General features: G+C 38.5%; 1 long non-coding RNA gene across 1 annotated transcript; it reads right to left on the bottom strand.

The window, feature by feature from the left end:
• Positions 1-23,670: 23,670 nt before the first annotated feature.
• LOC139436627 (uncharacterized) lies at positions 23,671-60,613 on the bottom strand. Its single transcript, XR_011645908.1, has 3 exons — positions 60,565-60,613; positions 33,143-33,234; positions 23,671-23,894 (listed from the first exon to the last, which is right to left on the bottom strand). It is a non-coding gene; the product is annotated as an uncharacterized lncRNA (long non-coding RNA).
• Positions 60,614-72,089: the final 11,476 nt, after the last annotated feature.

Below are 72,089 nucleotides of genomic sequence, written 5' to 3'. Positions count from 1 at the left end.
TCCAAAGCCTTACCCTAAAAGATGCAGCTCAGAGTCCAAATGTTTCCAGTTTCACGATAAATTAAAGGAGGATACAAATAAAATGGAAACTAAAAAAACTCATAGTGGAAACATCTTCAATTCTGTCTTTGGAAAAATAAATAAATAGCTATTGTGGATTACATTTTGCATCACATTTTCAGTTGAAATTAAGGGCAAATAATATAATGCTTTCTGATGAATGGCAAATGAAAAATTGGACCTGAGACATAACATGACTTTAATACCTATAACCAACAGCGTTTTTCTACATTTTCAGGTGCTTTGATGTCCAACTCACACAGAAGAATCTACATGCTGAAATATAACTGGTAAATGTTAAGAAATAAAACTCGAAGGCTTCTTTCACCTGCACTTCAGATATTTAAATAAAAGCCAATGGAATGATTCTTTGAAGAAAGTCAATTTTTACTTTTAAAAAAGTATAGGAGAAATAACTAGCATGAAAATTTTAGCTAGCACTCTTCATCTAAACATAGTCTCTGTTAAAATCTGACTTAAGGGAGAAATTGGGGATGTTCCTTTGGGTAAATGTTGGTACCTGCTAAAGAAGTCTGAGGTGGCTGTGACGTCTAAGTGCTGAGTCACTCCTACCCTTTCCAGACTATAAAGAATGCTACCCTCTCACACAATTCTGCCAGGCAAACATATATTTACTAACTGTTAAAATTCAGCATAAAAGGTGGTCTTTATAGCCTGTTTTGTAAACTGGATAAAGTTCCATGTTTCAATCCTTTATTTGCTGCAGTCATCAGCCTACAATAATTATTCATTCATGACAATCACATCACCAAACTCCAGAGGCAAGATTCTCTCACCCTGCAAGCTGGGATCAGGCCCTCAACATCCTGCAGATGGCGTGGCTGCATAATTTAGCCTACAGCATCATTCCCACAGGTTGACGACGGAAGGACCTTAGACCCCATCCATGCAAAGGTGGGAACGGCTCTCACATGTCTTCAACCAATCCACATATTTAGAATTTCTTTACTGTGAACCATGGAAGTCCACAAATCACACCACACACACACTTTGGTATATGCAAAAGTAAACACACACATAAATATAAAATCAGCATTAAGTGACCACAGTCTAGCTATCCTATGAATGAATAGATCAGATCACACTAATGTGCATGACCAAATTTCATGACCTTACAAGGGCCACCTATACACGCAGGATTTTACTCCCTATTTTCAGAATTCTTCTCTGACTCCATTATTTCTGGAGTTGTTAGGGTCAATCACATGATATCCATTTTTCATTTCTCTGCTCTTGATATTTTCTTGTCATTTCTCTTCGACTAATAACCTTACTTCTGCATTAATTATCAGTTCCAAAATGGGTTTCTCACAATAGGGCTACTGTGGCCAATGCCGTAGTCTCAGAGGAGACTGATTCATTCATTCATTCTTGGTTACTCACTCATTCATTCCTTAAATTGACAAATATTTATTCAGCTCCTACTATGTTACAGCCATCTTTCCAAACCCTAGCACTACAGCACAGAAGAAAGGAGAAAAACAGCCCTTATTTCATGGAGCTTACACTCTTTTGCACTTGGCATGGGAAGGGTGACAATACATAAGATCATTGAGTAAGATACACATCATGTTCATGACAAGCGATAAATAGAAAAAACTAAGGCAAGGATGTATAATGGGAAGTGTTGAGAGTAAGGGAAGGTGCAGCTTCCTATAGGATGGGCAAGGGAAAGCACACAGGTGAGATCTGTGTGAGAACTTTAAGTTGGGGAGTGAGGCACGTAAGTATCTTGAGACCTAGAGAGAAAGTGCACATAAAAGACTCCAAGTCTGAAGAACGTGTGTTGGGTTCAAGTCATAGCAAACAAGTGAGTGTGATTGGGACAAAATGAGCTGGGGCAAAGGAGAGAAAAATGAGGACAGATATCATTGGGGTCCAGATTATACTGAGATTTGTCAGTCATTTGGTTTATCTAGAGGAGATGTAGAGCCATTGGAGGGTTTCAATGAAAGAAGTAAGCTTTACCTGGTTTCACTTTAATAAAATTATTCTGGCTTCTGTGTTGCAAATATTAAGAAGGGGACAGAGCAAAACAGAGAAACTATTGGACTAACTAAAGCAAGAGACAATGATGACATAGGAGAAAGTATTGACAGTGGAGGTGGGAATAGTGAATGGAAAATAAATATGGCTTGAGTGAGGAACCAATCCTATTTACCAATTAATTAAATATATAGTGTGACATAAAGGAAAAAGTAAGTAAGTTAAAGTGTTTACAAATGCTCAGTGATACAAGAATTCAAGTTTAAAATCAAGAAATTAAATAGGACTGGCTTCACTCTGTGCTGGACTTAAGTGACCACAGGCCAAGCACAGGGGGTGCTTGATCATCATGATCATCAGCCGGCTTGCATGCAGGAAAATGCCCTCCTTCCCATTTTGGGAAAACCTGGAGCATGTCCAGACTCCCCGAAAATAGGACCAAAAAGAAGGTTAAACCAGAGGGAGAAGTAAATTTCATGGCCATGTCAGGCTAATGGTTTACTTGTCAGACCTCATTTCTTAAAATTCAGGATATGTCTCTTCCAACAAAGAGTAAAAATATCATCGTATTCTTTCTCCATCTTTCTTTCTCTGACCTTACTTTCTGGGCCCTTTTAGCATGTTAGTTCAGAACACAACAGACAAGCATTAGTGTAAATGATAAGCCTAGGGTAACAGATGTCTTCTTTGATTTCCCCCTTCTAAATTAGGAAATAAAAGGAAGGAGACTTCTTTTGAGTGCTAATGTCTCTCTCAATCCTCATTATGTTGTCTTTAATGTCACCACACATAGGATATCAATTCTCCAGCCCGAGTCCAGCCTCATCTAATGCTCCTTCCAGCTTTAGAGGAAGATGGTAATTTGACTTCTGTCGTGCAGTCTAATGGGTCTTAACTGCTACAAACCAGACCACGATCATCATCACAGCAACAAGCCAAATTTGCAGCCAGAATTTCATGCTCAGGGAAGACACTTTTCCCCACTGGAAACATAGTCTGCAGAGGTACAGCTGTGGCTGGGTATCTCTGACGTAGTCACGGTTTGGTGGCACCCACAGTAAAATCCCGCTTTTTAGGCTTAAAGTCACCCTATACTTTATGCTTTATTTTACCTCTTTCACTGGGAAAAAAAGATGAAGCTGACAAATTGGCATTGTTGACTATCATTCTCAGGACACACAAAAGCAAGGTTTTTGCATGGCTTTTGAAGAAAAAACAGTTGCCCTATTTCAATAACTGAGCATACAACGCTTGGAAAGTTGCTAGGAGAAATCACTTTTCAGTATTCTCGCGGCCTTCCTTTTTAACATTACCTCTGCAGTGCCTCTCTTCCTCCATGACCTTATGCCAGGCGCTGCTCTTAGTGCTTAAGGATAATGCAGTGACCAAAACGGGCAAATTCCTTTTCCCCTGGGCAGTTACACCCGCGTGGAGAGAAGAAAGTGACCCTGGAGTTGTTTCCCACGAGGTAAAGGCATCTCACGGGCTCTCACGGCAGGCGCTCATTTCCTGTCGGAAAGTGGCTGTGGGAAGAGGTGTGCGCATGCGCCGCCTTCCCGGCCTCGCCGCGTGGAGGAGAGCCGCGTGGAGGAGAGCCGAGGGGCCGGCGCGCCCTGCCCGCCTCCGAGGCCGAGCCGCGGCCTCCCGGGACCCTGCGGGGACCACAGCGCGCCCACCCTGCCTTGTCCCAGAGGGGGAAAGCCCAGCTTCCCACTCCTACGAGGCCCCGCTCCTGAATCCCAGCCGATGGGCCCGGGCTTCGTGGGAAGACAAAGGAACACCGCAGGTCCAGGCCTCAGAGAGAGACGGGAAACAGGCGGAAGGCTGGAGAGGGCCCCAGAGGAAGAGGGGCCGCTGCAGGGCCGCAGCTCGCCGGCCCCTCCCCGCCCGGGGCACAGCCACCGGCCCGGCGGCCGGGACTCGGGGACTCCGCCCCCTGCCGACGGGAGACGCTGAGGAAGACGTTCTCCACGGATCCGAACGTCCAGGCGGAAATCCAGAAAAAACGGAACGAGGACCTCCCCGGGATTACATCCAGCCAGCGATGATCTTCCGTCGGCGACTTAGGAGAAATGCTAAGTCAGGAGTCTCGAATTTAAAGAAAAAAAGACATTGCAAGGACATGCTCATTGTTTAAAAATTATTTGGATGAATTTGCAGAGCGAAACTTCAGATTCGGGGCCATGGAGAGAGAGGGGAAGTGAAAGTGTTTCAAGGTTTTTTATAGGTTCAGGAAAAGGAGAGTGGGGAAATAATATCAAGAGAAGGCATAGCTGTGTAGGGCAAGGTGAAGAGTGTGGAGACTTGTTGGGCAAGTAGCCGTTTTCTTTCCACTCAACAGTGAAGGAATATAATACAAGTACGGTCATGTGCAGGGAGACCAGAAGGAGAGAAAGCTGCGCACTGCCCCCACCACAACACTGTCAGGGCCCAGAGGGTCCACGCGGGATCACGCTGGCCGTCGGCACAGGGTGGGGCGGCCCTGGGCACGTGGGGAAGATAGTTTTCTGGCCCAGAAGGGTTAGAAAGATGCAGCAAGAGGCCCCAAAGGAAGAAGGAGCAATGTGATTTCACCAGTGAGAGGGAGTCCCAAGTAGCATAAATAATAAACATAAAGCAATAATAAAAGAATAAGATCAAGTGAACCAGGTTGTATACAAAACATGAGCAGAAAAGAAATTCCACTCACAGACTGGGATGTTACATTGGCTTAAAATAAGAAGCTCTTCACAATAAATACATGTTAGACAAAGTATTAAAGAGTGAAAACAACAGGTGGGCAAACAAATAATAGGAAAATGAAACCCAAACAAAGTAAAAGAGCAGGAAAGATGATGTAACTTTCAACACAAGAGAAAAATAAGATCAGAAGCACCAAACAGATAAAAAGAGATGTCATGTGATAAGGTAAGGATAGGAACCCAGGATGAACCCTGCATATAGCCCGAATGTACAAATTAATGAAATAGATTGTTAAAAGGAGAAACACGGTAAAAAAAAAAAAAAAAAAAAAAAGTGGTTTTGTTTAAAAGACTAAAACAAAAAACAAAGCAAAAGCCCTGTAAACCTAATTAAGGAAAAGAGAAAAAGATTAACATTGTATAATTAGAATTGTTAAAGAAGTAATTGTACTAAAAATCCCTAGTGAGAGATATTCTAAGGAAAAAATTGGGGGAAATGTACATAGTAGTTTTGTACTGTTTTCAGTAATCATATTATTAGTGACAATAGTTTCAGAAGATTAGAAAGATAGAGATAATAGAATAATGCAGAAAGTTTTATTAATTATTTTAATAATATGTTATAAATGATAACAAAATAAACTCTTATTGAATGATTATGATTATGAACAAGCACTGTTCAAAGTGCATTATTTGTTTTACTCTTCACAACAGCCTTAGGAGATAAGCGACAATTAGCCACATTTGACACATAAGTAAGCTGAGGCACAGAGAGGTTATGTAGCTGCCTGAGGCCATGTAGCCTCTTCCTGCCATCCGTCACTAGGCTTCTTCTGGGTCCTCCAGATGGAACTGTGGCAGGGATGATTGGTAAGGTCAGTGATGATCTCCCTTAAGTCCAGCCTTGGTGCCTCCGGAATTCCTAAGAGAGGACACTTTCCGCAAGTTCTCAGAGGGGACTCTTTCTCTACAGGCACTCCTTCACTGCCCTATTTTCCTCTGGCCTTTCTTGAGCTGGTCTTTACTTAACACCACTTCTAGAGGTCACCTCTAGCCTCTTGTGCCCAAAGTTGCCTTGCCCTTTCCTTGTCTCTGTGAAGGTAACCCTGAGAATGCTCCCTCTAAGTGGTGCTTATCTAGTCCACAGAAAACAGAAACATCTGAACTGATCAAAGAGGAAATATACCTGCCCCAGCGCAGTCATCTCTGTTCGCTGTGATGGTAGAGCAGCAACCTAACATGGCAGTGGTTCACACCTAATGTTCTTAGAAGGTGGTGACATACCAGTCTCTAAGCTTAGTAGTGCTAACAGATATCAGCAGTGGTGCCTGGGCTTTGGTTGAGGATAAGCAGTGCCACCTCTGGCATGTCTGGGAGGGTGAAGTGAGGGAAGGAGTGGTGTCGAGAAGGTGGCAGTGTATGTCTTAGAAGGGAGATGTCACAGCCAAACAGCACTCTCACAAAAGAAATTATCTCCTAATCTTTTTAACTTCACACATTCAAACCATCAACATATGCTAGGGATGCATATCACTTCACAATAGCTTTGCATGCCCTGAATAAGTGAGCAAGCCCTCTGTTTTTAAAATGATGGTACCCTAGCTAAACTGAAATCTAAAGATTCCCATTTCCATGCTCTCTTACAGTTACATCAATAAATGAGAAAGGTAAAAAAAAGTGCTATGATCAGTTGATGCTAAAAAGGCATTTGATAAAATTAGAAATTGGAGAGGACACATAGTAAATATGAAAAAAAAAGATTATTTATGAAATAAGTGGTAAAACTTATCAACCATTTCAATTAAAGTCAGGGACTAGGTAGAGGAACCGTGTTGTGCAATTACTGTCAGCATTGTCTTGTAGGTGTTGGCAAACGCCATGATAAGAAAATTTTAAAATCAACCTAATCATTGGGAAATAAGAGAAACAAACATCTCTTTTCAATAATGATACTAATACATCTAAATCTAAATTAGAAAATAAGAAATCTTAGGGGAAAAAATCTCTAAAACGAATATTGACATTTAGTAAAATGACACAAATAAGCACTTTAACATGGAAATCAGATATATGTGTGGGGGGGGTATTTATTTGTACATTTATTATCAGTCAAGCTACAGGAGTACAAAAGATTTAAAGTACTTAGAAATCACTTTATCAGTAATAACATCTTGTATGAAAATAACTATAAATTCTTATTGAATATACAAATATGAAAGTGAAAATGGAAAGGCATCAAATGTTCATCAGTGGTAAACTTTAATATCATTAAATTGTCAAAAGTTTTCTTTTTGTATCTGGGTAAATTTATCTTAAAGTTCATTTGACCAAAAATACTTTACAATAGTCAAGGAAACTATGACATAGGAAATTATAATCTGAAAATTGCTTTATCAAATATTCAAATACTATAAATGTGTTGTCATTGAATTACTATCATCAAATATTATGGTATGCTATAATAACAGAAAAATATATCAATGAGATACAATAGAGAAATCAATTCCAACATAAATTTTAATTAAATATCATTATTTAGCCAGAAAATATTTCAATCCAGTAAGGAAAGGATGGTTCAACTACTAAATTATGTGAATACAATGGGTATCAGGAAGAAAATAAATGTAGATCCTTATCTAATTATGTGTGTATATATATATTTTTTTCATATATGTGAAAAATATTTGCATACTTCACTTCAGATTACAGATATATCTATATAATCTATATACATATATATGTATAGATATATACATAGATACGTACATATGTATATAAATATATTTCAGGGGGAAGCAGACCTGGCCCAGTGGTTAGGGTGCCCATCTACCAAATGGGAGGTCCGCGGTTCCAACCCCGGGCCTCCTTGACCCGTGTGAAGCTGGCCCACGCGCAGGGCTGCTGCACTCAGGAGTGCCCTGCCACTGAGGGGTGTCCCTGTGTAGGGAAGCCCCGTGCACAAGGATGCATCCCATAAGGAGAGCTGCCCAACGCAAAAGAAAGTTCAGCCTGCCCAGGAATGGCGTTGCACACACGGAGAGCTGACACAACAAGATGATGCAACAAAAAGAAACACAGATTCCCATGCCGCTGACAACAACAGAAGCAGACAAAGAAGAACATGCAGCAAAAAGACACAGAGAACAGACAACTAGGGGGAGGGGGGGAAGGGGATAGAAATAAATAAATAAATAAATCTTTAAAAAAATAAAATAAAAAATAAATATATTTCAGGTAGCTATATAAATATATATATTTGGATGGTTATATTTTTTTCCAGATGGCTTAATTACTTAAAATAGAAAAAATTTTACTAGAAAATATCCAACTGTTGGAAAATTAGGAACTCCAGAATTTACAAAAGATACGTATTTATTCTTGTAAAAATTTAAAACTTTGCCAGAATTACACAATTATTTCTACAGTGCAGGTAACAGAGAGCTGATAGCTATATAAAGCAGAGAATTTAAAAACTAATAAGTGAAACATTCTAAAATAAAAGTGGGTAAGAATAGGCAATGTATAAAAGTTCAAGTCAAAGTGGCCATTAAAATATGAAAAACACAATATGGAGAAAAAACAGTAGTAGGGAAATAAAAAGAGACAAGTGATGTGAGGTCTGAGAGCAGAGCATCCCAGGGAGGGCAGCAGCAAGTGCAATGGCCCTGCGGTGGGGGCATGGCTTATTTGCTTGAAGAAAACCAATGAGGCCACTGTGGTTAAAGCATGGAAGCATGGAGGAGATGACTAAAGAGTTGGTCATAGGAAAGGACCCAATTCATGGAAGGCCTTCTAGGCCATAGCAAGGATTTTTAATGTTGCTCCAAATACAATAGGCACCCATTGAAAGACTCAGAAAAAAATGGCATGAAATAGATTCACATTTTAAAAGAAATAACTTGGCTACTGTGTAAAACTAAGCAGAAAGAGCTCAGGTGTAGATCGACCAGTGAGAACACAATACATACTTGAGACAGAAAATGATAATGGCTTGAGTTACGGTCGTGGGAGTAGTGATTTTTTGTGTATAGTCCTAGGAGGGAAAGAGCTAGGTTTTAGCTCTACAAGATATAATACATTTACATTTATTATAAACTTTACAAAATACCCAAATTGTTTCCTAAGGTAGGTACTAATATACAGCTCCCCCATTAGTAAATAAGAGTTCCAGCTTCACATGCTTCTTAAAGCATTGTTATTTATAAATTTCCCAGTTTTTGAAAATCTAGTAAGAGTAAAATCTTTTCTCATTAGACCTTAATTTGCTTTCCCCTTGTTATTAATGACATTGAGTAGTTTTGTCTTTATTAACATACTATTGTGTCCTCTTCTGTGAAATAATTATTCATGTTATCATTCCTACTTCTTAACTGTGTTTCTTTTCTTGCTTACCTTTTATAGTTCGAAGATAATAGTAATTTATCAGTTTAAGTTTCCAAATAATTGTTCCCAGTTTTAACTTGTTTTTCTTGCCTTTTATCACTGACACTAAAGACATCTTCTTTAACAAAGAATTCCCTATCCCATGCTACTAATGGCATGTACATCATCCATTGAGTTTCGTTCTATGCATGGGTCTGTTTTACTTCCACTCGTCAGTTTGTCTATCCATCTACCAAAAACATACTGGCATAATTACTATCAGCTTACAGGAAGTCTTGCTTTCCAGTTCAAGTACCCACCTTTATTCAAAATAGTATTTCATCTGGAGAAAGTGGCCACGGTATTTGCTAGGACAGGGAGAGGGAAGAGATGAGATGAGATGTGGGGGCATTTTCGGGACTTGGAGTTGTCCTAGATGATATTGCAGGGACAGATGCTGGACATTACATATCCTGCCATAACCCACTGAATGGACTGGGGAGATTGTAAACTACAATGTAAACTATAATCCATGCAGTGCAGCAATGCTCCAAAATTTATTATCTAAACGCAATGAATGTGCCACAATGATGAAAGAGGTTGTTGATGTGGGAGGAGTCAGGAGTGAGGTGTGGGGTATGTGGGAACCTCTTAGGTTTTTTAATGTAACATTTTTTGTGATCTATGTATCTTTTTTAAAAAAAAGACAATTTAATTTTTTTTAAAAGGGGAAAAAAAGAAACAATGATCTGTGGTAAATGTAATCACTTTAGTCATTGTCAATGCCAAAAAAATAAATAAATAAAATAAAATAGTACTTCATGATGATGTTAATTTTCCTACTTTTTGACCTTTGCTCTTTGGTATACATTTTGATTGAAATTGCATTAGATCTATAATATATTTGCAAAAGATTAAAATTGTGAAGTGTGATCTTTAAATGCTCTCAAAAAAGTTTTAAAAGTTCCTCCATTTAGGTCTTGTTCTTCTTATTGGATTTTTTTCTTTATGGTTTATTCCTGCCTTGTAAATTGTACCAAATTTAAATTTATTTTTAAAATCTTTTTTCTGGTGTATAAAATATAATGGGCTCAATGCATTTTGAGGCTATATCCTGTCAACTGTTTTAGTCTCATTAATTTTAATAATTTACATGCAGATGCTCCTATGTTTTCTATGTTGACAATCATATCAACTGCAAATAAACAAGTTTTTTCTTTCTTTACAGCCCCTCCACATTTTGTTTATCTTCTGGTTTTACTGCCATGATTAGGATTTCCATTACAATGTTGACTAGAAGCTCTGAGAGCAGGCATCGTTTTCTTTTCTTTTTTTTTTTTTTAAAGAAATGCTTCTAAAGTTTCATCAAAAATGACTTGTGCTAAAAATGCTCAGTAATCTTTCTTTGAAAAGCTAAAAGCTCACATCTAGCCTATCAAGAGATTTTACCCTGAATAGGTCTGTGCTCCTCCACGTGTACTGAGATCACCATATGACTTGTCTCCTTTCATCTGTTAATTTCATAAAAACATGAGAGTGGTATCTGATATTTTACCATGTTGACATTTCTGTGACAAACTCAACTTGTTCATGATGCAATATTTTCTATATGCACTGCTGGATTTGGCATGTTATCATTTTTTAAAGAATTTTTTCTTCTCTGCTCATGAGAGAGACTGACCTGTAATTTCTCTCATACTGCACTTTCCGGGGTTTGAAATCAAGGTCATAACACTAGCGTCAGAGAAATAATTGGATATCCTAACTATCTACTTTCTGGAACAGTTTATATATAGAGAAAGAATGATCTGATTTTTGAAAATTGAGTAGAAATGGCCTGACAAACCAACGGTGTGTGGTGTTGCTTTGTGAAAACATTGATTTACTCAATCAATTGAATGGCTATGGGAGCATTCATGCTTGGCCATACCTTTGGGGAACTCCAGAATTTGTCCATTTTGCTGCCTAGGTTTTCAAATAGAGTGACATGCAAATGTTTATGACTTTCTTATAAACTTTATAAACCCAGCTGTACTTGTTCTGTCCTCTCATTGATGCTTAATATGATTTACTGATTCCTCATTTCTTTCTTTGCTTCTGAAAGTTATTTTTAAAATATTGATGAATTACTTTTCTAAACTGCCACATACTAATCTACTCTTGCATTCCTGCAATAACCCAAACTTGGTTATGATGTTTTATGCAGATTTTCTTTACTTTTTACTATTATTGTTTCATCATGTTTAATCTCTTCAAAAACCACATTTTGGCAATGCTTCTCTTCTCCATTTAAAATTACTTTGACCACAACTATCGATATGCCCTATTCATTTATCATTCAATTCTACATATTTTCCATTTTGATTTATAAAATTACTCCTTGGGCAATTTACTTCAAGTACATCTTTTAAATGTCTAGTTAATAAAGAATTGCTGGCACTAGACTTGCTCAGTTTTGTAGAGTGCACCAGCCAAGGTTTCCAGGTATTTCCAACCCACACTTTAAAGATATCTGCCTACTGCCTCTTGGCCTCTATTAACTTCTGTTTGAGAAATGCGTTGCCAGTTGCACTGTTGTTTCTTTGAGTTTTCTTTTCTGTATGGATGCTGCCAAGGTCTTCTCTCCTCATGCTATTGTGTCTGAGTGTACCTTCCTTTTTATTAATCTTGCTTGTTATATGTTACCTGTTTAGTATAGCTGTAGATTATAGCCTATCTGTAGTTCTAGAAATTTTCAACTATCAGTTCTTCAACTGTCATCCCCCAATCTTTTTGCTCTTTCAGGGTCTCTCATTAGATAAGTCTTTCATTATTTCTTCCTTGTCTCTCATCTACTCTTCCATATTTATTTCTTTGCCACTCTCTGGTTTACCCTGAGTCATTTCTTCAGAAATGGTTATTTATTAATATTATCTTTTTTTTTTGGTCTAATCTTTTAGTCCTTCCTTTCATTTTCTCAATAATTTCATTTCTTTAATTCTTAAAGTTCTTTTGGTTATTTTTCACTTCTGGTTGGTCATTTTTGGTATTCCTTTGTTATTTGCTTGTTATCTTCCTGTATTTATATTTCTTTAAATATTAAAGACATGCCTGATATATTTACTCCCATTAGGATCTTCAATCCTTGGGAGTCTGGATCTGCTTCTTATTTATGTTGACTCTGACTTGTGGTCCGTTAATTGATTCTATATGTTTTTGATGATTTTTGACTGCTCCCTTCTGTGTGTCTGAATTAATCCATAGGCATCTGTGAAAAAAATTGGGTTATTTTCCAAGAAAAAAGTTCTGTCCACCTTGGACAGGGGTCAAGTGATCTACCTACATGGCACTGCATTAGTCTTTTGTAAATTATATTGGGAGAATATTGGAGTCCCAGGGAAATGAACCTGACTTTGCTGATGGGCCTTTTATCCCAGCACTGAAGCTGATAGAGTCTTCAAAGGCAACCTTGACTTTAGCCTTTATCAACCACTCTCCATCCTACTTTGTTACAGTTGCTTTTGTTTTTTCCTTTGTTTGCTTGCTTGCTTGCTTTTGCCCTGGGATATTAACTTTACTTCTTCATGAGCCTAGATATGCTATGAAGAGTATGTTTTTGCAGTTCATCAGAGATCTAATTGTATAGTAGATATCCTGGATTCAGAATATCTAGCCAGTAATGCTGCTGGAAGCAGAAGAGTTACAGCCTCTTTAAAGCTGAGAGGACGTCTACCCAGTCTAACATCAACTGATACCACTTGATGTGGGGGACCATTCACGCCAGCCTCAGTTTCTTTCGTTTTTCCTGCTTTGCAGTGATTCTTAATCTTTGTTGGGCATGGATCATTCAGAGACTGATAAAAGTTAGCTATCCTAGCTCCAGAAAACTATGCATATGTATACATGATTGACAGCTTGCATATAAGTTCACAAAGGCTGCAGACTACCTGAAGCCCCTTCACATACCCTGTATGTATTGAGGTTACATTACTGCGGATGGAGCTAGTAAAGTTTCTAAAAAGTATCATAATTGTGCACTTAAGAGAATATGTAAAGTCAGTATGCAAAAAGAAAGTTACCAACCTGTTACCCCCCATCTGGACCCCAGCAGCCCCTCTTTAAAATGCAAGGTCAAACAGAGTTCAGCAACAGTTTGACTCTGCACATATTAAATGATATGCCTAAACTGGATTTCTATTTATGATAATGAATTCAGAAAAGAGCAATTCTATCCCTCATGTGTTAGGCAATTAAGAATTAAAGTCTTTCATGTGCCAAGCCAGATATGAGTCCTGGGATTCAAAGCTTTTATCTTGGCACTTAAGGGACAAATTTGAGGGATTAATCAAGGAGAAGGAAAAAAAAACTTAGTTTGCTTGATTTCCTAATGGAACAGCCCTCCATTTGGCCAAAACCAAGTGCTACCATTACGAGACCCATAAATATTTCCTATCCTAGGGCTTTGATGATGGAGATAGCAGGAAATAGATGGATGCATGACAGAACAGAGAGCAGACATTCCTGAGCCAGCCCTCAGTCATGGGGGCCAGGAAGCCCAAGGCATCCAGTAGTTAAATGAGGAGAGGAAAAGTCAGGTGGATGCAAGACGAGATAGAACCTGCAGGGGGTGCGCTGGGTGACCAGAGCCGGTTGCCCAGTCGTCAAAACTATGGTCATGTTTAGGAATCCTTTCTCAACTGCAGCCTTGCAGATTGGGATGTGTTGCAAGGGATCTGGAATTACTCCTAAACTACGATAGCCTGTAAGTAATTATTGTTGCTATAAACTAGAGTGAATTCAAGAGGATCTCTATCAGAGCATTACTACTCCTCACTTGATCCCAGTGTGCCTTTGTGAGTTGGCAGGTATTTCCTAACACAGCCTAACCCATACCTAAGAATGCTACAGGTTTTATCACCTAGTCAAGGGCATGGGCCTTTGAAGTTGGAATCCCAGGTTTTAAATCCCAGCTCCCTCTCTTATTTGCTACTTTAACAGGCAAGATTATAACAATATCAGTTCTTCTGTTTTCTTCTCGGGAAGAGGGGTGATATATAGATGTATCTAATGATTTCTGTGGCAATTAAGAATGGTAATAATGCAAAGCTCTTACCAGAGTACCTGTCTTACAGAAGACCTTCAAACAAATATATTCTACTATTGTTTTCATTGTTGTTATTACCATTTTCAGTATTAATTTTACCCAGCCATTTTGAGTACCTCTCACAAATGTATACTGTTGATGTTCATAAAAGTTATGAACTATTCCAGTGGTTTGCCCAGCTACTTCTGTGGGGCTTCATTGGAATCCAGGTACATCCACAGGAGTATACAATGCATGTGGCCATTGTCTACATGTGTGACATGGCAGGAGAGCAAAAGGAGGTAACACCCCTCGTAGAGGATCAGGAGGATTAAAACCTGCAGGTGGCCCAATTTGAAGACAATCTAGAACCTACCTTAGGAAAGGCCCGAGAGATACTGAGCTCAGCTGAAGACTATGAATTGTACAAATGTACCACCCAGAGCTTAGAAAAGGTAGTAAAATGACAGCAGTATCTATGGATAGCAGATGGATTTATAGTAACTCAAGCAACATATTTGAACTCTAATAATCAATCAAAGAGCAGATAACATCACCTAGTCAATGGGGTAATAATATGAAAGCTATAGTTACGAATGTGACGTGCAGGATTCTAGGGAGTGTTCATGTATCACTCAGAAGCCATTGGTCTTGTTGGAGTTTCCCACAAAGTGTAGAGTTCCTCATATTCTCTTATGATAGGTGACCAGAAATAATAGGGTTCTGCTCTGTCAGTGTTTATATCCCTCTCTCCATATCAATATTACAGACTTAAGTTACATTGTATTATATTAAATCATTTTATGAAAATATTTTTAAATAATAGCATGTCACCTTAAATCACAGACCAGGGATAAAACAAAGATGAAAAATACTTTAAATGTACAAAACAAACATGATCCTTTAGCGAATACTTTAGTCAGTCAGTTAAAATATCTCTCTAGGAAATACACCTCACTGGGGATGGCCAAGCAAGGGTTTCAGGCACATGGAGTAGGATGTTGTAGAAAGACCATATTGAGAAAATCTACACTCACATTTCAGTGATCCAAGTTATTTTTAAAGAAAGTTTGGCGTCGCATCTGCTTTATGAAAATAGAAGAGCAAGAACATTCTCTGCACAGTGGGAAGTTCCTCGGCCTTTCATATCTCTAATTCTAGGCAGCATGCTGTCTGCTCCAAAGAGCAAGAAAACAAATGTCAGGCTTTAATCAGACTGGTATCGGCTGTGTGGGGACTTTCAAATCCGGTGCCCAGTCCAAACAATGTCACACAGATTCTCATCAGAATCGCAATGCCTGGACCTTTGTCCTTGCTGAGAAGAGAAAGTTGCAAAGCACCGAAGATGAGCAGCAATTCTGGGTTTTAGGTTAACATTCTTTTGCTATGTTTGGAGGGGGGAAAAAGACAACAGTTTCAATCTAATTTAATTCCATAACGAAACTAGGAATTAGAATCCCTGTAGGGTAGCTCTAACCTTTCTCAAGAGTTAAGCCTGGTTTTCTGCTTTAACTGTATCTCAGTAACACTGGTGGCCTAAGGCTATCTGAGGACTGCAGTAAGAGAAATAGGTTAAATGTTCTTGAATCTTAAGAAATTGCCTTTTAACAAGGATCTTTGTTTTTGAAGATGCTCATGCACTAATTATTCTTAACCACAAAATACTTGATCGTTTTATTCTGTATCTCTTTGTGAAATTGGAGACATTTTCACTGATCTATTTTAGGGCTTGAAACCTTGGATTCTCCACCGCTCCTAATTTTGAATTCTAATATCATGGATTTTTTTTTTGGAGGGGGGGGGGTGGTTTATAATGTCCCCTGAGACATGATACTACTTTTCTCCCAGTGCAATAATTGGAATGGAATTTAACCAATTTTTCCTACTGTCACTATAAAAGAAAGGAAATTCTCTTTCAGGTCAATGTATCACTTCTATTTGCTATAACTTCAATTAGATAAGTGATTTAGGAGATGCTATGGTTTAGATAACAAAATAAGACTTCATTTATTTCAGTCCTTGTTAATAAATTCAGATGATCTATGCTCAGAATATTGATATATTCAAATTAGATAATGTAGAAAACAAGATGTATTCTACGTTTTAGTCTATCATCCTGTTTGGATTGTGTTCAACATTTGATATTTTTGAGTACAATAGCATAACTACTCTATGTTTAGGAAACTAATTTAAGATTTCCCTTTACAATGAAGTAAAATCCTCTGTTAAAAAATTGTATAATTCCATGTAAATCCTTCTTTTTTGGAGTTCTTTTTTTGTTTTTGTTTTTTTTGGTTCTCCTTGGGTACATAATGTTGGCAACAGGAAAATATCTAAATGGTGATTTAATTTGAGTATTCTAAGCCATCTGAAACCATATTTAAGTTTACTGTGGCTTTTAAAAATCCTTCTATATGTGACTTCTTCTGCCAGTCAAACAACAAGAAGCACAGGTTACAGCCTTGGCTAAGATGACATTAACTATATCTAGGCCAATTGGTTGAATACAGACAGATTTAAAGAGCTTTAAGGATTTTAAATCTTCTTACCAGGTTCAATTAATCACAACATTTTTCAAGCCACTTTAATACTTAGGCTTTCTAGGTTATTCGTATTTAATTTGAATTTTTTTATTTTATTGTTTTATAAATTAAGGAATTTGTGTAATTCATGAAATATTAGGAATATACCATTTTCTTCCTATTCTTTGGCTGTTAAAAGGGAGGAAAAAAAATGGAAAGAGAATTTGTCTCTTTTGTTTCATGTGGTAGGCAGATTAGCTCTAGAAAAATAGCCGAGCCTGGGTGGAAGGGAGAATATGTTAATTCAATGGCAAAAGGGACTTTTCACATGTGGTTAACGTTATGGGCGCTGATTATCCTGGGTAGCCCCAGTAGGCACAACCAAATAACTTGACCTTTTTTTTCATTTTGTTTTGAAAAATTTATTTTTATTGTCTTTTATTAAAAGATAAATAGATGACACAATATGTTACATTAAAAAACATAAGAGGTTCCCATATACCCCACTCGGGCCCCCCCCTCCACTCCTCCCACATCAACATCCCCTTTCATCAATGAGGCACATTCACTGCATTTGGTGAATATACCCTGGAGCACTGTTACGCTGCATGGACTATAGTTTACATTGTAGTTCCCTCTCCCCCAGTCCATCCATTGGGTTATGGCAGGATATATAAAGTCCTGCATCTGTCCCTGCAACATCATTCAGGACAACTCCAAGTCCCGAAAATGCCCCATATAACAAACTTTTAAAAGCAGAGAACTTTCTCTGGCAGAAGAGGAGGAAGAGAAATGAGGCAGAGGGGGACATCAGAAAGATTCAAAGCTAAGAGCAGCTCAATTCCCCATCACCAGAAGGGGCCCCAGGGAAAGCATGGGAAGGGATGTGGGTGGCCTCAGGAGCCAAGACCACCCTGGTCTGACAGCCAGCAAGGAAATGGGACCTCAGGTCTATAGCTGCCCAGAACTGAATTTGATCGACAGCCTGGATGACCTGGCAAGCAGAGTTTTCCCCAGAGCCACCAGAAATGAACAGGGTTCAGCCACTACCTCGGTCTTGGGAAACCTGTAGCAAAGTGACCAGTCGAACCGTACTACACCGGAACTCAGGCCCACAGAAACGGAGAGACAATACATGGGTCTTGTGGAAGACACCATGCTTTTGCCCATTTGTAGGGCAGAAAGAGAAAACTAATCTTGTAGGTATATAATTTACTTCCACACCTTCTTCTATCACACTTCATGAAGGTAGAGCCACATTACCCAAATTCGATGCTATTTCAAGTATATTTTATGTGGCACATAGATCTCTTAAAGTTTCCTCAGTTTTCTTTCATTTCTACTATTCATTTCTACTATTGTAAAATAATTGCACAAATTTGCCTAAGGATAACATGCATTCGTGGTCATTTAAAATCAAATATGTAGGCTTACTTTTAAGATCTTCTTTCTCTCTGTTGTTCTTTCACTCCATCATTGATAAATCTATTCTTTCATATAATAATGAAACAAATTCCAAATAAAGAAATTGATAAAATGTTGAATGCTTTTTTATTTCCCTTTATAGCTCACAGATATTCATCTTTCTTCTTTGAGTAACTTTATATGAGATTAATACCTCTGAGAAGTTGCATTCAACACATGTGAATTTTATAAATATTTTTGCATTTCTCCTGGCAGCATACAAAGTCTTTTTGGCAAAATTCAAATGGCACCGTGCATTCCTTCCCCACCCCTCCCAAAACTTCGGAGAAGAAGCCATAAGTGAAATATGCTGTGACCTGAATTTACACATAGAGAGTCAGAACTAGAGAATTTTGAGTACCTCACATTATAACTTAGAAGCCAGTATTTGGGAGAGTGGGGAACTATGGGAGGGGGAGGTGGTGGGATATATGGGATCCCCTATATTTTTTATGTAATATTTATGCAATCTAAAGCTTCTTTAAAAATTAAAAATTTTAAAAATACGTCAAAAAATGCATTATAGGGGAGCAGATGTAACTCAAGAGGTTGAGCTCCCACTTTCCACATGGAAGGTCCTAGGTTCAGTTTCCAGTGCCTCCTGAAAAGAGGAAAACAGACAACAGGCAAATCAGGCAAAAAAAAAAAGCCAACTCAGGGAAGCTGACGTGGCTCAGTGGTTGGGCACCAGTTTCCCACATATGACATCCCAGGTTCAATCCCTGCTCCCTCAAAACATAAAAATAAAAATAAATAAAGGATCACAGATTTAAATGTAAAATACAAAACAACAAAACCTTAAAAAAAAAAAACAGGAGAAAATCTTTGGGGCATAGGGTTAAGCTGATTAGGATGTTAAAAAAAAAAAAACTGGATCACTCATACTTTGGTGGTAGAGCTCCTTAAGAAAGTAGTTTGGCAGTTTCTTAAAAAAACTAAACATGCATCTATAAAGTAACCCAGCAACAGCACCCCTAGGCCTTTTCCTAGAGAATGTAACTCATGTTCACATGAAAGCCTAAACATTGTTTATAGCAGCTCTCTCTTCAATAGCCATATATCCTTCAATGTGTGAATGGCTACAAACAGTAGTACATCCTACCATGAAATATTATTCAACGATGAAAAGAGCAAACTATTGATATAGGAAACAGCCTGGATGAATCTCGTGAGAATTGTGCTGAGTGAAAAAAACCCAATCACAAAAAATTGCAGAATGTACAATTCCATTAACACAAGATTCTTTAAATGGTTAAGTTATAGAAATGGAGAATTAAGTGATTGGCAGGGCTTAAGAAAGGGATGGGGACAGGAGACAAGAGCAAATGGCTATAAAAGGCAAAACGAGGGATCTTCGTGGTGATGGAAGTATTCTTTATCTTGAACATATCAGTGTCAATGTCTTTCTTCGATACTGTAGTAGCCTTTTACGAACATTGTCACTGGGAACACTGTAAATGGTTCATGGGATCTCTTTCTACTATTTCTTATGACTACATGTGAATCCACAATAACCTCAAAATTTAAAAAATACATTTAATTATTTTAAAAATCTTTCTTTTATTCAGTAAATAACTTCAATAGACCCCACCCCCAAGTGCCCTGAACATTACTCACTCTTTCTTCTTAGCATTTAGCCTATGACAAAATTCTAATCAGTCCTTTTAAAGATCTGTGATTTCCACCCCACTTTTTCCCCCATTTTTAGCCTCATAATTCTGACCTTCTCCAAGCCCTTCTTTCTTTCTTAATGACTATCACAAAGTCTCCTTTAAAATCTTGTGATCTCTAATGTCTCCCAATCCCTTTCCTTCTATTACCCTCCAAAATACTTGGTTACAAATACCAAAACTCACTAAGCCTACACAGAATAAAGCCCAAATTACTGTGCTTAGAAAACTGGCATTTTAGGATCCTCCCTTTGTATAGTTTTCCACCTTTCTTTCTTACTATTTCCTCTGTGCTCAAGCACAGGACACCTCTCTGGTACACCTCTGTTTTCTGCTGTGTCTGCCTGAATTCTTACTGTTTCTTTATCTACCTGCTGACCGCATGCCCTGTCCTCAAGCCTCCGCGGCCTGAGAAGCCTTCCCTGGACTCCTTCTCATACTGCATTATCATATTTTCATTATATGCCTCTATTTGTTTCGTCCATTAAATCAAACTTTCTTGATAGAAAGCTTGTTCATTTCATCTTCTCTTGACCAATGGCTGCTATAATATAAGAAAAGGCAATGCAATAACTACCCACGAGGGCTAGCTATCTCCTGTATCCCTAATCTTCACAAATACGAAAATGACAAGCTAGTTTTTAATCATCTCTAAGTGAGAAAGCTGAGATCAAAGCAGTAAACTAATCTATCCAAGGTCTCAGCATTAGTATCAATCTGAAATCCGTGCTTATAAAAAATTGATTTAAAATATTTATATAAATCCATCATTAGACCACTAAGTCCACTTGTCAGGGTATTATGATCCCACATTTCTTAACAATGGCTAGAATGTCACATCTTAAGGACACATCCAATTAAATCACTGGAATTGTAGAATTCAAGTGAGACTTTACTTTCTTTTCACTTTTAAAATCTTATAAAAAATAAGTTTCACATTTTCTTAGAAAATAAAACTAGTCACACCATACAATCCAGCAATTGTCCCCCTTGGTATTTACCAACAAATTTGCTAATTTATGTTCACAAAATACCTGCATACTGAAAACTAGAAGCAACCAATATGTCCTTCAGTAGGTGAATGGATAAACAAACTGGTATATTCACACAATGGAATATTTTTCAGCAGTAAAAATAAGCCATAAAATCACCAAAAGACACGGATGACTCTTAAATGCATCTTGCTAAGTGAAAGGGGCCATTGTGAAAAGACTACATACTGAATGATTCCAATTACATGACATTCAGGAAAAGCAAAATTACAGAAAGTGAAAAGTGAAGTATTTCCAGGAGTTTAGGGGGAGGAGGAAGGATTAAATAAAGGAAGCAGAGAGGATTTTTAGGATGGTAAAACTATTCGGTAAGATATTGTAGTGGCGGATACATGACATTATGCATTTGTCAAAATCCGTAGAACTTTATAGCACAAAGAGTGAATCTTAATGTAGGCAACTTTTTAAAAAAATCATTTAGGAGGTTGGGGGATCCCAAGAATGAATGCAGTCTGTGTGACAAAAGAATCTAAATGTATAATAAATGTATGAACAGCCTCATCGAAGATGTGTGTGTTGGGGGGAGAAGTGCTGACCTAAGTCACTTTGGAAATATGTGTAATTTGTAAGACTAAAGGCAAAGGAACTGCATGTAGACATCAGGGCTGCGCTGTAGTTGATAAAGTTGTTTCCCATGAGGGTATGGATCAATGAATCTGATATTGCTGTACACACATACTGGAATTTAGCAATTAAGTAAATACCTATGCAATTCACACAAACACACAATAGTTAAGTTATACACAAGCATTTCCTTGCCCTGTTGGTTGAGAGATCCCAAAGAAAAGAGCACAGCTGGTACCCAGAACTTGATTTCTAATACCATTCTTCAGTAAAAGGAGCCAGGGCACCTGGGAGATATATCTGATTCTAGCACTGAGGCAGGAATTAGCCAAGATGAAATCAGAACATTTCATAATGCCAGAAAGTAAGAAATTGCTAAGACCAAAAAAAAGCTTCATTGGTCCAGTTATGTCAAAGGGACAAAGGGGGCCAACTGAGAGGGCTTCTTATGACCAAAACTGAAGGAATTAGAGCAAAATAAATTAAGAAGTATTGGGTAATAACCCAAACTATTAAAAAATCCATGAGTCCATACTGATATGAATGAATGAACAGACAGATAAATTTCCCTTGCAAAAGAATTCCAAATAATTTATGTAGATATTCTATCCTTGAGAAAGGGAATGATAACTCCCCATTCCTTAAGTGTGGACTGCATGTAGTAATGTCTTTCCCAAAAGTATAGTGCATAAGTGGGGAAAAATAGTAACTTTACAGTGGAGAAATCTGACAAACATTACCTCAGCCAAGTGATCAAGGTCAACATCAAAAGACCTGAGTCATGTTGATGTACCTCTGATATGATGTGATGAAAATAGCATTTTATTTCTGTGGTCTTCCTCTCAAAAACCATAACCCCAGTTTAATCATGAGAAAATATTGGCCAAATCCCACCTTTAAGATATTCTCCAAAATCCCTAACCATTGCTCCTCAAAATGTGAAGGTCATGATAAACAAGGTAAATCTGAAAAAACTGTCATAATCAAAAGAAGCCTAAGGAGACCATTTATTGTAAAGTGACATCTTGGATGGGGTCCTGGATCAAGAAAAGACATTAGAGAAGACCAAGGAAATCCAAATAAAGTATGGATATTAGTGAATAATAATGTATCAGTATTGGTTCACTAATTGAACAAATGGACCATTCTAATGAAAGATTGCTAATAATAGGGGTACCTGGGAGTGGGGTAATAGGAACTATCTACTCAATTTTTCTGTAAATCTAGAAAGTGCTCTAAAAAATAAAGTTTATGAAAAATAAATAGAAAGAACGGACAATTCAAAATAAAATAAAATGAAAACAAACTAAACAACAAGAAGTAACACCCCACGCAACATAAAAAGGCTTTGCCCCTCCATGTTGCCTTCCTTTCCTCTTGGTGATTTATACCGACAATAGACTGTTTAGCATCTCAGTATGTGCCATATTGGTTGCCAGTGGTGTTGAACCATGGACTCAGCTGGTTCAGGGATTTAATTAACAGGTGTTGCTCTGGAGTTCCAGCTTTTGGCTAGGGTGCAAAATGATTCATTCCCAAGTGGGAAAGTAGAACTTTTCATACCTGAACCTTCAAGTATGAACTAACGTTTTATCTCAATAGAACGTTGTGCCAAATTTTTATTTTAAAAGTGTATTTATTTTTTATATATTAATTGAAGTATATATGAAATACTGTTGAAGAACAGTATTTTCCATTTAAGGAAATAATAGTACGAACGCTTTTATCATACATATAATGTATATATGAGCAAAAAAATTTCTGTAGTAAATTCTTCACTCTTCCTTATTTTTGTCAAAAGGTGTTTGCCACTCATAATTAACATATACCTTTTGGTTTCTGCACACTGTTAGCTAGTTTCAAATTTCTATTCATTTGTAATTATCTCAGTTGTCTCATTACATTAGCCATGCTTATGTTAAATGTGAATTTTGCAATATAGAAAAGGGACATATTTGTTGATTAAAAAATGTCAAGAGGCAAATCCACCCTTGAGGGAAAAATGTAATTATGTTTCTTAGGTACAAAACATCTCCTATTTATTATTTTCCCTTGCTTAAAAATACCTTCATATATTAAAGTAGTTATCGTTTATTCAACAATTTCCAATTTTCTTTCTTGATGACATCATTAAAATAATTCTTTTTAACTTTATGTCCTAGTTGTCTCACACCTTATTAATCAGAATATATAAAACAGCAAATGAAAAGAAGGCGTGTTGTATGTGCATAATTTTTTAATTCAAAATTTCCTGTGTTCAATCCTACAGTACATTTAAAGTGAGAAGAATGCTTTCAAAAGGCTTCAAAAATAGATGCCCTGCTCTCTGTTAAGTACACCAGATCATTTAGGAATGTTATTACAAAATAATTTCTGTGTTCAACTTTCTGACAGGCAGCCAATCATGTAAATTATGGTAATTCAGTCATCATACCTTCTTCAAGGCATTTCTGAAAAACAAATATTTAACAATGTTAAAAAATAATCAAGTGTATGTGTGCACAACTTATAAATTTAAAACACTAGAGAAGAGATAAGAGAAATGGATGAATAGTGGAGGAAACTGATATAAACAGCATCATGTTAACCTGATCTTGTGCTTTTAAATTTCTCCTTCCAGTAAAATCCTTTCTGACAGTGCCTCTTCTGACAAGGCATTTGCATAGTGCAGAGCCCTGGCAAGAAGCCAGACAATACGGGGCGTCTGTTGGGAGAAGGGGGCGGGGCGTGGAAGTGGGGTCAGCCTAGGAGGGGTGGGGTGCGAGAGTGGGGAGGGGGTGGACACCGCAGAGGGGAAGGAAGGCAGGTGGCCCTGCTCCAGGACTTTGGACTCACAAGCCACTGAGTCGGGAACCGGCCAAGCGAGCCCTCGAATTCAGGCTGAAGTAAAACCTGTTATGAGCTTTGACACACACAGATCCTGGAAGTCAAGGTCAAGCCACATCAGCCTTGAGGGAGGAATGGAAAAGGCTCAGATCTGAAAGCAAGGGGAGGTAAATAAGAAAATCCTCAGGACCTGCGCTGGCAAAGCAGTCAGAAAGAGAATTGACACCAACACAGGGGCCAACTTTTCCAGACCAGAAGTGGACACTGGGTTTCCTGCGGAAACTGATGCCCTCCTGTAATCCCTGAGCGACCTAGGAGAGCAGGATCTCTCCCAACCACAGGAGAGGACAGGCAGAAATGCAAGCAGGGGCTGGCACGTTTCAAAGGTTTCCCTCCTATTATCACAGCATTTGTCATTCCTTTCCCATTACCTCACACAGCTAATTACAATATAATGGGTCTGTGGCACCCGGCCAGATCGCTCAGTCTAACCCACCTCAAAAGGAAATTTATATTCCAGTCCCTTTCTTCTCACGGAAGTAAAAATCTTCCTAAATTAAGTTCTCGGAGGATAAAAGGCAATTTAGTCATTCTGGTCTGATTGCAGGCTTGCTTTTGTGGGTTGCATAGACAAAATAAAGAATAACTTTTGACAAGAACAGCATACCACAGGACTCAAAAAATTCAAGTTGCCTAAAAGGGCACTGAGAATAACAAATAGGGAGTTTTTTCCATGCTGGGGCAAATTTTTTTAGTTTTTTTTTGTAACGATGTTTCAATGTCTAATGGACTTTTGCGATGGAAGTCAGGCCTTGCTCACCCTTCACAAAGATATATTTTACTTGTTTAATGTGCATTGAGAAATCTATTTGCTAAACAAGATGCTTGTTTTAGGCCTTTAATTTTAGCAGGTCCCCAAGTTAGATCACCTGGGGGAAAGCCTCGTACTAATGGGCAAGACACAATGGTGGGCTCTGCTCTCCTAAGTTCTCAAGGGGACCTCAGAGTACACCCCTCATCTCTACTTTATTTTCCATCACATTGATAAGGAGCTTCTAAAAGGAAGTTTTCCATGAAGTGCCCCACCCTTCCCTGAGGCTCACACAGGATTCTGGGAGTCTCTGGAGCTTTGATTCAATTATGAATCAATTCATAAATTAATAAATATTTATTGGCTGTCTGCTATAGAGAGCACTTTACCCGTGGTTCCCCAGAGGTGTTTAGAGTTTATTGGGAGAAACCATAAGTCAATAGATAATGTTAACACAATGTGATCAACTCTCAAATGGTGCTATAACTTTTCAAGGGTTCCTGGAAAACTTATGGGAGGAAGTAATATCAAAGCTGAGATTTAAAAGCAAAGATGAGTCAGCTACATAAATAGATTCAGATGATGAGAAAGGTGCCCCAAGTCAGCTGAGAAGGTTAAGCAGGTGAGGAACTTGGGAAACTCCCCATAGTTGGGTCTGTTTGGGACATAGAATTCCACATGAAGCATTTGAGAAGAGGGCAAAGAAAGAAGAGGTTCTAAATCATGAGGAGCCATTTAGCCAACAGCAAAATTAAATGGATTGGCAGTGAACGAATATCCCCATGAATGAGAAACAGCAGATAGAGCCAATTTCTTAAAAGGAGCTTGAGTGGGATGGGGATGAGAAAGAGCACAGAATATGTTTGTCAACATGGCTTTAGTCAACAGGGGTTCCTACCCAATGGCTTCTAAATTCCCTGTCCCTAGGAGAGGGAGATTACTTTTTTGAGTCAGATAGATAGTAGGAGGTCTGAAGAGCATGAGGGAGTTTTGAAGTATGCCACTGGTTTGTCATTGCTGCTCAGGGACATGATCTTCTCTTCATTAGACAGCACAGCAGAGTGATTGATCGAAAACATGGGCTCTCTGTGCCATCTGCCTGCTTCCAAAATCCCAGCTTTACCACATATTTTTAAAATATTTTATTTTATTTATTTCTTGCCCCCTCCCCCATTGTCTACTCTCTGTGTTCATTCTCTGTGTCTGCTTGTATTCTCATTAGGTGGCTCTGGGAATCAATCCTGGGACTTTCCGGAGTGAGAGAGAGGTGATCATTCTCTTGCACCACCTCAGCTCCCTGTTCTGCTACATCTCTTATTATCTCTCCTCTTTGTCTCTTGTTGCATCATCTTGCTGTGCCAGCTCTCTGCATCGGCCGGCACTCCTGTGCAGAACACCATTCCCGCATGAGGCAACACTCCTTGTGGGCCAACACTCTGTGTGAGCCACCTTGTCTTCACCAGGAGGTCCTGGGCATCAAACCCTGGACCTCCTATATGGTGGACGGGAGCCCAACTGCTTGAGCCACATCCGTTTCCCTCTACCACATACTGACTTCAGTTCTTGAATGTCTCATAAGTAACTTTTCCAGGGAAAACAGCAATTCCCCGTATCTGCATGTACTATGTTATATTTGATAGAAATGTCTACAGTAATGGAGAAGAAAACTAAAACCACGTGTTGGCGATTCCTAGAAGAGAGGCTTTCCTCCATCCCCACAGGCAGCTAAGGCAGTGGATAAGGGATGGGGGATCCCTATTGGGGTGGGGTAACCCTGTGGGGGATGGGAGGAGCTGGGGGGAACCCTGTAGAGTAGGGGGATCCCTGTGGGAAGGTCCCTGGATCTCAGGTCCATGACAGTGGTTGAGATTCGACCATCCCACTCCAACGTCACAGCCCTCTGCTTTGATGTCAGGTCATGTCCTCCGGTGACTGTCTGATGGAATCAGGCATCACTCCTCCAGCAAGCCTCAGGAGGCACCACCATGCCTTCTAACCCACACTGCAGCCATGGGGGACACAGCAGGCAGCACCCCCTCACTCAGGAAAGGGCACCCCCAGGCTGCCCACCCAGAGACAGCTGGCCCCGCAGTGCCTCCCTCTCACCATCATACCTGACTGTCTCCTAGGGCTGTCACCCTGATGCCAGAGTCAGCCCAAACCCAGCCACTGCCTCCCCCTGCTGCCCTCACACTGAGCTCCTACCCTCCTACACCACCCCATCCATTTGTCCCCTCTAGAGGTCAGAATGGGGTTTCAAAATTTAAATCTACAGGAGGATTGCGTCCAGCATCCATGTGGAATCTAAGCCCCCTCTTGATATAGATGTGGAGTGGACCCAACCATTCTAAGGTCCACAGGATGGAGGAATAGAGTATGGATTAGAGTGGACTTACTGATATTCTATTCATGAGCTATTGTGATTAGTAATCAAAGAAAATGTGGCATTGGTGTGGAGAAAGTGCCCATGGTGGCTGCTGGGTGGAGGGAATGGGAAGAAGAGATGAGATGTGGAGGCATTTTCAGGACTTGGAGCTGTCCTGGGTGATGCTTCAGGGACAGTTACTGGACATTGTATGTCCTCCCATGGCCCACTGGGTGGACTGTGGGAGAGTGTGGGCTATGATGTGGACCATTGACCATGAGGTGCAGCGGTGCTCAGAGATGTATTCACCAAATGCGATAAATGTCACATGATGATGGAGGAGATTGTTGCTATGGGAGGAGGAGTGGGGTGAGGAGGGTGGGGGGTATTGGGGGACCTCATATTTTTTAATGTAATATTAAAAAAATAAACAAAGACAAAAAAATAAAAAATAAAATAAAATAGATCATTGTGAAGTAAAAAAAAAACCTAAATCTAATCATGCTGCTTCTGTACTTCAAACCTTCCTTAGCGTCCTAGTTAGCATAGCCCAAATTATCAAGATTCCCCTCGCTTATCCTAAATAACCCCTGGCAAGATCCTCAGCCTGCTTCCCCTCTCCATGCTTCAGGCATCTGGTCGTCTTTGAATTTCTGCCTCAACGTTCCTGGCCTGACCTCCACAAATTTCCCTCCTTGAGGCCTTTCACTGCTTCAGGGCCCCCCGAAAGGCGCCTTCAGCAAGAAGCTTCCCCTGATTTTGCTTTAAAAAAAAACCTTACCACAACTGCGGTTAAACAGTTGGCGTGCTTTTTGTTTGACGCCTCTCTCCTCTACCAGCGGTTTACCCACGAGAGCAACACCTAGGCTAAATCAGGTGTTTGGTACAGGCCCATTGCATAAATACAAGGAGGCCATGAGAAGAAAGAGACTCACACAGGGACAGTGACAGCTCATGGGACAATGTCAAGGGGCTGCTCTAGGATGGAGGCCACAAGTTAAAAATGGCAACTGTGCGACCTAACGGTAGGCAGTAAAGGTAAAGAAGGGTTTTGGTGAATGCCTATACTGGAATGGCCACAGAGAAAGGGAGTTAAAAATCCTTCCCCAAAGACGTATTTACATGATGGAGCACAGTCTGAGAAGGAATAAGAGCTATGGGAGAATTGGTTTCTGGCTTCATGTGTATTTGACATACTTAGATTCCAAACTTAATTTCTAGTTAGACCATATCAGAGAAAATTATTGAAGGAAAGGAGATTCTTTGTCCAATGACTATATTTTAAGCATCTACCAATCCATGGCAAAAACAAGTACAGTAAAGTCAACATGAAAATAAAATTTACTTGCAAAGAAAAGGGTTAATGCTGATGATGCAATTACCTATTTACAATGTCAAAGTCCAAGTTGACTATAAGAAATTATTACTAAAGTTGTCTGCACAGATTCCATTATCTTTTTTTCTCCCTCGTAGTATTTTAAAAGGAAATGGGGGGAAGTGGACTTGGCCCAGTGGTTAGGGCATCCGTCTACCACATGGGAGGTCTGCGGTTCAAACCCCGGGCCTCCTTGACCCGTGTGGAGCCAGCCCATGCGCAGTGCTGATGCGCACAAGGAGTGCCCTGCCACGCAGGGGTGTCCCCATGTAGGGGAGCCCCACGTGCAAGGAGTGTGCCCCGTCAAGAGAGCCGCCCTATGTGAAAGAAAGTGCAGCCTGCCCAAGAGTGGCGCCGCCCACACGGAGAGCTGACACAACAAGATGACGCAACAAAAAGAAACACAGATTCCAGTGCCACTGATAAGGATAGAAGCAGTCACAGAAGAACACACAGCGAATGGACACAGAGAACAGACAACTGGGGCGGGCGGGCAGAGGGGAGAGAAACAAAAATAAATCTTAAAAAAAAACACACCAAGGACATTCTTAAAAAAAAAAATAAGGAAATGGGTATAAAAAATATAATTCACTTTGAGGTTATCATTTCCAAAAAGAGATAGACAAAGACAACTCATTTAAAAGACTGCGGAGATTGATGTGGCTGATGATACAGTAAAAATGATATGGGGTTAGTTAAAAGGATTTTTAAAAACTTTATTTTATACTAAAAATGCTGAATTGGTTATCAAATTATTCTAGGCATTGATTGTTAGGAAAGTAATTTTACTGGTTCAGCTGATATTTTGCATTTGTTTAAGAAAGCCATAGGACATCGAAACTCTCCGCCAGATGTCTTCTGTCAAAGCAACTGGGTTGTTTTCGCTGAGACCAGCAACTCTTACAGGGCATCCTGGGGGATGACATCTCGTGCAGGGCAATATATGAAATCAGGTGTTGAGCACAGAGGGAGCACAATTTACTGAAAGAAGTTTTAATGGTCTCAGCAAAAATTTTGTTTCATGAAGAGAAAAAAAAAGTTCCACCAACCTCTCCTTGCAAAAGACGGTGTTAACTTCACAAGATAAATGCCCACCTTTCTCTAGGCTTTAATCTGTTTTTTTGTGCAGGCTTTGCAGGATGTATAAATGGGATTTTAAAACAATTTTCTGCATCTTTGATGTAGTAAGTCTTAAGTCCCTTTCAAAGCATGCACAAAGCTTCAGGGGGTGGGGAAGAACACAGCTAATCTTTATGATATTTTTAATTGTCAGTCAGGTGAATATTCAAAGAAATATTTAGTAGATTTCCCTTTTCCCAGCCCCTTTCCTTTCTACAGAACTCCTGCTCTATTCTTTGCTTCAGTTTTAGGGGGGAAAAAACCACACACACACACAAAAGAAAACTGGCATCTATCCTGAGTGAACAAGTACCTCTGGCAGTCAAGTTATCAAGCTGTTTACATGGCAACAGTAGCTGTTCAAATACCTCAAAAAAAGCTATTGTAAGTCATCATGTCATGCTGTAATTCTATTTTTTGTGAGGGCATATAGGTAGACATTAAGCAATCTGGCAAGAAAATCACAAAAGATAATAATGCACTTATGCTCCTCAGTCTGGCTCTAAATTACAGCTAGCTGTTAGTGATACCTTATTTAGCTCATTTGTGTAAGCTTTCTGGAACTCTCCAAATGCATGACTGAACCACACGCAAAGTAAATAATGTACCAACAAATTAATTGCCTACAGATTTTGGAAGGTTGGATGCTCACAGACAAATGAGCAAGAAAGAGCTGTAAAAGTTGTCAATTCTGTATTAGTGATGATAATTTTATCTATGTAGCAATTCCATCTCTGTCCAAATCATCATGCTCCATAGGCTAAATGCGAAAGGACTTTTAAATTGATTCCGAAACAATGTGGACGTTTTACGTGTTCAAATTTATACTTTATTTGACTTTCCCTTAAGGAATTTTCAGAAAATTATCAGGAAACCCTTATCCTATCCCTATAGTGTCCAGGAAAGTCAACAAGTCATAGACCCGATTCGGGTGCAGGATGTTTATTGGGGAGTGTACGTAGGTGGAAGCAACAGCCACGGGGAAGGTGGAGCCACAGGAGTGGGCAGCAGGGGAAGAAAGCATCAGTGACAAACAAACCAGAAACCGCAGCTGATCTCATGAGGCGAGCGCTCTGGAGTGGCAATGGCTCTTCAAAGTTGTCCCCAACCGAGGCAAGGTGACCTGGCCTTTGTACCCCCTCAGGGTTTGTGGCACACCCGGGGAAGTCATCATGAGTGAAGCAGCTGCATTCACCCGAGGACAATTCCAGAGAGGGATTCAGCTGAGGCTGCACAACAACCTGCTCTGGAGCAGAAACTGTGGGAGAACAAGGGCTTCCAGCTAGAAAGGAGGGACTGGAAAGCACAGCACAATCACTGCCTCACACGCATACATGGATGGGCACGTGAGGCATATTTCTAACAGATTTTAATAGTAGTATTGCTTGATCAAAGAAACAAGTTTGATAGAGACTGCCAAGTTTTCCTTGCTAAAGTTAATCAACTTACACTCCCACCACCATTGCATGAGAGTGCCCCTCTTCCCTCATCCATCCATCTTATTAAGATACGGCCAGCCAAATACATGAATGAAAAACTGTGTCTCATTTTAATTGCTACCATTAATTACTAATACAGTTGAATAGCTTAACAATATATAATTATTGACCACTTTTTGTTTCCTCTGTAACATTCTTAGGCATATTTTTGCACATTTTCTTAGAGTTATTTTCCTTTCTTCTGACAGTGAATAAAAAAAAGTTTTTTTAATTCTTTGCAGAAATATGAATGGCAAATATTTTTATCTCAGTTTTCCAAGTGATTTTTAGCTTTGTTAAATAATATCTTCACAATGCTGAAATTTTCCATATTTTGCTTTCAAATATCTTAATATTATATTTTATATCTTCTGTGTTTAGTCTATGTAATTGTCTTTCACAGGATTATAAATGTCTTATAGAAATATGCACCTGCAACTAAGCTTCTCTTTTAATTTGTTTAGAATATATTACTGTTCTGAATACCATTAGGTATGTATTTAATTTTTGGGTTTTGTTTTGTTTTGTTTTTTTACTAAATATTAGTCAATTGTCCACAAAGTATTTTTTCCCAGTGAGCAGTCACAGCATATATTTTCATATATACACATTTCTGTTCCTAAATTCTGTTCTATCATGAAGCTGTGTTCATTCATATATCAATAATATACTATGTTATTGCTATGGCTTTATAACATAATTTGACACCTAAACAACACTTTTCTTCATTCCCTCAGCATTTCCTTGGCTATATTTGTCCACATACACTAGAAGACAAAATTTAGATTCAGCTTGTCCAATTTTATTTTCAAACACAGCACTGGATACTTTGTTGATTGCATTCCAGCTTTAGACTAATTTCATGATATTTGACATATTTACAAATCTATTCTTTCCATCCTGGAACTTCCTTGGTAAAGTTTTATGTTTGTTCATAAATTCATAAAATTCTTTTGGATGCTTTTGTTTCTTTGCTTTTAGCTTTTTAAAGCTAGGATTTCAAGCCTTTGATTCTACATAAAAACACTGTTGCTTGTTTTCCTTCATTACAGTTATTAATCTGCTATTTATTATTAATATATTTGCTAGTTAACTTTGTTCCCAGCCACTTTTATAACATGCTATTCATTGGAGATTTTTTAATGGGCCTAAGACTTTCCAGATTAAAAAATCATATAATCTGCTAATAATGGAATTGCCATATCATTTAGGCAATTAATAATTTGACTTTTCTACTTTAATCTGTTCATGTAATGAATTGCATTAATAGCTATCTGAAAGCTCAGCTATCCATGCTTTCTTTGGATAAATGGTCATGGTGTATTATTGGTTTCAATTGACAAATTAGCCTTTTTGTCATTTAGTTTAGGTTGTTGCCTCTATATAAGTTAGATTGATCTGTGGTATTGTTTTATCTAGTTCAGTTTAGTGGGTGCTGTCTCACCTGCACGCTTCCCTTGTTTGGTGGGGTCATCACACCCTAAAGATGTCTTCCGTCTGGTTAGCGCTATGAGAAAGGTGAAAGAGCATAGCTCTTTGCTCTTTCTGACAGCTGGGTTTGATGTTGAGGTGTTTTAGTATATGAACTATTTGCTTTTATTCTTTTAATTTTTACACAATCTGAGGGTCTTTACATTAAGAATACAATAAGAAGTTTAAGCAATTCATAATTATTTTAATAACTGAAGTTTTGGACTTACTTTTTTAATTTTTTAAATACTTACCGTTTATGTTCATTATGTTCCCTTTTCTTTCCTTTTCCTCCTCTGTTCCCTTGCATAGACCAAGTCTTCTTCATTCATTTTTCTTTATTTTTCTAAGAATTTCAGTAATTTAATATTAGATTTGTCTTCCAATCCTTTTTGTTACATTAAAGCTCACACAGTAACTTATTTTTCTATTAATGCTGAAATGTAATCAGCATCCATAATTTTTGACAAATTAAAAAGAAAAGCATGCTTTTACTCAGCACCACAAAAGTTTCATTAAAACTACCTAGAATTTTCTTTACAGTTTTTTTTCTATTATGCTTTGGTCTTTTAGAAATTCTTTCTAAGCCTCATGATATCAACAATCCCTCGTTCTGCATAAGTATTTTAAAATTAGGGGCACAATTTTCTTTGCCAAGCACACTTTCTTATATCCCACAATATTATATTTCAGTCATGTTATTTTATTGCCTTCTTGTGATTTTTTTGTTTCTAGTCTTGCTTTCTGACAAAGTGATAAATGGGAGGTAAGCTTTAAGTTTGGTTGCATTTTCTGTTTTCTCATGTCATTTAAATGAGGACTTGTCTGAACACAGCTTTGGAGATTGTTTTTTAGCCTAATAAAAATTAGAAAGCTGGATGATGCCAAATGTTGGTGTATGCAGATGTGGGCAATGGGAACCCTCCAAGCACTAAAGAATAGTGCAACTATTCTGGAAAACTGTCTGACATTACTTAATCAAATTAAGTATACTAATAAATTATGACTCTAATTTCATTTCTAAATCTGCCAATGAAAATTTGCAAAGCTCCAAAAGGAAACATTTATGAGTAATTCTCTACAGTATTATCTGTTGCTGTGGTGAATCAAAGGCAAATTAAGTTTCAATTAACAGGGTTTAGACAGTTAAAATATGGTGAACTACACAATGGAGAATCATGGAAGGAAGAAATAAGATGCACACATAATAATACAGATAGATTTTATGTTCTGCTTGATAACATGACCCCCAAAATGGGAGGAGATACATATTACAAAATATGTGTACAGTATAAGAATTCATTAACATATTAATTTAAACAATACAAATAAAAAAGAACAGAAAACATATCAAAATGATGGGAAGAGTGTGGTATTAGGAGATTGTCTCGAATCATCTTCTGCTGAAGCAGACCCTAAAAGAAGGATTCTTGTGCAAGTGTGAATGATTAAGATGAGGTCCCAGGAAAAAAACTGTTAGGGAGTGGGGAAAAGAGAATAGGAGAATACTGAAGCCAAATGAAGGTATGGTTTGAGGTTAAGCACTAGCCTTCACTTATCACAGTGGATAAATACTTCCAGTACCATGTCATTGCTTCGTTCTGTATTTTAGAGATAAAGCATTCAGTCTCTACCCATTCAATATGTTAGTTGTAGGGCTTTTTTGTTGATGCCCTATATTAGATTAAGGAAGTTCCTTTCTATACTGATTTTTCTGATGTGACAGCTTGAATTTTGTGAATCCCAGGAAAAGATTATGTTCTTAAACTAATCTATTCCTGAGGGTATGGGGCCCTTTGATTGCACTAAATTCAGTTAAGGGGCCTTTGATTAGATTACTTGATAAGATCCAATTAGGGCTTTTGGCTGGACTCCTTCAGTGAAGCGTGAACCAGCTGAGGTCTCCACCCTCTTTCAGGGTGGGATATAAATGGGGGAAAAGAGAGAGAGAGAGAGAGAGAGAGAGAGAGAGAGAGAGAGAGAGGAAAAGAGAGAGAGAGAGCTGCAGGAAGAGGGAGCTCTGCCATTTTTTACCCTGCCATATGCGAAAGAGGATTCGAGGATTGCTAGCCACCAAAGCTCAATTAGAGGCCCACAAGAGTCTAGACCCACAGAGCACTCAAGGCTGAAGAGACAAGCTCCAGGAGCTGGGATCCAGGAAACAGTGAGCCTGGTGGGGAATTCAGAGCCCTCAGTGGAGATTGCCCACCATCTTGCTTCACCATGTTCAGCAGCACCCCAGAATCACCAGCACCTGATTATGGTGAGAAAGTATCTCTAATGGTGCCTTGATCTGGACGTTTCACAGCCTCGGAACTGTTAACCTTTATCCTAAATAAAATTCCTATTATAAAAGCCAACCCATTTCTGGTACTTTGCTTTGGCAGCCCTGTGACAAAGTAAGCTGAGATTTTTTTATCATGAATGGATATAAACCTTTGTCAGATTATTTTCTCCATCTATGTAGAGTCAGCCTTGCATTCCTTGATTAACTCCACTTGACCGTGATGTATAACTATTCTTATATTAATATATTGTTGCATTTGATCTGCTAATATTTTATTGAGAATTTTTGTGTCTAGGTTTATGAAGAATGTTGGAATATTGTGTAGTTTTCTTTTCTTGTACTGTCTTTATCTGGTTTTACTATTAGAGTAATACTTGGCCTTATAGAATGAATTGGGGAATGTTCCCCATTTTATTTTCTGGAAGACACTGGGTAGAATTAGTATTATATTCTTTCTGTAAATGTTTTGTAGATTTCTCAGTAATGCTATCTGGGCCTGGAATTTTTTTTTTTTTGTATGTTTTTTAGATACCGATATAGTTTCTTTTTTAGATATTGGATTATTCAGGTTATCAAGTCATTTCTGACTGAGTTTTGGCAGTATATGTCTTTTAGGAAATTAACTATTTCTTCAAAGTTTTTGAACTTATAGGTCTAGAGCTGTTAGTAGTATTCTTTATTAGCCTTTGTGTGTGTATTTGTTATAATAAACAAATATTTATATTATTTGTTCACAAGGAAAACTCCCTTCCTACTAATGAGTTTTTTAAATGCTTACTCCTTCCATCACAATCTTTAAAATTAAGTATTTTTAATTTAAAATGTAATATATACATATACATCAAATAAAAACATAAAACACCATAAGAAGGTATACAAAAATATTAAATCTCAGACTCCCTGTCTTCCATTTCTCTTTCCTAGAGGCAATTTTTATTACAAACATCTTGTGGAACTTTCCAGAAATATTCTATGAACAGATAAGCACATCTGTTCCCCTTATACAAATAATGGAAGTCCAGTATATACACCATTCTTAACTTTTAAAATTTTAATAATATATCTTGAATATTGGTTCATAGCACACAGATATGCCTCTTTTCTCATATCTGTGGAGTGTTTCATTTTATGAACCTGCTCCCATTGTTTCATCATATTCCAAGCCATTTCCAGTCCCAAGAGGCAATTGGCTCTGCTGGATTAATTTCCAACCAGTTCCTATAAAGATCTCATTTCATAAGTGTTACTGGAGCAGGGGAAGGGGGAAATGCTCAGAATTTGGGGCTCCTGTCAGACACAATGAAGGAAGATGAGATCCTGATTTTCTCCTGTAGTCATATCTGAACCGACCTGTGGACCTTGGAGGCAAGAATGGGGCAGGCACACTCCAAATATCAGGGCATCTCAAGCGTACATCCCTTGAACCCAAGGTGTCTGGTTTTGGAAACAAAATTTGTTTGCATTGTTTTCTAGAGCAAAGTATAATTAGCTACCTGAGAGTAGTATTTTTTAAACTGCAGGCTGCACTCATTTATATCCTGATATCAATTTAGTGAGCCATGACCAACATCTTTTAAAGTGAAAGAATAGAAGAGAAAAATCAGAGTGTCTCATATATAATATTTTGTGAAATTTGATCATATCTATCCAGGCATACATACACAAATAAACTTTCTGTATATCAGGACATGGTATAAAGCATTTGTCTCACTGTTGGTTGCTGTCAAAAAAGTTTGAAAATCACTACTTTAGAAAAGCACTACAAAAACATCAGTACTGGTAATAATCATTTTATATTTCCATTTTTTCATTTTTAAAATTGTTATTGAAGTATATTATTCATATATAAACATACATAAACAATAAGTGTATAGTGAAAGTTGTGAACTTACAAAACAAACATGTGTAACCTACAGGATTCCCATACATCACCCCACCACCCCACAACCATTGTTGTGGAACATTGGTTACAAATGATAAAAGAACATCTTCAAAATATTTCTACTAACTATAGTCCATCTCTTGCATTTGGTGTATTTTTCCTCAACCCACTCTAATATGAACACCCCGTATTAGTATTATATATTTGTTATAGTTCATGAGACAACATTCTCATATTTGTTCTGTTAACCACAGTCTGTCATCCATCACAGGATTCTGTTTTATAGTCCCATGCTTTGTACAATCCATTCAAAGCTTACACGCAGTGGCTCTCCTTTTCATGTCAGCATTGTGCTGTCATCATGTCAATCAATTTTAGAATGTTTTAATTATTCCAAAAGGAAAAACCCTTTATCCCTTATACCCCCTTGTGTTGACCCTTAGAATTGGTGGTGGATGAAGAGTGTAGTTAATAGTATAAATATAAGAATGTTCTTCTATTACAAAGTGTTAAGAATATGGTGATACATGGGAAAATTATAACTAATGTAACTTATGGACAATAGTTAACAGTTATATTCTAATATTTTTGCAACAACAGCCAAGAAGATACTAAATCTTTATTAGCATTTTAATGTCTGTAGGATGTCCCCTCTTTGATTTCTGATATTATTAAGTTGTGTTCTTTTTTATCCTTGGTAAGGCTGACAAGGGGTTTATCAAAATTATTGATCTTTTCAAAGAAATGACTTTTGGTTCCACTGATTTTCTCTATTACTTTTCTGTTTTTAATTCCATTGTTTTCTGCTCTAATCTTTATTAATTTCTTCCTTTTGCTAGCTTCTGGGTTATTTGCTCTTTCTTTAGTTTCTTGAGATGGAAATTTAGGTAACTATATCTGCCTAGAATTTGGATTTGTCATTTGTTCTGTGACCCTCAGTTATCTTATGTATTAAAAAAAATGTCATTAATTTCCATTTATCTAGTTGTTTTCTGATTGTAAGTATGGAAATGACATTCTTTCTAGTTTTCTACATATCCAAAAGAATTAGAATTCTATATTTTGTCTTAATCATAAAAGATTATTTGTCTTTTTCATTTCATTTCATTTCAGCCATTTTATACCACTGAATCTATTGGTTTCATGCCAGTGCTACTTTTCCAAGTATGAAACTATTTATTTTTGGGACAAAACATACTTCTTTTGAGTCTATTATTATTTTATCATACCATTCCATCCCATTTACCTAGAGAATATTTGAAAATTTTCACAAGTACATTTCCAATAAGAAAGTTTGAATGTTTGAGTGCAAATTTGTTTTCATTGTGATATAGTGTTTTCTAAATAAATACATAATTTGCTTGTTTGTGTGTTGCTTGTTTATTTACTTTCTGTAGATCATACAATCAGATGGATCTACTTGGAACAGTAGGAACTTGGAAAATTTCACTTGAAAATCTCTGAGCCGAGTCAGACTTCCGGCAAGATGGTGGCTGAGTGAGCTTGCCTTGCCATCTCTCCTGGGAAGAGACAGCTGGGCACCACTGGAGGTTCTCCGGGACCAGGCTTTTTCAGGATTTTTTCAGGGCAGGAAGTGTCTGGACATCGATTTGGTGGGAAGGTAACGGAAAGGACTGGTCTATAAGATATAAATTGGGACTTTTCAGGAGGGGGAGGCAAGATGGCGGCTGAGTGAACTTCCCGGTTACTAGCTCCTGGGGGGAATTGGCTGGGAGGCGTCGGAGACTCTTTGGGACCGGCTGTTTCGGGATTTTTCCTGGTCCGGAGGTGTCTGGACATCGATTTGGAGGGAAGGTAACAGAGAGGATCCATCTGTGAAATATACACGGAGATCCCAGCTACGTGTGGAGGATTCCCTCCTTGGGTAGGTGGAGCCGAGGCAGCTAGCACCGCGCGGAGCCCCAGCGGGTGGCGGCCAGGGTAGCTGAGTCCGGCCGAGCCCGGCTGAGCCGCGGCGGGCGGAGGGGCAGAGCCCAGCTGAGCTCGGCCGAGCCCACCCGCGCCGCGCCGGGCGGCGGGCGGGAAAGCCGAGCCCAGCCGAGCCCAGCCGAGCCCAGCCGAGCCGCAGCGGGCGGCAGGCGGGGGACCGGAGCCCAGCTGAGCCCAGCCAAGCCTGGCGGCGGGGTTTCTGTTCTTTGGTGGTTTTTTTTGTTTTTCTATTTTTTTTTTTTAATTTTTTGTTGTTGTTGTTGTTCTTGTTGTTCTTTTTTTTTTTTTTTCAATCCTCTCTTTCTTGTCCCCAATATTCTTCTTATACTATTTTACCTTAACAATACAATAGGTCCTACAGGAAATACCTCACATTTGCTGGGTTTCCTCCCCCTCCACTGCCTCATTTCTCTGTGAACAGATTTAGCCTATCTACACTATCCCCTTTCCCCTACAACTTGATATCCTCCACCATCTGCTATCTCTCCTATATTCCATCTCCCTTTCTTTGATCCACAAAGTGTCTAACTCTTAATTTCTAATACCTTTGTTTAGTTTTCCATCTGGTATTCGTCCCTGAAACTATTACCTTTCTTTTCTCTTTCCCTCTCTCACAAAAACAATAGCCTCTTAGTACGTACCACATTCCTCCCATATTCAGTCGTCTACCTCATTATAGGTACTTTCCTACTACTATAACTCGACACAATTTACATGATCTAACCTCCATCCTCCCAGAACTCATATTGTTGCTTTGTAAACATATATCATCAATACTACTTCACACTTTCTCCTTCCTTACACAATTGACTTTCCCCAGCACTAATACTTTCCTTTAAAGTGAGCTTAACTAGCAATAAGAAATTGTAATAAGAAGAACAAAGTGACAAAGAGAAGATATAACACTTACGCAAAAACAACAGCTAATTAATCTCCAAGACTAGACAAAGAAGCTAAGGAACTGATTAAACCCGTCAAAGAAAAAATGTTGACAAGACAGCAACAAAAATCTACAAACCAAACCAGTAATCAGGAAAACATGGCTGAATCCAATCAACAAACTGAAAATCAGGAAGGGGGGCAGGACTTCGCACAAGCAATGAAAGATCTCAGAACATTTATCACTGACAAATTTGATGAAGTAATGAAAGAGGTTAACAGCGTGAAGACAACACTTGGAGGGGAAATTGCAGACATGCGCAAAAAAATAACAGATATGATGGAAATGAACACCACAATTCAAGAAATCAAAAATACACTTGCAGCAAATATCAGCAGACTAGAAGAGGCAGAGCAGAGAATTAGTGATGTGGAAGACAGTGCATTGGAAATCAAACAGATAGTAGAAGTGGTCAATAAAAAGGTAGAAAAAATCCAGATAGGACTTAGGGACCTGAATGATAACGCAAAACGCTCAAACATACGTATTATAGGCATTCTAGAAGGAGAAGAGAAGGGAAAGGGGTCAGAAGGAGTGTTGCAGGAAATAATGAATGAAAACTTCCCAAATCTACTGAAAGAGACAGATGTACATATCCAAGAAGCACAGCGCACTCCACTGGTCATAAACCCCAACAGGCCCACCCCAAGACATATACTTGTCAAATTATCCAATGCTCAAGACAAAGAAAAAATTCTAAAAGCAGCAAGAGAAAAGAAAACCATCACATACAAGGGAAACTCCATAAGATTAAGTGCTGATTTCTCATCTGAAACGATGGAGGCAAGAAGGCAGTGGTATGATATAGTCAAGGTACTAAAGGAAAAAAATCTCCAACCAAGAATACTCTATCCAGCTAAACTAGCATTCAAAAATGATGGAGAGTTCAAAATATTCACAGATAAACAGAAACTGAAAGAGTATATCAACAAGAAACCTCCCCTTCAAGAAATTCTTAAGGGAATTCTGCAGGAAGAAAGGAAAAAACAGGACAGTCAGAGATGGAGGAGAGTGTAAAAGCAACAAGAAAGACAAAAATAGAAGGGGAAAATAAAATAATACAAACAAAATATAACAAACACAAATCCAACCAAAATATGGCTACCATAAATAACTCTCTAAACGTAATAACACTGAATGTCAACGGATTAAATTCACCTATCAAAAGATTCAGACTGGGACACTGGATAAGGAAATACGACACATCTATATGCTGCCTACAAGAGACACATCTTAGACCCAGAGACTCATGGAGGTTGAAAGTGAATGGCTGGAAAACAATCATACAAGCAAACAACAACCAAAAAAAGGCAGGAGTAGCTATATTAATATCAGACAAAATAGACTTTAAATGTGAAACAATTGTGAGAGACAAGGAAGGATACTATATTTTAGTGAAAGGGACAATTTGTCAAGAAGATCGAACAATCATAAATATTTATGCTCCTAACAAGGGCGCCTCTAAATATGTGAGGCAAACGCTGGAAAAACTAAGTGAAAGAATAGATGCATCTACAATTATAGTGGGGGATTTTAATACACCACTATCAACTCTGGACAGAACATCTCAAAAGAGAATCACTAAAGAAACAAAACATTTGAACAGTATATTAGAAGAGCTGGATCTAATAGACATATATAGATCATTACACCCAAACACAGCAGGATATACATTTTTCTCAAATGCACATGGAACATTCTCCAAGATTGACCATATGCTAGGCCACAAAGAAAGGCTTAATGAATTCAGAAAGATCGAAATCATACAAAACAATATCTCTGACCACAGTGGAGTCAAGCTGGAAATTTGCAAGGGACAGAGACCCAGACTTCACACGACAATTTGGAAATTAAACAGCACACTCTTAGAAAAACAGTGGGTCAAAGAGGAAATCTCAAAAGAAATCAATGACTACCTTGAAACAAATGATAATGATAACACAACATACCAAAATTTATGGGATGCAGCAAAAGCGGTACTGAGAGGGAAATTTATAGCCATAAATTCATATATCAAAAAAGAAGAAAGAGCAGAAATTGAAGAATTGACCGCACATTTGAAGGAATTAGAAAAACAACAACAAAGTAACCCAACAGGAAGAAGAAGGAAGGAAATAACAAAGATAAGAGCAGAACTAAAGGAAATAGAAAATAAAAAAGCACTTGAAAAAATAAACAAGACCAAGAGATGGTTTTTTGAGAAGATCAACAAAATTGACAAACCTTTAGTGAGACTAACAAAGAAAAAAAGAGAAAAGATGCAAATACACAAAATAAGAAATGAGAAAGGTGATATCACCACTGACCCCACAGAAATAAAGACTATCATAAGAGGATACTTTGAAAAACTATATTCCAACAAAAATGACAATTTAGAGGAAATGGACAAATTCCTAGAAATACATAAGCAGCCCATACTGACGAAAGAAGAAATTGATGATCTTAACAAACCAATCACAAGCAAAGAGATAGAATCAGTCATTAAAAATCTCCCAACTAAGAAGAGCCCAGGGCCAGACGGCTTCACAGGGGAATTCTACAAAACATTCCGGAAAGAACTAACACCAATCCTGTTGAAACTATTCCAAAAAATCGAAACAGAAGGAACACTGCCTAATTCCTTCTATGATGCCAACATTACCCTAGTACCAAAGCCAAACAAAGACACCACAAGAAAGGAAAATTACAGACCAATTTCTCTAATGAACCTAGACGCAAAAATACTTAACAAAATACTTGCTAATCATATTCAACAACACATTAAACGAATTATACACCATGACCAAGTGGGATTTATTCCAGGTATGCAAGGATGGTTCAACATAAGAAAATCAATCAATGTAATACACCATATAAACAGATTGAGAGAAAAAAACCACATGATTATATCTATAGATGCAGAAAAGGCATTTGACAAAATACAGCACCCCTTCCTGATAAAAACACTCCAAAAGATCGGAATACAAGGAAACTTTTTGAACATGATAAAGAGTATATATGAAAAACCTAAAGCCAACATTGTTTACAGTGGCGAAATCCTGAAATCCTTCCCTCTAAAATCAGGAACAAGACAAGGATGCCCATTGTCTCCGCTCCTATTTAACATTGTCTTGGAAGTACTGGCTCGAGCACTGAGACAAGAACCAGATATAAAAGTCATTCAAATTGGAAGGGAAAAAGTCAAAATTTCATTATTTGCAGATGACATGATCCTATATATAGAAAACCCTGAGAGATCTACAAGAAAGCTCCTAGAACTCATAAATGAGTTTAGCAAAGTCGCAGGTTATAAGATCAATGCGCAAAAATCAGTAGCATTTCTATACACCAATAATGAGCAAGATCAGGAGGAAATCAAGAAACAAATACCATTCACAATAGTAAATAAAAAAATCAAATACTTAGGAATAAATTTAACTAAAGAGGTAAAAAACTTATACATCGAGAACTATACAAGATTGTTCAAGGAAATCAAAGAAGACCTAAATAAATGGAAGAATATTCCCTGTTCATGGATAGGAAGACTGAATATTATTATTAAGATGTCTATCCTACCAAAACTGATCTACACATTCAATGCAATCCCAATAAAAATCAACACAGCCTTCTTTAAGGAACTAGAAAAACTAACTATGAAATTTATTTGGAATAAAAAGAGGCCCCGAATAGCCAAAGACATATTGAAAAAGAAAAACGAAATAGGAGAAATCACACTTCCTGACTTCAAAACATACTACAAAGCTACAGTAGTGAAAACAGCATGGTACTGGCATAAGGAGAGACACACAGACCAATGGAATCGAATTGAAAGTTCAGATATAGAACCTCATGTATATAGCCATATAATATTTGATAAAGCCACCAAACCCTCACAACTGGGAGAGAATGGCCTATTCAACAAATGGTGCCTGGAGAACTGGATAGCTATATGTAGAAGAATGAAAGAGGATTACCATCTCACACCTTATACAAAGATCAACTCAAGATGGATCAAAGATCTAAATATAAGAGCCAAGACCATAAAGACCTTAGAAAGCAGTGTAGGGAAACATCTACAGGACCTTGTAATAGGAAATGGCTTCATGAATATCACACCAAAAGCACGAGCAGCAAAAGAACAAATAGATAAATGGGACTACCTCAAAATTAAAGCCTTCTGCACCTCAAAGGAGTTTGTCAAGAAAGTAAAAAGGGAACCCACACAATGGGAGAAAATATTTGGCAACCATATATCTGATAAGAGACTTATAACTTGCATATATAAAGAACTCATAGATCTCGAAAACAAAAAGATAAACAACCCATTTAAAAAATGGGAAAAAGATTTAAACAGACACTTCTCCAAAGAAGAAATACAAATGGCTAAAAAGCACATGAAAAAATGCTCCAAATCCCTTGCTATCAGGGAAATGCAAATCAAAACTACAATGAGATACCATCTTACTCCCATAAGATTGGCAGCCATGAAAAAAACAGTAGAATACAAATGCTGGAGAGGATGTGAAGAAAGGGGAACACTCATCCATTGCTGGTGGGAATGCAGAAGGATCCAACCATTCTGTAGGACAGTTTGGCAGTTTCTCAAAAAATTATCCATAGATTTGCCATATGACCCAGCAATACCACTGCTGGGTATATACCCATCAGATCTGAAAACAAGGACACAAACCGATATATGTACACCAATGTTCATAGCAGCATTGTTCACCATCGCCAAAAGTTGGAATCAATCCAAAAGTCCATCAACAGATGAGTGGATCAATAAAATGTGGTATATACACACAATGGAATACTACTCAGCTGTAAGAACCAATACACTACAATCGCACGTGATAACATGGATGATCCTTGAGAATCTTATGTTGAGTGAAGCAACCCAGGCATTGAAGGACAAATACTATATGACCTCAATGATATGAAATAAGTTAACTGCCTCAGAGAGCTAGAGTCTGGAAAAGTGGCTTACTGGAAATCGGGGGGTGGAGGAAGCCTGTGAGTTAATGTCTGTAGGGGTGGAATCTGTGATGAGCTGGGGGTAAGTAAGAGCACAAAGAAGGGACAAAATGGGGGCAAGGGGTTACCTTCGGGTGGGGTTTTCTGGGTTTGAGGGGGGCTGGGGATGGGAAGAGGGGTAATATGGTCCAAGAAATAGGTGGGAGGGAGGGGCAACATACAAACATGGGAGAGTGCCAGAAGTTCATTGAGAACTAAATGTTGAGTAAAATGTATCAAAGTATAAGTAGGAGGGTTACCTGGTTAGGACGCTCAGGGGGTATGGTCTGATGCGGGACGGACTCCAGAGGGAAGAGCTGAAGGCTCATTTTGCCAAGGTGGGTTCTACCATTGGGTGGGGTGGACCCATATCCTGGGGAAGACTAATGCCGTCGAATAGAGAGAACTGTATCTCTCGTGAGAAAGGACGGCTCCCAGGGCATTAGATTGGCAGGCGTTGTGGGCCCTAAGGGGAGGGGAAAATGGACGTGCAATGGATGGAACAAAGGTAAATAAGGGGGCAAAAGAGGAGTTATGTGAGAGTACACGAGGATGAATATAAAACAGCTAATATTACACCAAAAACATATAGGGGACGACAGACTAATAATGAAAACCATAAGACAAAACATAGGATAACTAAAAAATTTAGAAAACTGTACAACCTAAAGTATGGACCACATAGTAAGCACAAATGTTACCTTGTTTGAAAACTATAGTTTCGGAATCTGTACATCAGTTTCAGGAAATATGATATGAATAAGTTAAAAGATTATTGCTGTGGAAGGGAAAAGGTTTTATGGTGGATCTGGGGAAATACTGTATATTGTATATATGAATTTTGGTGATCTAAGACTCTTCTGAAGCTGGCATTATGTTGGGATTCACTTTATGGGAAGTTTTGGATCACAGAGTGGTTCAACAATGGCAGCGGAGGAATACTGATATGGGATGTTATTGACAGGATATATATGGTTGACAGGGAGTTATACAGGGCATATGCCCAGGGTATATGGTAATGTCTATATATACTCATAGTGGAAACAATTAAAAACAACAGCTGGGGGGGTACTGGGCTCCTGGCCGGGGGGTCACTGTTGTGGGCCCTGGGAGAGCAGCGGCAATCCTCCAGGTGCAATGGCAAGAACCAGGAAGGAAGGAGGGCCCAACAGTGGGCTCCTGATACTAATGGCTACACTTTTGAGCCTATGCACCTGCAATAAGAACAAGGCCTAAAGTAGCATTGTGCCTGGGGGTTTCCTCCTGACAGCCTTCATGTTACTCAAATGTGGCCACTCTCACAGCCAAACTCAGCATGTAGATGTGATGCATTCCCCCCAGCGTGGGACACGACACCCGGGGATGAGCCTCCCTGGCACCGAGGGATCACTACCACATACCAGCTGAAGAAGCAACTAGAAAATGACCTTGAATTAAAGATTCAATGCGGAACAGCAGAATATACCTGTCTATATATAATAACATGACTTCGGGAAGTGGTTTGACCTAATGTAAGGGGGAAATGGAAAGGAGAAATGAGATTATAAGGCTGTGAGTCTCTAAAAAAGAGTCTGGAGGTTGTCAGAAGGAATACCCCTATGTACAACTGAACAGAGTCTAAGAGACAGATAAGGTAGATACAACCCCAGGTATTGGTTCTTTTGAGGGATAAAGAGACCCACGGGTTCTATGGTCATGGCAGAAGGGGTTCACTGCCATGACAGATGGCCCTTCTTTGGAGCTGGTGTTTCTGCGTGATGGAAATGGACTCAGAGGGGATCTCTTTTCACAAGACTTGCATGCTACTTTATTGGAATTGTAGTTGGTGCTGGGTTTAAGATATATGTAGGGGATTTGAATCTCTGGACTGATAATATGACACCCAGGCCCAGAGCCTCAAAAGACTTCAGCTCCTACACTTTGACTTATTGGACTTACTCCACTCAGCTAACATGGAGTTGAAGAAGGTCAACCACCACAACATGGAGCCTAGAGTGTCTACAACTAGAAGCGGGAAGAGTGCATCCAGTACCCATGTGCAATCTAAGCCCTCACTTGACATAGGTGTGCAATGGACACAACCAATCCAATGTCCACAGAGAAAATGTGGAATGGGTGTGGGAACGGTAGCCATGGGGGCTGCTGGGTGTGGGGAACGGGAGGAAGAGATGAGATGTGGAGGCATTTTCGGGACGTGGAGTTGTCCTGGATAGTGCTTCACGGACAATTACGGGACACTGTAGATCCCCCCAGGGCCCACTGGATGGAACATGAGAGAGTCTGGGCTATGATGTGGACCATTGACTATGGGGTGCAGTGATGCTCAGAGATGAACTTACCAGGTGCAATGGATGTATCACGATGATGGGAGAGAGTGTTGCTGTGGGGGGAGTGGGGGGCGGGGGTGGTGGGGTTGAATGGGACCTCATATATATTTTTTAATGTAATTAAAAATAATAATAATAAATAAATATTTTTTAAAAATTAAAAAAAAGAAAATCTCTGAGCCAATTACCTTTTTTAGAAATAATTCTACATCGTTTTACATTATTTATATATGTAAACCACAATTTATTGACCTTGTTTGTTTCATTAACTTGACTCAATTATGGATATAAGTATTTTGCTTTATTTTATTTTTATTTGAAACATGCTTTAAATTTGGTATAGGATTATACATTGGTGTTGATTATCTTTGTAGGTTTTACTTGTTTGTATATCTTTTCTCATTCCCTAACATGAATATTTGGGAGGCTGGTGTTTCTCAAAGAACCTTCTGAAAACTTTGCCTATTTTAAATGAGATTTCAAAAAAAGGTTCTTATATGTATTTATCAGTTCTACATCTTCAATGTTTCAGTACTAATACATTACTTTTTATTGTTTATTAATTTCTTCCTCCTGCTTAGGTCACTTATGAGGATTATAGAAGTAAATCCTTCATATTAAAATTTTTGAAAATAACAAAACAATAAAAATTATAAAAGGGGAAGCAGATTTGGCTCAACAGATAGAGCATCCACCTACCACATGGGAGGTCCAAGGTTCAAACCCAGGGCCTCCTGACCCATGTGATGAGCTGGGCCACACACAGTGCTGAGGCACGCAAGGAGTGCCCTGCCACGCAGGGGTGTCCTCTGCATAGGGGAGCCCCATGCACACGGAATGCACCCCGTAAGGAGAGCTGCCCAGTGCAAAAAAAGTGCAGCCTGCCCAGGGTGGCACAGCACACACAGAGATCTGACACAGCAAGATGACACAACAAAACGAGACACAGATTCCAGGTGCCACTGACAAGAGTACAAGCGGACACAGAAGAACACACAGCAAATGGACACAGAGAGCAGACAACTGGGGGGGTGGGGAAGAAGAGAGAAATAAAATTTTTTTTTTAATCTTTTTAAAAAATTATAAAAGGTTATCCATGCTTAGATAAAACAATGATCTTTTATTTGTAGAATTTGAAGATGGAAGGAGTGGTGAATTGTGTTAATCACAGCAGAGTCAAAGTAAGAAAGAAACTGAAAATGGTCTCTACTGACCTTAACAATTAGGAAATCATTAATGATCTCAGCTAGAGCACATTTATATTCACTTTATTAGCACTAGGTAAAGAAGAACAATCCCCAGAATGGTTATCAAGTGTCCTTTGTGATTTTATGTGTATTACTTTTCTTCTCAACTTGATTTTATGCCTCTTAAAGAGAAAAGATTTGGCTTATTGTCTGTATTTCCCGTTGAGATCAATGTAATACAAAACACACACACCGTGTTCAATAAATATTTTTTACCTGATATTATTTTGTAATATTTGCTCCTTTGTATTGCTTTTGTTTTACCTGGCTTTTGTTTTTCACAAATTATATTTCTGACTTTAAATTATGATCTTGTCTTTCTGCATTTCTAGGTTCTTTTCTAATTTTTAAGGAATATATTTCACCACTGGTTGTTCCAATAACAGTAACTCTTCAAGATCTACTGATACCCTCAGGAATTTTATTTCTACCAGCATGTTTCCCTTTGTCCTTCTGACCCAAACATTTTATTTTAAAAGCCTCACTAATTCCCCCAGGAGTTCAAAAGCCGCCTTAGGGAGTATTATTAAACAAAGCACAGACTTTCTCAACCACATACTGACTGTAAAATTTGTTTTTAGATGTTTCCTTGTGGAATTGAGAGCTGATAATATATTATAATAGTAACGGAAAAAATGGCTAAATAATTTTAGCATGTCTACTATGTACTAGAAACTTTTGCAAATATTTAAATATATTACCTCATTTACTCTTTATAACAACTCTATGAGAATATTATTATCCCAAAATTATAGATTAGCAAACCAAATTACAGAGAAGTTAAATAAACTTTCCCAAATGCACACAATCTCTGCATAAAGTCCTGACTCCAGAACCCAAAATAGATATTGATGTGCATATTAATGTGTACATCCAAAAAAAATCATCTTAAAATTCATGCAACTATAGTGATATTACTCAAAAGCATAATTAAATGGCAGTAGTGAAAATTCTGAAATTTTACTGTCATAGAGAAACAGCTGAATTTTCTAAGATGGCAAAAGAACATATTCCTCATTTTTAGATAAAGTATATTTGAACATAATCCTTGATGCTTTCATTAAAACAATCATTTTAGATAGTGCAGGCTGAACAATAACAAAAATTTCCCTCTGCCTCAAAACAGCTCTCCAATTTTTTACAAAAGTTTCTGAAATTCCCAAGTTACAAATGCACTTGAATTGACAGATGTCAAAATTTACCAAGCATGACAATTGGCAATTGAATATGGAGGGGATGGAGAGGCAGCTATTCAGAGAGAGGTTGGAGTGAACCTGTTTCTGGAAGACTAAACTAGTTAGAGAGATAACAAAGGAAGATAATATTGTTTCCTGGAAAACAAAGGGAAAGATGTAGAAATCCCCCTTCCCTGAAAAACCTGGGGAGGACAGCACAACACTCCTTCACAGATTCCAGAAAGCAGGAAATGCAGGCACGCACACCTGCTGCACTTGTCATCCACAGACACGGCCCAAGGATCAGGAAAGGAGAGCAGGCTCTTGTGACAATGACACAATGCTCTTTGATGAGTCTCCCCTCCATACTCCCCGCCTCCCTCCACACCCCTGGGCTGCTGCACACCTAACAAAAGTAGATGAAAATGTAAATGATTAATTCGCCTCACCAGAGAGGCCAGAACTAGAAAGAAGGTCCCAGAGACATCATTTGAGTAAAAGTCTAGAGACACGATCCTTGGGGTTAGTCAATTGGCAACTTACATAAAGGACAGGATAATGGATTAAACAGCAGCTCCAGGACCTTGCTGTTCACGGCAGTTTTCCTAAAAATGCTTTTGTCTGTATTGCTGAGGCTAAGGGAGAAAATGCAGAAGGCTTTATTGTGGAGGATGGAGCAATACCCTTTCGGGGTGGGTAGAAACATCAGTGGTGCCCCAGAGGCTTCTGTCAGCCTCCAGTGTCTTGCTGAAGGTAAAAAGCGTTAGGCAAAAAGAACAGCCGGTACTAATTTATACATCAAAATTTGGCGAGAAGGAAAAGTCCAAATGTCTAGTGGAGGGCAACCTGCAGATGAGGTGTGCTCACCGTGGGCCAGTGCTGTCGGCTCTAGGACCAGCACACCTTCAGAGCAGGATATGCCTGAGGACAGCTGAGGACAGCTGCCCTGTCCAATTCCACTGCTAAATGCAGTCCTGTGCACAGAGGGCGAGATGAGAGGCGTGCACTGCTGGGACCCCTGCATTCTCCACCCTGGGCCATAAATCCTACCACCATTCAACCGTCCGGAGTGATATCAGGAAAATTGCGCTGGGCCAGATTACGTATTTCCACAGCTGCCTTCTTTCTGTAACAGGGACCTTACAGAAGGCCCTGCCAAAGCGCACCACAGCCCAGGATTACTTTGCTTCTGGTCACCTGCTGTCCCCCTGCCATAGTGTAGACTCGCTCAAGAAATGGCTTCCCAGCCAGAGCACACGACTTGCTGCGAGGTTTGCCGTTGGGGCCGAGTTCCTGCCCCTGAGACGTGAGCACAGGAGACAGGAGCCCCTTTCCTGCATAGCCAGAAGGGCGTGCCCCCAGTGCCACTCCATGCTCTCTCTACTGGTGCTCCAGCGTGACCAAGGAGCCATCTGCTGGCGACAGTAGAGTCCCCAAGGCACCAGTTCCAGGAGGTTGTCCTGCTGCCCGCAAATGTCCGGGAAATGGGCTGCCCTTGGGTCTGAGCTGTTACTCACTTGGGGGGCAATTTCTTGCTGGATCTCTGCCCCCAGCTGAGGTGCCTGGAGGGCCCGGCGTTCTCCACGGTGTGGGCTGCCGGTGTGCTGGGAGGCGGGAGACTGCCGGCTGTGGTGGCTCTGCTTGCCTTGGGAGGTGGCCTCATCTGCTTAGCCTCGAGAGCCAGCAGTTAGAGATGACAATGCACTGAAGACATTCGGGCCGGCCCAGGGGGTCACTTCAGAAAGATGAAAACAGCCTCACAGGTGAGCAGGTATTCTGGTCCTCTACTTCCACAGAGGACAGTTATTAAAAGCACCCAGTACGGTGCAGGACGATTCCCTGACTTGGGGACTTGGTAAAACTCACTTGGGCTTTGCTTCTATTTGGCTTCCTGCTCCCCAGTGACTTGTCAGCAAGACCAATTAGCTCTGCGGGAAATGTAACTCGTGATGAAGAAACAAGCATGGCAGAACACTTTGAGAGATACCTTTCATTTTCTCCAGCCTAAATGCTCCTTTTTGTTCCCGACAATATCATGCCAATCATTCGGTCTCCAAGGGTGATTTCACTGGCCCTAAAAAATGTTCTGCGCATGGGCCAAGCCATGTATAATCAGTGTCTGACAATGCCTTTTTCCTGTCATTCCCACAGCTATTCCCATGTTCCTCTTCACCCCATGCCTTTTTTAATTTGCTTGTCATCTAATCCCTCCAACCTCGCCAATACCTGAAAATTTTTAAAGAAAGAAAGAAAACCTTTGGTATGAAAGCGTCACTGTCACTAGACACTGGCGCTATTTCAAGGGGCGTGTCTCACTCGGTGTCCAGATTCCCTGCCGCTGTGCTTGCTGCTTCATCACTAATGCTCTGACTCGGTGGGGGGGGGGGGGGGAATTACAGCTTTCTACGATCCCCATGCAGGGGTCGTCAAAATGCTCGATCCCCTTTCTGAAATTTTCAACATCTCCCCCAAAGAATACATCCTCGTGCCACCCTGTCACAAGTCTCAGCCCATCAAGGTTTTCTCAAGAGGGTTTTCTGCTTGATGAAGTCATGTCTGCCTCCAGGTGTTGGCTTCTTGGGCTCTCTTTCCTTTGCTGTGTGCTTGATAGAGTCGTAGCAAGATCAATTCTAGAATGACAGGTTTTTGGCACTTTAAAGGATCTTATAAATCCTACAGTACACGTCTCTCTGAGGGCCAACAGTTAAACGACTTGGCTGAGGTCATCAGATTAAGTGGCGGCAACTCAGCAACACGAGCTCAGGGCTCTGGGTTCCTGCCCACACTCCCTCCCCCCTGCCGTGGCATGAGGACTGGTACCTAAAACCCCAAGCCGCCAACAAGAGATGAGGGCAAGGCTCTTTGCCTGGGCAGTCCTTGGCCAAGGTGAATTAGAGCGTTGCTCACTAACCCTTGTGTTAGGGAAGCTGCGCAGCCCACTTTGAGCAGGGAGCTTGGCATGGTGCTCTTGAATTCAGCTTCCAGCTAGAGACCTAGGAAAGTCTCAGCACTGGGTATTCCAGTGTGTGATTCTCAATTTACAACTTTCCAAAGGCATCAGTATGGAAATAGAGGCATTGCCTATTTCAACAAGAAAAACCACCATATTAGAGTATCCTTGTTGACAAAATGTTTCAAATTTTCTCCTAGTCCAATGCTAGCTAACGTGGCCCTCCCCACACCTCCTGAATGCCTTACAATTCACTCAATTGACAAATATTATTTAGGCACAGACTCCTCCCCTCACGGACATTGCCTTCTCGTGATAATAATAGCATACATTTACATGTTGCTGATTTTTTTGCAAACTACTGTTCAAAGTCTTTTACACGGGTTAACTGATTTAACACTCACAACCAAACAAGATGGAATGTATTATTGGTATCACATTTATTTATACAGGTGAGGAAACTGAGGCACAGAGAAACTAAGTAACTTGCCCATAGTTACACAGCCAGTAAACTAACAAAACTAGGATTTGAACCTAGGCCATCCAGTTCCAAAGAGCATACTTGTAACCACTGCCTCTTAGCAGACAGAGCAAAGGTACAACGTACGAATGTCACAAGGATTACAGTTTTTCCAAGAAAGCCTAAAGCCTGGGGGCAGGCAATAAGGAAAGAAAAATGAAAAAATAGAATTAGGACCCTTAAGGAATGCACTACCAACAAACAATAAATCCTATGTTAAAAAGGCTGGGCAACAGCAAGAGGGAGTGGAAAGGAGATCTTGGGAGGTCAAAGAATACAGAGACTACCTCAGCCAGATTGGCCTTGAAAGGCAGGAGGTAGAAAGCGAGGCATGAAGGGCCACGCACATTTGGGGAATTGCAAATAGTTGGATAAACATACCTAGTAAGAGAGAGCGGTCTAAGATTAGGTTCATCTTGACCAGATCATGAGAAACATTCTAAGCCAGTGGTTCTCCAAGTGTGGTCCCTGAACCCACACCATCCCCATCACCTGGGAACATTCTAGATCTGCAAATATTCAGGTCCCAGTCCAAATTGACAGAATCAGAAATTTTGAGGATGGAGACCAGCAATCTCTATTTTGAAGGCACTCCAGATGATTCCATGCATGCTAAAGTTTGAGAGCCATGGTCGAAGCCATTCTCAAGTATTAAGTGTTTGGACATCATTTGTTAGGGGGCGGGAAGTCACAGTCGTATTACATGACATTGAGAAGGGAGGAGCAAAGATTTGGTGTCATTGACCAAGTTTTCTTTAGTCTTTTCTGAGAAGGGCTATTATTTTACTCCAGCTGTTTGAAGATTTGGGATTTGGCATTTTCAGCAATTAATTTGCAGCAACCAAAAAAAACCCAAAAAACAGGTAACCAAATAAAGTAGAGCGTGAGTACATTTTTTACAAAATTGATTAATGATAGAATTATATAGAGAAAGGGAGATAAGAAAATTAATATACTAAGGGTGGAATTGACAGCCATAAAATATTACCATCCCATTGCTGGCAATTATAATGTATATGAAGTGAAATTAGACTTGCTCACTAGGGAAAAGATATGTGAGCAAAGTTTTGCAGGAACTATTGTTATCCCCATCAAAAATTTTTTTGCTGTCTGTGCTGTCTTGACTATATAACTAGATACATGGCTTCCTTACATGGCCTATTCCATTTAATTAGTATTTCTCCATTTTTATGCCTAAACCATTATGGAAAAACTGAAATGTTTATCAATAAGAAGTGGCCCATAGTAAAAATAAGTCATCAGTTTAATTTATATGATTTCTAGGGTGACTAGAAAAGAATTTGCTTTCTTCCTGACAAGCACCATGAACTTTCCATCTGTGCCTTCACAGCTGCATCTGTCTAGCACACAACATAATCCAAGTCCCTGAGGGTCATTTTTCAAAGTCAGTTATCCAAAGAGCACTGAACTTCAGAACACATAATAATATCTGGTTCCCTTGCCTATGGCTTGCCTACTCAAAGAAACATCAATCCCACTTTCTCTTTTCCTACTTAGGGTTTGAAAAAAGGAAAAGGGTGATCTGCACACCTTACCAGTTTCTACGTTAATACTTTATTTCCTGTCTGAATATCCAATAAAATAATCTAAAATCAAAATAAGTGATGTGACTAATCTATACTAACTTCCACTTTTTAATCAACCATAAAATAGACTTGATATATTATGACAAGGCATATATATGATTTTCTCTGGAAAAAAATACAGATTTTAGAAATACAGATTTGAAATCTTTACTGAATAAAAAGTTTATTAGTAGGATGTCTCAAAAAAGCAATGTGTGGAAATAATTTTAAGTCAAATTATATTTACTTTCAGCAAATTAACCAAGTATCTGGGAATATCTATCTTGACAAGTCAATAACTCAAGAAATATAATTAATCTCTTCTAAGAACACTACTTTCCCTGATCTAGTTATAGAAAAGCCAAAACCTATGCCAATATCTCTTAGACTGCTTTGTTTTTAATGACAACACAATGAAAGTTGCAAGTTCTTCAATTTAAAAGATTCGGAGACTAAGAGACAATACAAAAATGCAATTGATTACTTACATTCTTGAAATTCAGTTTTCTGGACAGTATTATTGCTTTTCTTGCTTTTGATTCAGTTCTCATCTAGGTTGTATACAGACATGGGATTCTTATCTGGACTAACTTTTTTTTTTTTTTTTTTTTTAAAGATTTATTTATTTTTTTATTTAATTTCCCTCCCCTCCCCCAGTTGTCTGTTTTCTGTGTCTTTTTGCTGCGTCTTGTTTCTCTGTCCGCTTCTGTTGTCAGTCAGCGGCACGGGAAGTGTGGGCGGCACCATTCCTCGGCAGGCTGCTCCCTCCTTCGCGCTGGGCGGCTCTCCTTATGGGTGCACTCCTTGCGCTTGGGGCTCCCCTACGCGGGGGACACCCCTGTGTAGCAGGGCACTCCTTGCGCGCATCAGCACTGCGCATGGGCCAGCTCCACACGGGTCAAGGAGGCCCGGGGCTTGAACCGCGGACCTCCCATGTGGTAGACGGACACCCTAACCACTGGGCCAAAGTCCGTTTCCCTGGACTAACTTTTGCATTAAGAAAAAGTTAAGAAAAATTACAACAGCACAGAGCAGCGTACTTAGACTAATTATTAGATTTATCAAATTCAGCTCAACAGAAACCCCATAACACTTCCAAAACACTTCCAAAAACACTTCCAAAAAAGTGACCAAAACTTTATTAGCTCTCACCATGCATTTTATTTTTGGTCTCATTTGTTAGAAAACTCTTCCTCATATTGAACTCAAGGCACTTATATTTCAACCTGTGTTATTTCTAGTTCTATCACTCAGGTATTACTGGGACAATGTTACGTATTGCTTACTTTTTACGTTTATCACACTCTCATTTTCTTCTCTGCCAACAAATGACCCATTTTTCAACTGCTATGTACATGCTAAAATTTTAAGTCCTTTGTGCCCATGCCATTCATTTCTAAAAGAATCATATTTTTTAAGTGGTGCCATTTGGGAACTGAAAATGATACATGATTTTCTCTTTACAAAATGAGTATCTATTATACTATCATAAGCCAGGCACTGAGCTTGGTGCTCTGAGCAAGAATGAACGAATTAAGACTCAGACCATCAGAATTAAATTTTATTTTTATTAGAATCCCAAGATCATATCTTTCTGGTAACATTTTCACACTCTTCCTGATATTAGGGTTACAGTCTACAAAAAATATGTTTTCTATTTTTAATGTTTGTAATTGCTGAAACTTGCCTCCCACATTGTGTACTTTAAGAAGGACTAGTGGTAGTGAAAATTTGCTCCTAAAAATGTTTTACAAAGGTAAATAATGATGAGATGGCAACAAAAAAAATAGGGGTCATTATGAGGTTGAGGTTAATTGGAACAAAACTTGAGAATCAGTATGTCAATACATAATAGGAACCATCAAGTGTTTATTTGAATTGAAATCTCCATTTTGGAAAATTTTTCTTAAGGAAAGATTACAAATACCGAAAGCAAATGCATAAAGACAATTGTAACAGCAATATTTATATAATATCATTTTTGGGGTGAAAATAAAACCTAAGGAATCAAAACATATGGGTGTTTCACTATAATAACAACCATGTAAAAAGACATAAATAATATTCTGGAGGATAAAACAATGACAAAAATGTATATTCTAATTATATTAGTTGGAATTTTTAGTAAATTTTTATAAGTTATTTTCAATTTCAAATATTTTGTAATTTTTACTACATTTATAATAATAAATTACTGCCAAGTCAGAAGACTTGGGTCAAATCCCAGCTCTTCCATTCAATTTTTGAGGCAAAATAATGAAATAATTTTAAACTTTAGTTTCTTCATCTGTAATGTTTTGATGTAATAACATCTATTTCACAGTGTCCCAGTACTAAATATTTCTGTTTATTTCTCTAAACTCTAAAATACTATATCAGCATTTCCCAAAACAATGTGTCAACATAGCTAATGAGGTTCTTCTTGGTTTGCTTTTTTTCTTTCCCTAAAGACACTGCAATAAAAATACTGTGTTCTAAAGAAGAATACCCATATGCCTATTTACCTTCACTGTCACTTAAGATCCCATGGAATGAGAAAAAAAGAAAACATAAAGGAAAGGAAGAAATCATAACAAACCTAGAAAACATGAACTGGATAAAAACAGTGGATCAGGACAATAGAAAACAGACTGATGTGAAAACAACAGAGCAGGGGAAATACCTGCCCAAAATAGCAGAGGAAAAAAGTGGTTCTTCCCAAAAGAGACCAGGGCAAACTTGAGACACACAATCAGTAAATATCAGGTGCAGGTGTAGACCATAGGAATCCAGCAGTCTCTCTTAAAGATTTGCATCCAGAACAGCTGGCCAAGTGGGTAGGTATAGCCTCTCCCCACTACAAGCTTATGTGGAGAATAGAGAGAAACTTTAACTTCTCGAATAAAATATGAGAATCACTCGCAAAAGAAAGTGGTTCATCTAGGTAGCAACCTTGTGTGTGTGTTCAAGCCCAAGAAAATAGAGCAAAGCTTCAGGAAACTCTGGACTTATACCAGATTTTGAAAAAGAAGGGGGGAAAAAAGAGCATCTATAGCAAAAAATGTAGAAGGCAGCTTAACACAGGAAAAAGGCAAACAAGTCTGCTTCTTGCAGATTAGAACGGTCTTTATGTTGGCAGTTGTGAAGATCCACAGTCTCACTTTTTCCCTGCTCCTAGACTACATCTATCCCCACTTTCAAAAAACACCCAACTGGCCTTTCCATGGAAAGGAGAAGACTGTTAGGAAAACAGCTCTACACAGCTGCAAAGGAAAACCATCCCAGCCACATAATCATCAAACTAATTTTTCTCATCAGTTAATTTAATGAGTGATCTTAGATTGCCGAGCAAAACTAATAGCATTAAAGAGAATGATCATTTAATCAATGCAACCATCATAGCCATGGCCCTTTAATTCTGACCACAAAGAAACAATGAGATAACAATTTCATCACATGGCTTACAGTAATTCATGTATCTCTGCCCAACAAGATTCTCTGATCTCTGCATCGAGGAACCTTGTCAACACAAGAAACCCAATTAACGTGCTGCAACCTGCTCAAACTGCACTCTTCTGTGGACATAGTAAGCATCAATTTATATCTTGCACATATGCAAACATTCCATTCTTTGAATAATATGTATAAATGCCCACCAAATATCAGTGTTAAACAAACTAGCCTGTAGCTTTCTGACTCTGTCTTGGTCTCCAGTTTTGAAAATCAGAATGGCACTGCCCTGGTCTCATGCCCATTCCCCACCTGTTCTCAATAGTGACTCACCTGCTTGAGTAATTTCATTTGCAATTGCCTTTAATAGGATAAGAAGTAATTTGGGCCAGACACTTGAGACTTTGAAAATAATAACATTTTGTATACCTGCACTAGAGTTTTACATCTCTTATTCCTCAATAGCCACAATAAATCTATGGGTCAGGTCTTTTGCTCCCCATTTTTAAGATTAGAAGAAATGCTGAAAGAAGTAAGGAACTTCCCAAAGTCACAGAACTGATGTGTGACCGGGCCCAGTTCCCACCCATTTCTCTTTGGGGAAGAACAGTCCTCTCTCCGTGGTACTCTGATTTTTAACCATGTATTTTCCCTGACTTTTTTGTGAGAACATAATTCATAATATAGTAATATCAATAGCAGTTACAGAGGTCAACCCTTGTCATTAGCATTAATAGCAATATCATCCTTTTCTTAATCTTGTAAAATGAGAAAAATTAAAAGAGCAATAAATAAATAAGCATATAAACAAGTGTTGTCCTTAGCATTTTGGCAAATTTCCACTCATTTCAGGACACAACTTTACTAATACCCTAATGTAGCAGTTTAATATTACTGATGAATTCCAGAAAGAAATACTGGATTATGTTTGTAAGTTGGTCTTTTCCTCTAGGCATATTAGATTATATTGGATTCAGAGGTTTACTTGATTAAGTAATAAAGTAAACCTCTTTTGCCAGTAAGGTGTTGAGTCTCTGCCCTTTGTGGGAGGGGACTCAAAGATAAAAGACATGGCAAAGGACAGAGGAGGTTTTTTGATGTTAGAGTTTGATGCTTAAGTCTTAAGCTGGAGCCCTGGGAAGTAAGCACTTCCCGGAGGAAAGAGGAAAGAGAAGCCAGCCCTGGGAAGAGAGGAAACCTGAGCCTGGAAAGAAGCAAGCCCTGAGAAGAGAGGAACCCTGAGCCGGGAGAGAAGCCAGACTGGGAAGAGAGGAACCCAGGAAGCCTGAACCCTGGCAAACATCAGCAACCATCTTGCTCCAACACGTGGAAATAGACTTTGGTGAGGGAAGTAACTTATGCTTTATGGCCTGTTATCTGTAAGCTCCTACCCCAAATAAATACCCTTTATAAAAACCAACCAATTTCTGGTAGTCAGCACCCCTTTGGCTGACTAATACACCTAACAATTCTGTGCCTGCATCTTCTATGTGCCCTCAAAAGAGAGGGACTCAGGACCTCTTCTCAATCTCCTTCACATTATTTCTGAAGTCTAAGCTCAGAGCTCTCTGCTCAACAACCATGCTGGCATCTTTAGAGACCTCACCCTATTTATCACAAGGAAACTAAATATTTGCAGACTGAATCACTTTCCAAAAGAAGGTCAATCCTCTCAAGCTATATCATTCCCAGAGCCCTGCACCTTGAAATGGAGCTGAAATTTTACTTAAGCATTTTGAAATCTGCTCTCATGTAGTAGAGCAAAACAGTCCAGTTAGCCTCCATGTTTTCCTTCCTTGACTACATGGCAAACTTAGATTAAATGGTCATATTCTGCAAAGCTCCTTCACCAACTTCTGTTAGATTAGATTCTGGGAATCAGTTCAGTCAAATGTTTCCTCTGCCCTCCAGTTCTCAAAATTTAGTACTTACAAGTACCACCAAATATTACCTAGGGTGTCTGGTTGAAAAACAAACTTCTGTACCACATGCAGAATGTACTAAATCTGTAGAATGCCCACAATTCTGAATCTTGGTATGGACCATAGGATTTGTGACATATTTGTATTTTGAGAAACACAATTTTACCTTGTGGGAAATAAAATTTTGAACAAGGTCATCAGGATTGTCCCTGATTCTCTACATTTGTCCCAAGAACTATCCCCACAAATGCCTAGAGACTGAACACTGCACCTCTGTCGTTAATGTTCTCAGCTCATCCGTCGGGCCAGTAGTTCAAATCATTCTGCTACAATAACACTTATATTAATGTCTCCATTTAGGCTTCTGAAATTTCCCTGATATCTGTAATTTTCTGTGAAGCTTAGACATTTTTGACATATGAAATTACTCTGCCTCCTCCTTAACAGTTCTTCTTTGTACAATACTTACATTTGACTTTTCTCATAGCTGAGTCTCAAGGACTTGGGATGGACCCTGTGAGTAGAATGACCAAATCACCAGGTTCAAACCTCAAGTCCATTCTATAGAATTTCAGAGTAACTGTGAGGTCATATCTGCTACCTTATGTCACAGTCTTGAGGCCCTTCTTCCACTCACACTTCATACGTTGTACTTGTGTAACAAAGTATATATTATACAGAGACATCACTGTGAAATACATATATATTATATATTATACGGGATGTCACTATGAAATATGTATATATTATATATTATACAAGATGTCACTATGAAATAAACCCAGAACTAGCAGCAGCATTTAGGAGTGAATGTGTTCACAGTGAATTTGTCCCCAAACAGCTACAAATTATTTTTCTTCCACAAACTCCATCCAGCAAGGGTTAGTGAACCATCAGAATTTTGTGTCAATAACCAATACAATATATGAAAGGAAGGGAATTTTGTGACCATAATAGTCAGTAGTTGTGCCGAAAAGTGTTTGAAAGTGATACAATATTACTCTTTCTACAGAAATATGGAACAAATTAAGGAATACTTCTGAACAATGCCAAACCCACAGGACTTGTGTACCCTGAGGACAGTATACCAAAGCCATGTATTTTTATACAATGACTTCATTGAAATGTACCTAGCTGGTAGGAAAATGTTCTATTTTAATCGAGTACTTTGTTCAAGAATCAAAATTTTTAACGTTGTAATTGCAATTGTACCTGTTTGGATTTCTGAGTTGCTCAGCCATCTCTTTCCATGAGAATTCATGGAGAGATGAATGAGGAGGGGGTCGTGCAAAGGAACTTCTGTTAACTGTTATGAAGCTTTTGCCTCAAGTTGCCAATAAGATCTACTGAACATCCCCGAATGATCTTTGCAAAGGCTGCAGGCCCAGGATGAAAGCTGGCCCGGCGGGCCTGGGGCCCCGTTCTCGTTCTCGGTCTCTTCTCTGACCTCCCGTGGTGCTCTAATCTAGAAAATCCTCTCCAAAATGGCAGGTTAGAACTTCCGGTTACAGTTGATTTTTCTTTGTTTTTGTCTAAAGGTTATGTGGGTAAAATTAATTCTACTAATGCGCACTACATGGATGGAAAAGGGAGGCCCCCCTCCCCACCCTACCCCCAATTTTATGTCACACAGTGAATGTGAGGAATGAAAAAAGAGTATTCACCCAAAAACATGGAAATTTAGCGGCGGCACCATTCGTTATTCACCCACTTTCAGCATGTTGCAATATAGGACACTTTCCAGGGGCCCAATTTTGCAGATTTATAGAGTATATTTTCTAGATTTTAATTAACCTGCAAAATGAGCAGTTGGTTCTGAAAGATGTTAGCAAAAAATCAAGATTGAAAATAGTATTAATAATGCAACCACAGTTTAACAGCAAAAAAAATATTATAAAGGATCATTATTTTGTTTAGCAGGAATCATTTTCTTGTCCTAGTACAAGCTGTTTGTATTTATAATGGAGAAGCAGCAAGATGGCATCAGTTTAACTGTGCACTTGACATCTCTCTTGCCAAAAATGGCTGAGTGAGGGCAAGATTCTGCCTCAGTGAGATGTTTTGGGAAATCACAGAGCAGGAGGCTTCAGGGCATCAATCTGGAGAGAGCTGGACAAAGAGATGAATTGCTCAAGGAAAAAACCCACATTTTTTGCCACTGAGGCTGGAAACTGAGGGACACCTAAGCCCCACCCTCAAGGCAAAGTCGCTGTGAGCCAGCCCTGAGCCCGGAGTCCTGACTCCCATCAGCCACCCAGCAGGAGGGAGTGTTCTCCAAGAGTGGGAGGGTTCTGGCAAAGGGTGGAGAGGGGTTTCCTCTCTGTGGGTTTGGTTGCCTGGACCTCCTTTGAGCTCTGAGGAACACACCAACTGGCTCAAGGTGGCACCAGAAAGAGGGGAGAAGCGAATCTGCTGAGTCAGCCTGATTTATCTAACTACCCTGGGATAAAGAAACTTGGCCTAGAATAGGTTGGAAACAGGCAACTGATTAGTCTTGTGCTGAAAACTATCAAAATTTCAACTCCCCTAAGGGAGGCAAGCAGTAGGAAGTGCTTAATAAGCATCCAAGAGCCTATGTAAGGTCTCCTAGGAGGAGGGAGTGGTCTGGAAGAGGGAAGGTTGCATTTTCCTGGGGAACTCACCCTAACCTGGCGAGGTAAGGGGAGATCCCCTCACACAGGCTATTGCACCCTGCTGCCCTGGGAGAGAAAGCAATAAGAATAGAAAGGGAGCAGGATGGACTTCTAATCGGAAGGAATCTCTCCAAATGCAAAGGTCAGACCTGCCTAAGGGAAATCGACTGGATAGATTTCTGAAGATTCAGTTAACCCTATGAGAAAGTTTAGCTCAGTGGAGGAGTTTTTACCTTGAACATACGAGGTCCCTAGTTTGATTCTAGGATCCACTTAGAGTAGTGATCCACTGGGATATCTAACATCTACCTGATACTTGAGGACAGGGAAAACATAGACATTATTTTGATATTAACTCCTCTTGGATCTCTTATTTTTCCTAAAAAAAAAAAGGTTACTTTAAAAAAAAAATTAATGTAGTTTACTCACTAAAACCTGCTTCAAAACCTGCAGAGGAAAGGCTGCAGGGTAACTGATTGATGAACACTGGCAGCCTGGGAAGCTCCTCAGGGACCTAAGAGGGAAGGCTGTTCTTCCTTAGTTTTTGCTTGACTGTTTGCTTGTGTTGTGGTTTGTTTGTTTGTTTTGGTTTTCTTGTTTTTCTTTCCTCTTTCTCCACCCCACCCCCCTTTTTTAATTAGGTGCTGCTGGCTTGTTTCTTCTTTGCTGTGTTTCCTCTTCCTTGATTTTCCTTTTCTGTGTATATTGATTTTGTCTACCAACACTATCTCTTTTCCTTCCTTCATCTTTCTATCTTCTACTTTCTGTGGTTGTTCTTAACGTTCCACTTCTCTTTGTTTAGTCCTCAATTATTCCTATCTTGTCTATTCTGTTTTCATTCTTTTATTAACTTTTTCTCTTTTTGTCCTTTCTTTTCTCTTTTCCTCTCTCCTCAATACTCTGGCCTTATAATTCATTCTATATATTTTTCTCTACTCAGTTTCCCATTTCATTGTAGGTACTCCATTTTTTATTCCTATTACTCTACACTGCTTACATGGGTTAAATATTCATTTTCCTAGGTCTTATATGGTTCCTTTTCTAACTTTTACTATTATCCTTTTACCTTTTCTTACCTCTTTCACTTTCTCTGGCCCTTAATCATTTTCCTTCAAGGCAACAAAGAAAATAGCACGGAAATAGAATAAGAAGAACAAAGTATCAAACAGAAAACTAACACACACATACAAATTAGCAGCTAAATAAAACCCTAGAGTAGAGAGAGAAGATAATCAACTGAAGAAACCCAACAAGATAAAAAGATGACGAAATAGCAACAAAAAATTACAAACCATACCAAGAAGCAGGAACACATGGCCCAGTCCAATGAACAAACTAAAAACCAGGAAGAGATGCAGAACGTCAATCAACTAATCAAAAACTCTCAAACAAATATCATGGATCAACTTAATGAAGAGAAGGCAAACATTAAGCATATTCAGAAGACACTGAGAGAACATACTGAAGAAATTGTAAACATATGTAAAAAGATAATGGATATGATGGCAGTGAATGGCACAATCCAAGAAATTAAAAACACACTTGAAGTACATAACAGCAGATTTGAACAGGCAGAGGAAAGAATTCACAATGTGGAAGGCAGTACATCTGAAATCAAAGAGATAGTAAAATATATAGATTAAAAAGAGAGAAAAAAACTAGCAGGGACTTAGAGATTTGAACGGCAAGACAAAATGTACAAACATATGCATTATAGGCATCCCAGAAGGAGAAGAGAAGGGAAAAGGAAAGAAGGAGTGTTGGAGGAAATAATAACTGAAAGCTTCCCAATTCTATTGAGGGAGATGAACATACATGTCCAGGAAGCACAGCGCTCCCAAGACAGTATAAATCCTAACAGACCTACTCCAAGACATATACTTGTCAAACTCTCCAATGCACAAGATAAAGAGAAAACACTGAAGGCAGCAAGACAAAAGAGAACCATCACATAAAAGGAAAGTGCAATAAGACTAAGTGCTAGTTTTTGATCTGAAACCATGGAGTCAAGAAAGCAGTGGTATAACATAGTTAAGGTATTGAAAGAAAAAATTTCCAGCCAAGAATTCTCTATCCAGAAAGCTGGAATTCAAAAATGATGGAGAGTTCAAAATATTCACAGATAAACAGAAATTAAGAGAGTAAAACAATAAGAAACACTAAAGGGAGTTCTGCAGGTTGAAAGGAAAAAACAGGAGAGAGTGCTGGAGGAGAGTGTAAGAACAACTAAAAAGACAAAAAGAGAAATAAAAACAACATACAGCATACAGAAAGTCAAAGAAAATATGGCTAATGTAAGTAATATCTTGAGAGTAATGACACTGAATGTTAATGGATTAAACTCACCAGTCAAGAGACACAGACTGGCAGAATGGATAAGGTAATATTAACCATCTATAAGCTGTCTGCAAGAAACCCACCTGAGACCCCAGGGCTTCAAGGAGGCTGAAAGTGAATCGCTGGAAAATAATCTTATAAGCAAGCAATAACAAAAAATGGCGGGAGTAATTATACTAATATAGTACAAAATAGACTTTTTAAATGCAAATCTATTGTAAAAGACAAAGGCAGACACTATGTATTAGTAAAAAGGATAATCTTTCAAGAAAAGAAGAAGAATCATAAACCTCTATGCACCTAACCAGGGTGCCTCAAAATACATGAAGCAAACACTGGAAAAACTAAGTGAAGATAGATGCTTCAATGATTATAGTGCAGGACTTTAATACACCATTATCACCATTAGACAGAACATTTCAATAGAGAATCAATAAAGAAACAAAGACTTTGAATAATACATTAAAGGATCTGGACCTGATAGACATATACAGAACACTATGCCCAAATACAGCAGATATACATTCTTCTCAAGTGCACACAGATCGTTCTCCAAAATAGACCACATGCTAAACCAGAAAAATTCTTAATGAACTCAGAAAGATTGAAATTATGCAAAGTAATTTTTCTGGCAACAATGGAATAAAGCTGGAAATCAATAAGGGCCAGAGAACCAGATTAGGACAAAGATATGGAAGTCAATCAACACACTCCCATACAAACAGTGGATCAAGGAGGAAATGTCAAAAGAAATCAGTAATTATCTTGAAATGAATGAAAATGACAACACATCAGATCAAAACCCATGGGATGCAAAAAAAAAAAAAAAACTGTACTGAGAGGGAAATTCATAGCCATTAACGCATATATCAAAACAGAAGAAAGAGCTAAAATCAAAGACCTAACTGCACACCTGGAGGAATTAGAAAAAGAACAACAAAACAACCCTAAAGGAAGAAGAAAGAAAGAAGAAATAACAAAGATTAAAGCAGAACTAAATGAAATAGAAAATAAGAGAGCACTAGAAAAAAATAAAACCAAAAGCTCGTTATTCAAGAAGATTAATAAAATTAGCAAAGCCTTAACTAGACTAACTAATAAAAAAAGAAAGATGATGCAAATACACAAAATAAGAAATGAGGAAGGGGTTATCACCACTGAAGCCACAGAAATAAAGAATATCAAAGAGGATACTTTGAAAAACTATATGCCAACAAGAAGGACAATTTAGAGGAAATGGACAAATTCTTAGAAACACACAAGCAGCCTATATTGGCAGAAGAAGAAATTGATGAATGCAACAGACCAATCACAAGTAAAGAGATAGAATCAGTCATCAAAAACCTCCCAACTAAGAAGTGCCCAGGGCCAGATGCCTTCACAGGTGAATTCTACCCAACATTTCAGAAGAACTAACACCAATCCCGCTTAAACTCTTCCAAAAATAGAAGTAGAAGGAAAATTGCCTAACTCATTCTATGATGCCAACATTAACCTAATTCCAAAGCCAAACAAAGATGCCACAAGAAAGAAGAATTATAGAACAATCTCTCTAATGAACCTAGATACTAAAATCCTCAACAAAATACTTGTTAATCATATTCAACAACACATCAAATGAAATATACACCATGACCAAGTGGGTTTCATCCTGGGTATGCAAGGATGGTTCAACATAAGAAAATCAATCAATGTAATATACCACATCAACAGATTGAAAGAAAAAAAATCACATGATCATTTCTATAGATATAGAAAGAGCATTTGACAAAATACAGTACATTTTCTTGATAAAACATTGCAAAAGATAGGAATAAAAAGAAACTTTCTGCAATGAAAAACCCACAGCTAACATCATATATAATGGTGAAATCCTAATACTTTTCCCACTAAGATTGGGAACAAGACAAGGATGCCCACTATCACCACTCCTATTTCCACTATCACTGCTCCTATTTAACATTGTGTTAAAAGTACTTGCTCTAGCACCGAGGAAGAGAAAGATGTAAAAGTCATCCAAACTGGAAAGGATGAAGCCAAAATTTCACTATCAACAGACGACATGATCCTATACATAGAAAGCCCTAAGAAATCTACAAAAAAGCTTCTAGAACTTATAAATGAGTTCAGTAAAGTAGCTGGTTATAAGATCAGTGTGCAAAAATCAGTGGCATTTCTGTACACCAATAATGAGCAATCTGAGGAGTAAATCAAGAAAAAAAATACCATTTATAATAGTAATTTAAAAAATAAATACCATGGAATAAATTTAACTAAAGATATTAATGACTTATACACCAAAAACTACACAACACTGTTAAAGGAAATCAAGGAAGACTTAAATAAATGGAAGAATATTCCCTGTTCATGGATTGGAAGACTAAATATCATTAAGATGTCTATTCTGAAGGGCAGGTTTCTTGTTGACATACTCTCTTAGTTTCTGTTTATCTGTGAATATTTTGAACTCTCCAACATTTTTGAATGCCAGCTTTGCTGGATAGAGTATCCTCGGCTGGAATTTTTTTTTCTTTTAGTACTTTGAATATGTCATACCACTGCCTTCTTGCCTCCATGGTTTCAGATGAGAAATCAGCACTTAATCTTATTGAGGTTCCCTTTACTCTTGCTGCCTTCAATATTTTCTCTTTGTCTTGAGCATTGGATAATTTGACAAGTTTATGTCTTGGAAGAGACCTGTTGGGATTTATGCTGTTTGGGGTGCTTTGTGCTTCTTGGACCTGTTCATCCATTTCCCTCAATAGGTTTGGGAAGTTTTCAGCCATTATTTCCTCCAACATCCCTTCTGTCCCCTTTCCCTTCTCTTCTCCTTCTGGGATGCCTATAATGCATATATTTGTGCATTTTGTGTTTTCATTCAGGTCCCTAAGTCCTGGCTGGATTTTTTCTATCTTTTTATTGATCAATTCTACTGTCTGTTTGATTTCAGATGTAGTGTCTTCCACATCAGTAATTCCTTCCTCTGCCTCTTCAATTCTGCTGTTATTTGCTGAGAATGTATTTTTGATTTCTTGGATTGTGCCATTCATCACCATCATATCCATTACCTTTTTGTGTATGTTTACAATTCTTCTGTATGTTCTCCAAATGTTTTCTTAATATCCTTAATCTCTTCCTTCACTTTGTTAAATTGGTCCATGATATATATTTGGAGAGCGTTGATTATTCAATGTTCTGCTCCTCTTCCTGGTTTTCAGTTTTTTTCATTGGATTGGGCCATGTTTTCCTGATTATTGATATGGTTTACAATTTTTTGTTGCTGTCTGGTCATCATTCTATCTTGGTGGGCTTGTACAATTTTTTAGAGCAACCCATACCATACTTTAAACACCTACTCACAAAGCCCGGGGTGAATTAGTGGGCATGTGCTTTGTATAGAGTTGGAAGAAGTAGATCTGGCAGTTCAACATTTCTCTCAGGTAGACATTTTACTGTCCTAATAAAGAAGGGAAGCACAATGAAAATACACCTGACCTGTCTTATTTCAGTAATTTTTTTTCATATCTGAAATTGTATTATTTAATGTTTTGAATAAATGCTAAAGATACTTTTAAAAGATGTCTCTTCTACCCAAACTAATCTACAGATTTAATGCAATCCCAATAAAAATCAACACAGCATTTTTTACTGAATTGGAAAAGCTAACTACGAAATTTATTTGGAAGGTCAAGAGGCCCTGAATAGCTAAAGACATATTGAAAAAGAAAAATGAAATTGGAAGAATCACACTACCTGACTTTAAAACATACTATAAAGCTACAGTGGTCAAACTGCATGGTATTAGCACAAGGATAGACATACTGACCAATGGAATCGAATTGAGATTTCCAATACAGATCCTCATATATACAGTAATCTGATATTCAACAAGGCCACCAAGCCCACTCAGTTGAGAGAAAATGGTCTTTTCAACAAATGGTGCTTAGAGAAGTGGATATCCATATCGAAAAGAATGAGAGAGGAACACCATCTCACATTTTTTATTTAAAAATGGACTCAAGATGGATCAAAGATCTAAATATAAGGTCCAACACCATTAAGACCTTGGAAGATCATGTAGGGAAGCATCTACAGGACCTTGTAATAGGAAATGGTTTCATGAACTTCATACTCCAGGCACAAGCAGTGAAAGAAAAATAGATAAATGGGACCTCCTCAAAATTAAAATCTTTTGCACCTCAAAGGAGTTTGTCAAGAAAGTGAAAAAAACAGCCTACCCAATGGGAGAAAACATTTGGTAACCATATATCTGATAGGAGCCTAATATTCAGCATATATTAAAAAATCCTATATCTCAAAAATAAAAAGACAAACAACCCCTTAAAAAATGGGCAAGTGATTTGAACAGACATTTGCCCAAAGAAGAAATACAAATGGCTAAAAATCACATGTGGTCAACATCACAGCTATTAGGAAAATGCAAATCAAACCTACAATGAAATACCATCTTACATCCATTAGACTGGCAGCTATTAAAAAACAGAGGACTTCAAGTGTTGGAGAGGATGTGGAGGAATGGGAACGCTCATCCATTGCTGGTGGGAATGTAGAATGGTCTAGCCATTCTGGAGGATATTTGGCAGTTCCTCAAAAAACTAACTATAGATCTGCCATATGACCCAGCAATTCCACTGCAGGGTACATACCTGGAAGAAATGAAAGCAAGGACACAAAGAGGTATATGCACACCAATGTTCATAGTGGCATTATTCCCCATTGCCAAAAGTTGGAATCAACCCAAATGCCCATCAACAGATGAATGGATAAACAAAATGTGGTATATACATACAATGGAATAATACTCAGCTGTAAGAAGGACTACAGTACTAAAACAGGGGATAACATGGGTGAATCTTGAGGACCTTATGTTGAGTGAAGCAAGCCAGACATTGAATGACAAATATTACATGACCTCTCTGATATGAATTAAGCAAATTAAGCTGACTCAGAGAGCCAGAGTCTTGAAGACAGGTATACAGGAAATAGAAAGGGAGAAGAAGGCTGTGAGCCAATGCCCATACAGGCAAAATCTATGATAAGGTAGAGGTAGTAGTTGTGCAGATTTGAATGTACTGGGCTTTGAGCCTTGACAGAGTTGCAACACCTACTCTCTGGTTCATTGGACTCACCCAGGACAACAAACAAGGAGGTGAGAATGGACAACTACCACACCAAGGAAGCAAGATAGTCTACAACTTCAAGCAAGAGACCATCCATTAGCCATATGGGATAAAAGCCCCCTCTCAATTAGAGGTAAAGTGTGTATCACCATCCCAGAATCCTCAGAATTGGGGAATAAAATATGGATTAGAGTAGACTTACTGGTATTATGCTATAGACTTATTGTGATTCTAGCAATAGAAGAAATATCATTGATATGGAGACTGTGGCCACAGGAGGTGTTGAAGTCAGGGAGAGGGAAAAAATGGGGGCATTTTTGGGACTTGGAATTGACTTGAATGACACTGTAATGACAGATACAGGACATTATATATCTTCCCATGACCTACAGAATTGAGTGGGAGAGAGTGTTAACTACAATGTAAACTATAATCCATGCTGTGTTGAAATACTCGAAAATATGTTCATCAATTGCAATGAATATACCACACTAATGAAAGAAGTTATTAATGTGAAGAAAAGTGGGAGGTGTGGGGAGGGGGGCACATGGGAATCCCTTATTTTTTTTATGTAACTTTCTATGTAACCTAAGTATCTTTTAAAAATAAATTCAAAATATATTTTAGAAAAGTAATGGTGAAATAATAAGACCTGATAAAAATTAAATCAATTTTTTATCAAGAAAACTATCGTTTTCAATATGCTTCTCTCTAAATGTATATTTTAAGATATTTGCTAATGATTAAAAATGTGTTTTCAAATTAAATGTCAAGAACATAAAAACCTCGTAATTTTTTAGCAAAAAAAGAACTTACAAAATTTTGCTGAGCTTAATGGTAAATATTTCAAAGTTTCTTTTGAGGTTTCTTACTTAAAAATAAAAGGCAAAATGCTGCAAATTTGTTAAACATTTTTTCTTTCAGCTGCAGTAAAAATGGCTGAAATAATACATGAGTGTTGGTGTAGTGGCAAAATTGAATGCATTTCTTTGTCAGCAAATACTGTTAGAAGACATGGAAAACATTGCTGAAAAATTGAAAAAACAAAGTTAGGAAAAAATATGCAGTGTGGGAAGACTGTTACACAGTTGGATGAAAGTACAGATGTTGCTAATACATCAAGCTTATGGCATTTTTGGTATTTTATAGATCTTCTTTCAATAATGAAAGTCATTGAAAAGCTATGTTTTGTGAGCCAATAGAAGAAGAAAGTACCAGAGAAGATACAGTCTCAATAATAAATTATTTCTTAGATTAAAAAAAAAATAATGTTTTATAGAAAAATTGAGTAAACATAACCATTGATTGGACAGCTGTTCTGGCTGGAATAAAAGATTCCAGAGTGAGTTTATGAGATAGCACCACAAGTGAATTTTCTCCCCTGCATTATTCATAAGCAAGCAAATGCAGCACAATGTACGATGTGTTACAGGACGTCACAGATGTGGGGAATTTTATAAAAATGGCATGTTTAAACTATATCAGACTGATGACAACATTTGTAGTTAAATAGAAAATGATCATGAAACTCTTTTGTATTACCAGAGGTCACTAGTTATCTTGGGATAAATTACTCAATTGGTTGTCAAATTTCAGTGTTCCAAATTGACAATTTTTTGCATGTGAAAACATGTGATTATATGGATATTCTTTCCAGCAGATGTTTGAACTAACTCTTTCTCTTTCTTGCCCTTCCACTTAAAGGTCACATCTTAATGAGTGAGGAAAGTAAAGAAACTTGTGGGTTCCAACATGGCCTTCCTACTTAGTAGCTGTAGGCATTTTGGCATGCAATCTCTCTGTACCTCAGGTTTGTTATCTACAATGGTGATAATAGAACCACTAGTCAAGGTCAGACAACATAATCACATAAAAAACAGCGC

Source organism: Dasypus novemcinctus, chromosome 16 (assembly GCF_030445035.2).
Source record: "Dasypus novemcinctus isolate mDasNov1 chromosome 16, mDasNov1.1.hap2, whole genome shotgun sequence".
NCBI lineage: Eukaryota > Metazoa > Chordata > Mammalia > Cingulata > Dasypodidae > Dasypus > Dasypus novemcinctus.
This window is presented reverse-complemented; position numbering and strand designations above follow the sequence as displayed.